At 35.0% G+C, this 72,089-nt stretch overlaps 2 protein-coding genes across 3 annotated transcripts in view; one reads left to right on the plus strand and one right to left on the minus strand.

Annotated features, from left to right (window-relative positions):
- LOC138308950 (mannose-1-phosphate guanylyltransferase regulatory subunit alpha-like) overlaps positions 1–9,507 on the plus strand; it is a 17,220-nt gene extending 7,713 nt beyond the window's left edge. The window contains exons 7-12 of one of the 2 annotated variants that reach the window (XM_069250006.1): positions 869–898; positions 3,816–3,944; positions 5,242–5,386; positions 7,584–7,676; positions 8,299–8,470; positions 8,913–9,507. In XM_069250006.1, coding sequence (XP_069106107.1) covers positions 869–898; positions 3,816–3,944; positions 5,242–5,386; positions 7,584–7,676; positions 8,299–8,470; positions 8,913–9,013 — 670 coding nt within the window. In that variant the 3' untranslated portion in view covers positions 9,014–9,507. The remainder of the gene's footprint in view (positions 1–868; positions 899–3,815; positions 3,945–5,241; positions 5,387–7,583; positions 7,677–8,298; positions 8,471–8,912) is intronic. The other variant, XM_069250007.1, reaches the window with a different exon arrangement.
- Positions 9,508–14,756: 5,249 nt separating this feature from the next.
- LOC138308614 (exostosin-1-like) lies at positions 14,757–39,196 on the minus strand. The gene is made up of 9 exons (XM_069249657.1): positions 39,186–39,196; positions 38,747–38,821; positions 37,505–37,631; positions 23,529–23,648; positions 19,130–19,378; positions 18,594–18,695; positions 17,891–17,980; positions 17,151–17,311; positions 14,757–16,696 (listed from the first exon to the last, which is right to left on the minus strand). The coding sequence occupies exons 1-9, from the start codon at positions 39,194–39,196 to the stop codon at positions 16,339–16,341; spliced, it is 1,293 nt and encodes a 430-aa protein (XP_069105758.1). The 3' UTR covers positions 14,757–16,338.
- Between the last annotated feature and the right edge of the window lie 32,893 nt (positions 39,197–72,089).

Genomic DNA, 72,089 nt, shown 5'->3' on the forward strand with positions numbered 1-72,089 from the left:
ACTAGGTGAGCAGTGACAGCCTTTTGGGCCTTTTCCTTCCTGGAGCATGATTCTAATGACCACTGAGAGATCCAGGGTGACTGTCACCACCGTTGGCCCTTCTATTGACGATGCCACCCTGATCCTGGTTCATGTGCATGAGAGACAAATTCACCCCATGTCTTTATATTTCAGACTTGACTCCTGATATTTATTCCAGATATTCTCTCATGAACAGCATAAAACATGTGACTTGTATACCAACATATACTGACTTTGATGAAGCTTTTCGTTTATAGTTGCATGCCTAAAATACGGTCATTGCTACCTAATGCTTGACCTTTTCAGCTCTGATACATATTTGAAGAATGATGTCAATCAATATATATCCATGTATCAGCTTGTCCTATGAATGCTATGCTGTATAGATATGTAAATGTAGATGTGAAAGAATGATCTAAAGAGATGATCTAAAGCAATTTTAGCAGAATTGTATTTGTCTGTACATGTATATATATATGTATATACGTGAGCCATTAGTCCTATATATTGCTGCAGATTAGATTATGCACATGAAGATATGTAAGTGGTAATCATTAGCAATTTCAATGGTTTTAGAAGATTTAATGACTTAAGCACATACATGTATTAGAATAGAATAAATCTCAGGAACCTGCAATATAAAAATCTGTTGTATGTGTAATTCTGACAACTATTGCTATATATATTAAATCTTCACTCTGATTCTGTTCTAGTTTGTACTGAAACGTAAAATATCGGAATATAATTGAAGATCTGGTTTTAATCAGATTGTTTTGGTTTAGTTTACTTTACCTAACAAACGATATGATTGCCGTACCTTATATTCTGTGAACCATTTGTTCCCCAGCTCCGAGGCGGGGCTGTACGATAGCTTGACGTACGTAGGAGGGTAACACGTCTTGTGCTCTGCTATTTTTTCTGTTGTTCAGTAGCATGATGGTTGAATGATGATGAGTTGTCTCCCCTTCAGTTGATGTTTGAAGTCTTTCCAATCTGTATATACTATTATACCTTATACCAAACGCAGTTTTATTTTCCAGGAAGGAATGCTTGAAAGAATCAGTTTTATACCAGTTTATTTTTTGATGAATTCAGATTTTGTTTTTTAGAAATAGCAACCAAACCTAACTATTTCAGTTGGCGATCTAATTGTCCTTCAATACCTTTAAGGGTTGTTACTAAGTTCAGCACATATAATTTAATTTGTATGCATGCTAATTTATTAATAAAAGAGATACATTTGTATTACTGCGCATGTAATGCACGTTTTTTTCATATACCTGTGTGGTATTTTGAAATAAAACAGTTGGTTTCTCTGATCTGGAAATTCTACTAATTATATTAACGATACAGGTGGATAATTAACACATCGTTGGTGTAAGATAATTGGTTGTGGGATGCTGCACAGTGTCTTATATGATATAGAACTGTGAACTAAAGGAGGTAAAGCACAATAAAAAACAATAGGAACAACATGTCGCAGTCGCCCAACACAAACACACACACACACACACAATTTACTGCATTCATTCTTAAACATATTACACAGTAACACACACAACACATATACAATATTTTGACACAACATCTGCACCAAAAAACAATAATAATGCTCACACAACACACTCGCTCATATTACACACTTAATGAAACATACAAAAATGGAATGCAACACATATACATGCACACCTGCATGTACAATGAAATATAACACACAATTCATGTACTTGTTTTATCCCCCCAAAAAACTGTAAACCATTGCCAATGCTTTATTACTGTGGCTTAAAATTGTACAATTACTTGATAATAAAATGCATATTAACAATTTTGCAATAGCACTACCAATATTTTAGTGATGGGAAATTTAACCTATTAAGGGAACACTGAAATTCAAACATTTTTGGGAAGTAAAATTGTAAGTTTTGATCATGTGCTTATAATTAGGAGCTATACCACTATCTTACTCTCATAGGAAGCACAGAAGTATTGCTGAAGAATAGACATTACAAACTCTAAAATTTTCTGTTGCTCACTCAGTATACAGAAAAGCCAGTGTGTTCCACCCTTAAACAAAATGTCTTTCTCTGACTAGTTAACTTGCTTGTATATGTTTATGTGTTATGAATGAAGTGCATGAAATATTGTAGTCTAAATGGCAGCTCCGACTGCATGCACCACCAGGAAGTAAAGGACATTGAAGAATAAAGAAGTTTGAGTATGCATTAGTCCTACCTCCTGGCGATTGCGGTGACATGTTTTTGCTAGGACTGTATGACAACACAATAATGAATGTCATTTTACTGTCTCAAAACTGTTGAATTGCATAAGGCCAGATAACTTAAGGTTTTTGTGAGCTTCTTTGACAAGTTTCCTAACTATTGATGGTAACCACTATCTTTGTCAATAAAGCATTTGGAAATTGAGGTGTTCCAAGCTTGCCCAAAAGTTTATCAAATTATTGAACTAGATTATTGAAATACATGTCATTAGCATAAATCTTACAATCCCTGATTGTCCTGGAATGTGGTATTTTCCTGGTGTTTGTATATTGATCCTCAGAATCCCATACAATGCTACAAATATTGGTTTGCATGTAAAGCTTGAGGTACCTGCACGCTTTTAAGTATGACCATGTTAAATAATAATAGTATGACACTGATGAAGTGTTAGTTTGTGTTTATAGATGTTGATTGAAGTAGAGAAACATGTCTGCAGACATATGTCATAGTTTGAAAGTCAGTATTTCTAGAGACATGTTGTCAATTTAAGTAGATTATACATTTCTCGAGACATACCGTAGTTTGAAAGTCTGTTTTTTTAGAGACGTTGCTGTTAATTGAAGTAGATTGTAAATTTCTCCAGACTTTATTTCATGGTTTTGAAATTCCTGTTGAATGATGCTTACTTAATTGTAAATGTTTGAATTGTATGTGACGATCTTAGATTATTTTCGATTTTTTTCTCTCATAATCGAGAAGTGAAGTGATTACCATTGTATACCTATTCCGTCTTTGCATAATACAGAGTTAGCTCCCTTGGGGGTAGGTATTGATTGTTACGTCATTATTTTGTGAGCACAATTTACGTCTTTTTCTCTGAAAAGTATGATGTTACGCTCGCAAACACATGATGTCACAATCAATACCTACCCGCAAGGGCAGATAACTCTGAAATATGCAAATACATAATAGCTATTGATAACCTTGTTTACCCCTAACATATGATGTATTATAATTAACAATTTCAGCTTCAGAATGCTGATATTTCATGCCATATGTATTTACATAAACTTAATTTACAATCAAGTGTAAGTGAATTAGCAACCTGTACAACTCTATTTGTACATGGAAGTCCTTATGATAGCCTGTTAACCCTATTCTATTTTCGTACAGTGAACCCTCGATTAACCGGTACACATTTGATTCATGAATGAACCATCTGGATTACAAATTTTCTGGACTTTCAAATTTTATGTTCTTATTATTGGCCAAGGCTCGCAAAAATAAGAATTTCTAAGACTGGTTTCATAAAATCTCATATGAAATGAATACTCATGTAAGATCCTATATGTAAGTAACATTATGATAATCCTTCTGTGACGTTTCCATCCAGTCTGCGAGTTTTCTGGATTGTCGGCGTCCAGATTATCGGTGGTCTACTGTACTTTTGGTGATTATCTAACCAGACTTAAGCTAAAACACTTAAGTTTTATATACAAATCAAAGACTGCATTCCTATCTTGTATGTGTATTGAATTGATCTCCTTATTTACAGTGATCTTTTTCTGTTTTCAGCTGTGATCCCACAATTCCGTCTAAGGAGATGATACACTTGGAACGGGAGATTTTTATCCCTCTTGCCAACTCTGGTAAACTTTACGCCTATCACACAGACCGTTTCTGGAGCCAGATCAAGTCTTCAGGGTAAGATTGGTGTCTTTCCAAGCTTTTTTCTACTTTTATACTGTAAACCTGTCAGTGGGGGGATAAGAAGCATGTAGAAATATTTGTCTTATATCTTTTTGCTTTATTGTAAGGACATTTCTAGTTGGAGCAAATACATTGTACTGAGCTTCATTCCCACCTCAAATTAATTAAAATTTTAGCTGAATTTCTAAATAGTACAGATTTTTCATGTAAAATCCCTTCTAAGTTTCCTTCCCAATATAAGGTAAAAACCTCCAAGGGCTTCTAACATATTTTGAATAGAAAAATCCTCAATATATTAAATGTAGATAGTGCTGATCGTCTGTGGTATTGTACCGGTATTCAGGGGTGTAAAAATCCACTAGCCCGACGCCCGGGGCTACCAAATTTTCAGCTTGGGCTAGTGAAAATTTCAGCCCTACTAGCCCGGGGCTAGTGACTTTTTTTCAAAGATATTTCAAAATGAAAAACATCATATTAAAAGACTTTAAAACATTGCAATTCTATGTTATATTCGTATGTAACTTTAAATCTTAATGTGGAGTCTAATTTATTGACTACTGTGGACCGGTACAGTTAGACCTCCCGATCATCACAGTGAATATTGATGCATTTCATGTGAAAGTTACGTAATTTGCAAGACAAGTTCTAGAAAAACAATATACAAACCATCAAATAAATCATCTCAGCTATCAGATAAGTAAGATTTAATAGTTACAAAAATGATGTTAAAGAACTGGAATCCATTCCTCAAAAAGTCGGCAGCAAAGCCATGCCTGTAGCAGGCAGCCATATTTGTTATGGTTATTCTAATATCCGGGTCAAAGGTCGGGAATCCTGAATCCGGATTCAGGATTAAAAAAAATCTAAAAATTGTGTTCTAGAAATATCACAGATTAAAGATTTTTTTTAATGTTTATTTGAATTTAAATAAAAAAAAGTAAATGCAAATAATAAAAAAAAACTCACTCAATTAAAAATATTTGAATTTATGTAAAAAAAATACTGGTATTATAAATTTTCCTTTTTTTTCTGGGCTAGTAGATATTTAGGCCGGGCTAGTGAAATTTTGGTGTCTACTAGCCCTGGGCTAGTGCTTTGAAATAAATTTTTACACCCCTGGACCGTATTGTTTAATAACTTTATATGAGAACTAAACCATAACCGAATTTTCTGACAATTGCTGCTTAAGACATTGTAAGATGTAGTAAATGCTGTTTATTCACCTTTGTTTGTATCTTTGCCTGTGAGTGATGTTGTGTGATAAAGTAATTTGTTTTCTGTTTCCCTACAGAGCTGCTATTTATGCTAACAGACACTACTTAGCGATATACCGAGATAGTCATCCTGAGAGGCTGGCAGTAAACGGCAAAGACAAGCCTACAGTGCGTGAAGATGTGTACATACATCCTACAGCACAGGTCCATCCCACGGCGGTGGTGAGTATATATCAATATTCCAGGTGTATGTCCGTCCCACGGCTGTAGTAAGTATATGTCTATATTACACAGGTTACACAGGTCCATCCCACGGCGGTGGTGAGTATATATCAATATTCCAGGTGTATGTCCGTCCCACGGCTGTAGTAAGTATATGTCTATATTACACAGGTTACACAGGTCCATCCCACGGCGGTGGTGAGTATATATCAATATTCCAGGTGGTATGTCCGTCCCACGGCGGTAGTAAGTATATGTCTATATTACACAGGTTATACAGGTCCATCCCACGGCGGTGGTGAGTATATATCAATATTCCAGGTGTATGTCCGTCCCACGGCTGTAGTAAGTATATGTCTATATTACACAGGTTACACAGGTCCATCCCACGGCGGTGGTGAGTATATATCAATATTCCAGGTGTATGTCCGTCCCACGGCGGTAGTAAGTATATGTCTATATTACACAGGTTACACAGGTCCATCCCACGGCGGTGGTGAGTATATATCAATATTCCAGGTGTATGTCCGTCCCACGGCTGTAGTAAGTATATGTCTATATTACACAGGTTACACAGGTCCATCCCACGGCGGTGGTGAGTATATATCAATATTCCAGGTGTATGTCCGTCCCACGGCGGTAGTAAGTATATGCCAATATTCCAGGTGTATGTCCGTCCCACGGCTGTAGTAAGTATATGTCTATATTACACAGGTTACACAGGTCCATCCCACGGCGGTGGTGAGTATATATCAATATTCCAGGTGTATGTCCGTCCCACGGCGGTGGTGAGTATATATCAATATTCCAGGTGTATGTCCGTCCCACGGCTGTAGTAAGTATATGTCTATATTACACAGGTTACACAGGTCCATCCCACGGCGGTGGTGAGTATATATCAATATTCCAGGTGTATGTCCGTTCCACGGCGGTAGTAAGTATATGTCTATATTACACAGGTTACACAGGATATCAATATTCCAGGTGTATGTCCGTCCCACGGCTGTAGTAAGTATATGTCTATATTACACAGGTTACACAGGATATCAATATTCCAGGTGTATGTCCGTCCCACGGCTGTAGTAAGTATATGTCTATATTACACAGGTTATACAGGTCCATCCCACGGCGGTGGTGAGTATATATCAATATTCCAGGTGTTTGTCCGTCCCACGGCTGTAGTAAGTATATGTCTATATTACACAGGTTATACAGGTCCATCCCACGGCGGTGGTGAGTATATATCAATATTCCAGGTGTATGTCCGTCCCACGGCGGTAGTAAGTATATGCCAATATTCCAGGTGTATGTCCGTCCCACGGCTGTAGTAAGTATATGTCTATATTACACAGGTTACACAGGTCCATCCCACGGCGGTGGTGAGTATATGTCATTATTCAACTGGTAACACAGGTTCTTTTTACCGCTGTAGTTAGTATGGAGTCATCTGCGTTATTTCATGGGTTACTATCACTGTCATTATATCCACCCCTGGACTATGTTATAGTACAACTGAAGGCAGTTCAGCAGAAGAAAACCAGTCTCCTACCTATACTGATATCTTTTTGATGATCACAAATGAGTGATGCCCAACCTGAACGCCAATACATTGATAAACCAATTTCTTTTGATGTATGTTGAAGGATCAAACTACTATGTTTTGTATAAAAAACAAATTGTCACCTACCATTTTGTTATGACATAGTCGACTGGTGGGTGTAACAATAGTTATTCTAGGAGAATAGATGATGGTAAGCTGAGCATCAACATCACAGCTTACTCGTGACTCTAATTCTGATGTATTCCACAGTTTTGTATACCATTTTAATTGAGATTATGTGTTTTGGAAACAGTTTTACACTGCTTTTTGCTGTATATTTCAGTGAGAAACTTTGTTCTTGTTACTCTGGATCTAGGCAAGAATGCAATTCTGATCCAGGGCCGTTTTCGATTATAGGGTTTGACTGGTTGGACCTAGTTGTTCGTTTATTAATTAAAGACGGACCTGGTGATTTTATATTGTTTTCAGACGAGCCTTGACAAAGCCCTTACAGCCCTGTATCAAAAACTACAGGTCCGCTAGGATTTATACTTGAAATAATGGCTTAACCAATGGCCGAACCGCTTGTTCAGAATAAACGAAAACGGCCCAGTTGTTAAGCTTTGTAAGTGAAAGTTTAAATATTTGTATTTCTAGCTGGGTCCTAACGTGACGATTGGTAAACATGCGATTATAGGAGAAGGTGTCCGTGTGAGAGAATCCATTGTACTAGAGGGAGCCACACTTCAGGTAAGGAGACAACCCTATTACATAGCAGATGACTTGTCTGAATTCCATATTTGGGTATTACAAAGTTATCTCCCCTTGATTATGACTTCATGGGATTGTGAGTGTAACATCATACTTAACAGGGAAAATAACGTAAATTGTGCTCACAAAATAATGACATCACAATGGATACCTACCCACAAGGGAGCTAACTCTGTAATATGCAAAGACAATGTAATATAGTATACAACGTATATCTATTTCATTGTTTAAGTTCAGTAAATTTTTGGTTTATCAGATAAAACCAGACAAGTGAAATCAATGATTGACCTTCAATTTATATTATTGATTTACCAAATTTATGTTTCTAAATAGAGATCACTGAGTTACTTAACCATGAAATCTAGACTGAAGTTTGGATATACTGGTAGATTGTTCACTCTAAGAATGTCTTTTCGACATTTTACCTCTCAGTTAAAACTAATGTGGTACAAGTTAAGGTACTTAATTTCTGCCACCTTCTAAATCTGATACATTGTCTAATAGTTGAAGAAACTTTTTGACATAAACCAATTCAAAGTGATTGTATTTTGTATAAGGTTTTCTATATACCATTGATAGAAGACTATCTTTTATCCCCTAGGATCACTGCTGTGTGTTATACAGTGTAATTGGCTGGAACAGTACGGTCGGCGTGTGGACCAGAGTCGAGGGTACACCGAATGACCCCAACCCCAACAAACCCTTTGCCAAGATAGAGACAACCGCTACATTTACATCGGAGGGCAAACTCAACCCTTCTATAACTGTCATAGGTAAGTATGATTATATACAATGTATGAGATTGACTGTATCACGACTATTTCTTGTAAGTTCTAGTGTTCTGGTTAATGATGGACTATAAGTGTAGGAGCGAAATCTTAAATGAAGAAACCTTCCTTTTAAAGACTGTCAATTCTCTTACAAAATATTGAATCTAATCTTCCTGTCCAACTGCATTTACATTATGATAGTGATTTTTGTTAATTTCAACTTAAAAAGGAACATTAACTCTCATGCGAGCACATGCGAGAAACCTTTCCTTGAAAGACCCTCACTTTATTTACAGAGTCTTGAATCTAACCTTCCTATCTTATTAACTATAAATCATATATTCCTGTGTTTGTCTTTCAAAGAAATATTCTGTGTCACTAAGAATGTTCTGTTTCCTATTTTTTATGAAATTTTGTTATCCGTGTTTTCCATTGTTTTTTACAGGATCCAATGTGACCGTGCCATCCGAAGTCGTCATTCTGAATTCCATTGTTCTCCCTGACAAAGCTCTCAGTGGCAGCTACAAAAACCAAATCATCCTGTAGAGTATCATATACAGTGTCAAAATGGGTGGGGTCCAAACTGTACTGCTGTCCAAACTGGGCCTGTACCCAAAACAGACCGATAACTCTTCCCCAAATTTGGGGGGCATCTGTGCCCAAAGGGGGACTTGTAATATTCCTGTACTTTTATCCAAAATGGGCATATACCAAGCTGACTCTTAATTGTACTTCCATCCATATTGTGGTTTGTACCCAAAACAGACAAATCTATGATTCAATCAAAACTGGATCTAACCGAAAGTGATATGGGAGTATACTTTTACTTGAAGTCTAGAATTTAAATAAGGTCTGTTCACAACGTGGACACATGCTACTTGTAATCCTGGAAAATCTGGGCCTGATCATCCTTCACAGGCTGGAGAATCTCCTGCATAATCATTTAATATATTTTCTTATCTATTTGTCATGTTATTAATAATTTATTTATAACTTGTATTGTGGGAACATTGCTGATAAAAGTGTTTTGTGGAATAAAATGTGTTTATTTTGTATCAGCAGTTTTAGCGACCACCATCACCAACAGGGATTGCGAGATTTGGGACAACTAGTTCGCCCGTTGTCAGTATAATGTGACTGGGTGTGGTGTGTTTCTTGGTGTCTTCGGCGGCATGCTTCAGTGATATAGCACTATAAAAAGGGCAACAGTTCCACTATACAAGAAGACACAACATGAATATACCGCAGTCTCCTAAAACACGCACCTCGCACAACATACACGCAACACATCGCATACATGGGAGGCCCTCCTTACATGACCATAGCTGTTAATAGGACGTTTATTAATCAAACAAACTAAGTATGAGAGTAAACCTTGAATATCCATCCCCATTAGGACCTTTACAGTACAGGAGATATCGTCAGGGAACTGGTGGTGGTTGTTTCACTTCAATACCAGAGTTATGACCGAGTTATCAATATAATCATCCCTACCCTGGGGATGTTAATAGAACATCACAGTGGAAGGGGTAGTTCATGATCCAGAGGGTGGGACATTCGGGAATTTGTTGTCACTTCGCTGTCACACCCTCCATGAAGGGAATATTTATTTACTCCACGCACAAAAGAATGAGATAGTAGTCTCCAAAGAAGCATTTTTTCTATGATATGAACATGGGTCGGTTGACTATATCCATTTCCCTAAATATACACAACACAACACTTGCGTTACTTTTCCAGTTTATTGAGAATACATGTGATCTGGTACTGTCTCTGCATGGCAAAGTATATTTCAGTCAATTGCTATAAAAACATTGTATTTGGTATATAATGCGCATCACTCTCTCACACACATGACACTACTGTACTGCTCCATTGGTCCTTGTCCAATCAAATCTCAATAACCAATAAAGGCTGCTGGCAGATCTAAAGAGTTCTCCCGGCTTTAGGAGACATTTTCTCAATTTCTAGCTAAGAGATACTCGCACACATGTAACAGTTATAATGTTACCTTGCATTTGCCTACTTGTGAATTTCAAATTCATTGTGACGTGATCTGCTACATGATCCCAGTCAAAAAGGCAAGAGAGAGGAGACTGAACTCAGCAATGGTTACGTAGTCATCTCCCCTTGAATATAATAAATATATATAGAATTAACACCCCTTATCTCCCCTTGACTATAATAAATTTATATAGAATTATCTCCCCTTGAAACTAATTAAATTATATCTCATTAAATTTGACACACTGTATCTGTTTGTAAATCTGTTTTTTTTGTTGCCAAGCACATTAAATAAATATCTGAATGATTAAAATAAGATATATGATATTAAGTGATGAAAATATTCACTAACAAATAACAATTTCTAGTTAAAATCCACATCTATGCAGGACAATTTGGCACAGAAAGTTTATAAATATGTTTTAACTAAAATATTTAATAAAACTGAAATATTAGTAAAAAAGTTCTGAAAGTAATGACCAATGATTTCATAACCTGTCATTTTTACATCTTACGATTGTTATCTAAGAGATAGACATAGGTTCATTTTTAGCTGATCAAAATGCAGACATCACTTTCTGATTGGCTTGAAATTAAATTACAAATCATATCTGTATTGAATACAGGTATTTCTTTCCTTCTGAATAAACTTGGTTGGGCTGTGAATTCTGACCAGAACCTGTCTTAAAGTTTGTAAGAAGTCTCTGTAGTCACAACTTACAGAACTCTTGTAAATAATCAATTCAGAAGGAACGCATGTTGTCAAAGATAATGTTTTAAAGGTTCCTTAAAAATACTGTTAAACATGATTAAAGAAAAAAAATACTGAAAATTGGATTAATTCTTTAAAACATCTCAATGCTGACAAAAAAAATATTGTTTGTGACACAGCGTTGTGTACCGGTATGATATTTATGTAAAATAATAAACTCAGTATATGATGTTTAAATTGTAAATTTAAGTTTACATATTCTGACTTTGCATAAAACAGAGTTACTTCCCTTGCCGATAGGTTCCCATTATGACGGGCAAAATTCACGTCATTTTCTTTGAAAAGTGTGACATTACGCCTGCAAACACATGACGTGTCACAAGCAATACCTACCTACAAGGGCAGACTACTCTGTAATATGCAAATACAGAATTAAATGTATAGGATATAATATTCAGCGTGTAACAACCAGTTGTGTTTTGTGTGAATGTTACACATTCTGATGTACTTCTAGTGACGTCACCACCTTGTGGTACATGGACCTTAAAGTACACACATCTACAGTTGATAAAGCAATCATATAAAAACCCTACAAAAAATAAATTATGACAAAATGTTACATGTGGAAACATCGCGATCATCAATTCATCAGAAAAAAATTCTCAAATCAGATATCTTGACAATTCTAGCATACATCCTACTCTCACCTCTGTGACAGCTGTGAAGTTGAAGGTTTCGTTTGGTTATGTGATATATACAATTATCAGGGCAGTTGATAAAGTAGGGATCCTCAATGCTCCAGGGGCTACCACTCAATATTACACAGGATTTATACATTATACATAAATCTTATCTGGTTCAATTGTAGGTTGGTTAGTTAGACTTGAAATTATATTGCTCCTATGGTAACAACATGATTTAACTTTACTGGTAAAGTGAAGTACTTGGAGAAAAACTACCAAACAATGATTAGAACTACTAGAAAACCAAAGTACTTGGAGAAAAACTACCAAACGATGATTAGAACTAATGGAAAACCCAAGTACTTGGAGATAAACGATGATCAGAATGCTAAAAATCCTCACATTTGGCTACAAACTCTTGGCCCAGATGAGGAGGGTAAGAAGTGGAAATAATACCATAATCAATACAGTGTAAATATATGGTAGAGGATTTTGACATAGGAACCATTCGCCCACAGCCAGCTAAGGGAGATAATTAGGGCTAGAATCAGAGTCAGAGATCAAATACTTTGCACAGAGTAGTTGACAAGTCTGAACACAAGTCCCCTGGAGTATGGAGGATGGTAATAATAATATAGATGGTGAACTTTGACCTTGTATTGTAGTGAATGATACCGTGAGAGGTAATGATCATAAAAAGGCACTTATATACAACATGAAGGTCTAGGACAAGGCGCCAACATATCTCAACAACACTTTATACCATCATAGTAAATATCATGGTCCACCAGTTACACACAATCATCATTTAGTGTCAACAATAGATGGTAATGAAATCTGAATATTAAATAAAATGAATAAAACACATGACAGAGGAAAATGATTTCCAATGACTTTGGTGTTTAGAACACAACTAGACAATAATAACACACCTGACTGTCATAACCAACAGGGTTAACCTACAGATGTTTGTAACATATGGACACAACATCACCATGGAAAACACACATCACCATGGATACAACACAACATCAAGTTACGACACAACACTGATTTGATTTCACATACTTACACAGTTTATATTCCAAACTCATATGACGCAAGTTTACTGTAAATGCTAATTCATTGGGAACTTAATGATCCAAACAATGAAAATAAATATTTTCAGCATACTAAAGAAATAAATGAATTTAAAATATACAGCTGTAATGCCTGTTGATGTATGTCACAATAAATAAGGAAATCTTCAGATTTTTATTGACTTTCTAATCTAAATATTTCCGCATATCAAGCAGAAGCAGCACAAGTTGCATTGGAAGCAAATAGATTTGAATTAAATGCAGAGAAATATCTCATAATTACAATAAATTATCAGGTTCTTTTTTCCAAATTCATATTTTGATTTTTAGCACAATTTGCTCCAAACATATTATACATTGTATCATATTAAATGGACATTTCTTTCTCTAGGAATACAACTTACAAACATTGTAGATATTTTAGTACAGTCAACACTGAAAAACATGTTAACATCACAAACTTAAAAATGATTTGATCATGGGACAAAGTTCAACAGATACACAATACAATGATAAAGCAATGCAAGTATGAATAGAATTTTTCTATATTCCATACACATGATTTTAAAGCTGGATATGAAACTGGCCCCATGATGAATCTTAAACGTTGACTAAATATCAACATTGACTAAATATCAACATTAACTTAGCAACAAGCTTACTCCACACTCATACACTATAGCCAAACTGAAAGACTTTGTTTAAATATCGATTTTTTTTTTACTTTATAATACAAATTTTTATTTGAACAACCTCAACTCTTAAGAACAAACTAATAAAGCAAAACTACAATTTCACATGTAGTGTGAGCACTAAGTTTTTTTCCTCTCCATTTTTCATTCAGTTCACTTTGTTATAAAAACCATGCACACAACTTCCTATAGCAGATAAATAACACTGATCCACAACATTTTTGTATTTCAAACATTGTCTTCTGGTAGAGTTATTTAAAATTAATCTCTGAATGTATTAATAGTTTAAATGCCGTAGTTTCTGTATTAAGCGCATTATGCAAGCACCCTTCATCTTTCCGCATCATTTCACATTTGCCTTAATATTTTGAAGTTGAATTAAGAATGTTAAACCATATTTGAGTCGTTTAATGATTGTTGAATGTTCTAAGTGTCTATAAATGTCATTAAACAGATTATCACCTTTATAGTGATTTGAAGAGATAAAACAATGATAATATAGACAGGGCATTTATTATGATAAATATGTTATGGCAATATAGAGAGGGCGTTACGGGTAGGGCACTTGATAAATATGGTATGAACCGCATCAACTCTGTCAGGTCTCCATTTATCAGTACATAATCCTTGTACACAGAAAGTGTAGGAGTTATATGTACATGTGTATACATCAACAGTTAAAATCATGGTTTAAAAGCACACTTAATTTGAAACATTTGTGACTGAAAATCCAGTACGTAATCCTTGTACACGGAAAGCGAAATTAAACACTAGGAGTTATGTAGTCTGTATTTGCATATTACAGAGTTATCTGTCCTTGCACATAGGTATTGATTGTGACATCATGGGTTTGCAAACGTAACATCATATCTTGAAAATCCACCCACAAAATAATGATATTACAATAGATACCTACCCAAAAGGGAGCTAACTCTGTAATATGCAAAGACCGATTATAAATACCGGAGGTATATACATCAACAGTTCAAATCATGATTGACAAATAAATTTTAAACATTTGTGACTGAAAAGCTGTTACAGCTCATCTAATTTATACACAGGAAGGTGTTCTGTGGGGGGGTGTTGGGGGGGGGGGTGAAGGGGGGTAAATACACAGGAAGGTGTTGGGGGGGGTGAAGGGGGGTAAAGACACTTACATTGTCCTGTAACTAAGGTGTGACCTAGTGACCTACAGGGTTACAGCACGACTATATATCATTACTGTAAACCAACATTCTTCGGTAGCTATTAAATTTCGCGATTTCAGTTTCAAAACAAGTCCGTGGAGATAAATTTTCGTGGAATGAACATATATTAGAAATTACATTAAATATATATTTAGTGATTTTTTAATCACAGAAATAAACCTTCCTGAATTAATTAAGATTGCGAAACTGAAAGTGAAGAAAAAAGTAAATCGTAAACGAAAGAAAGTTGGGTACAGTACCATGTAATTAGACAAACATCTTAATTCAAATCTCTCCACAGAAAAGCATTGCACAAGTTAAACAAATATCCCTTACATAGTAATTTGATTTCCCATTATTTCTGTAATGCTAATGTTTCGAGACATTTTAGAAAAGGTATGTTATGAATCTGATAAGCTAGGTTAGGATGGCTGATGTGTTTAACTGACTGACGTGTACTTTAATGGAACTTGGTGGGATGGTTTGAGGAACATACTTCTATTAAAGGAAAGTGTTGGTGGGTTATAGTTGTATATCTACAGGATGTGACTACAGGGATTAGGTGGGTGTTTATGAGGTATGATAAAAAAAATCACTTATCAAAGATAATTGTTTATTGAAAATAGATTAGATGATAAAAATTAAAAGGTTTTCATGTCATTCACGTAGCAATTGTTGTATCATCATATGACTTGGGATGTGTAAATAAAGTTGTATTGATAAGAATTGTCTAAAATTCTAACGAAAAGCAACAAGGTCCAGTGGCAAGGGGAATGATTTCAGCAATGTGAAAAGTTAACGATGTATTTCCCCTCTATATGGGGAAATAATGTAGGCAGTCAGCTTTTCAGTGTCAACTCAACAGACTCGAACACGGTCTGCTTCCTTCACAACTTCCACATGAACCAAACACACTCGGAACCCACATATGTACCATACACATATTCAGAATCACACACATACTGCATATAACCGTCACACATGTGCCACACCCACAGTCAGCTAACCTCACAAGGCCGTAGTATATCACATATATAAGCAATCGATATTATGTAAATGTTCATTTCAGTTACAATATAGCGTGGGATATTACATCACAAATTGTCTTAGGTCATGTTGGTGAATTTAGACAGAGACTGGGGGTAGTATATATTCTTTGTATGGAATTTGATTGGAATTATATTAACTGTTATCATCTTTGAAATGAAATTTAACTTTTTAATATATTAAGAAAATATTGATATCATTAAAATATAATAATATGAAAGAGGTTTGGAAGCACAATGAAAATGATTTAATCAAACATGAATAAATCAATTTTTTTTCCATCAGAGGAAAAAATTTTAATTAAAGAATTTTTTCAAATATGCTTTGTCTAACATCTTCACACTATCATTCTAACCCACGTTTGAAATATCCAAGAAATAAATTAGTGTTCATATAGGATATTTTGTTAAGGTGTTTAATCATCTGTAGTAGATAAGTACCTCCAGTCTCTGCCTAAGGAGGGATCATCATACGACTTCAATCTGTCGGTATTTCTTACGTAAATTTGACACAGGGTCTTTAAACAATAATGGATCCATTCTAGCCTTTGACCTCACCAAAGGCATATATCCAAATAACTTAACAAAGTTATCAACACAAAATTTACGCTGCATAAAATGGTCCACTTGAAGCCAAGGCGATGATTTAGAACTACTGGCCATCATCGACTCTTTGTAGATTTTACGATGAGTCACTTTGATTGGTGGGAGTTTGGTCACATGACTGACTAGGAAGTTTAGAAGAATATCCTCACAGTTCTGCGATTGGTCCACTATTTCCGTAAAAGCACTACTTAGAAAGTTTGTGTACAAAAAATTATAATACCTGAAACAAATGAAAGAGAAACTGTTGAAACCAGCAATAAATATGGTATATATTCAAGTATGATAACTGAATCTCAGTTTAAACCAATCTCAATTTAAATATCATCAAATATTCAATACCAGCTATCATGAAAGATTGTAGCACAAGACTAATTCAATGAATATTCATTACCTTTACACATGGTAGGAAATAGTACCAGCTTTAATAATGTGTATATCTATTATATCTGATAAATAACAGCATGACCATCATTATTAAAGTAATATGAGTACTAAACATACAATCATGCTAATTTACATTACTTAAATGAGATATAACAGCGATAGAATTAATGAATATTCATTAACTACATAATTTTATGAATATTCAGTACTTACACAATTATATGAATATTCATTACCTACATAATTTTATGAATATTCATTACCTACACAATTATATGAATATACATTACCTATGATAAATAGCAGCACCAGTAAGAATCATTGAATATTCATTAGTCCATTTGGATGAATAACTCCAGCGGTTTTTGGAGCTGTCCCAGTAATGTCCTCGTGCTGGGTAGCCAACGATTCGCTCAGGGAACTCCTTCCAAACACTGAATGCAAAGTCAATCTGTAAATATCAGAAAGGTATGCTAGGTGAGCTTGTTTATTAGAATGGCATGGTATAACATTTCTCTTACCCCAGACAGGGATATCCATACAGTTCTGCGGTGTGAGATTTTTTGATCTCACCCTAGGGTAAAGACAAGCTACACGTGATCTTTGCATGTGCTCACTTATGGTAAGAGAAAAAGAATCATTCACCCTCTTTGGGGTGAGACAGGAGATCTCAACCCTCGGGATAAGATTCTTAATCTGTCAAACACTCGGCATGAGTTCGTCTATGTAAACAAACCTTATGTAAAATGCTCAAACAGAAAAGAATTCTGAGGTAATATTTCTTGATACAGTTTCATGGGATAAAATTATCCAAGAAAACCATAAGCAGTTTTACACTTTCTTCAACAAAGGACAAATTTATCTTAAATATGTATGTGACAACATATTGTAGTAACAAGAGCAAACCTGCTTTTTACTGAATTTAGCTTTTTTTATTTTGGAATGTGATTAGACCTTTAAATGACCTTGAGGGTAAGATAATCACTATAGCCTTTATAAATAATATTCTTTTGTGATCTGAGCGACTTACTTCATCTGTGGTTAAAAGGCTGTCCTCATCAAAACTAAACACAGCATCTGTTGTGATTTCAGGGTAAGGATGAAAGCGATTGTTGATGGACTGGAAAAATGAAAAAAAAAGACATATCATACATAAAGTAGGGATACAAATATATAGGTTGATCTGATTTCATATACCAAGACACTATACATTGGCAAAGTTATCCGTAATTTTAGTGGTTTTTATGCTTATTGAATTTTAAGTGCACAAGGGTGATTTGTATAATTTGGTTCCACAATAATTTGGATATTAACATTTTATTTCATAATAGTGTCTAGAAATGAATTGGATTTGGTCTGAAGGTATTATCTCCCCTTACATAGTTGGGAGCACTGAAATTTGAAGGGATTATCTCCCCTTACACAGTTGTGAACCAGTTAAAGTTACACTGACGACCCTGTCCAGCTGAGTACATTACTTAGAATTCTATACTGTTACAGAAATAATCTGAGTAGTATACCCTTCTATAGCTACTTATGCTGCATTTTAAATTGGGGATTTCCTTAGTTCTGCTACTGATAGTTTGCACCTGAAATCAAAACTTAGAATGGATGCTTTTCATCCTCCTACTTACTGTGATGTTTCTGGTTTTTACAATAACAGAGATATATGTCTATAACTACTGTGATGTTTCTGGTTTTTACAATAATAGAGATATATGTCTATAACTTACTGTGATATTTCTGGTTTTTACAATAACAGAGATACGTCCCAGATCTCCTGGCCATCTGTTAGTCTGTGGTGGTGGAGCATCACAGTGCCAAATCACAATCATCTACAATGGCAAACATAGAGATATACATGTAGAACTATACTGTATTTATTACAAGCTAAAAGTAAAATAAATACATGTAATTGCTATATTTTAAAAATCACATTTTCATTTGAAAACAGTCCCTTTTACAGTAAATAATTATGTTTATTCATTCAAATTGGAACCATGGAAGGCACTTTTCTATTAATCGTAACTGAAATCAACTTTCTAAGTCAACAGACAAATGCTTTAAATTGCCTGTCTTAGATATAAAATAAATGTGATTATCTGCCCCTGTCATTGATGATGGAGGTTTCCTTTACTTTCTGTAAATTGGATGACTTAGATGTAAATAAAATGTGATTATCTGCCCCTGCTATTGATGATGTAAACACAAAATGTGACTATCTGCCCCTGCTATTGATGATGTAAACACGTCAGAACATATTATTTACCTTCTGTACATTGGATGACTTTGCGATGATTCTGATGAGTCGGAACAGTGGACTGGAGGATAGGTGGACTCGGGAAGTTGCATAAATGACGGCTGTGAATTGGTTATCTGGTTGTAGGCCAAGTGGGCCGTAGAAGTACGGGAACTGATGGAGGGTATCTGAATACTCGGGCAGTAAGGCTAAAGCTCCGGGGAAGTTATTCCACAGGAGCGGAGAACGAGACTGGCGACTCACTCGGTCCTTCAAAATCTATATCAAAATAAATGGAAAACAATACTTTTGTGAAAAACTTGATTTTTATGATGAATTATATTAATGGTAGCCCCAAACAAGCCATATCCTTTCTTTAACAGCAGATTAAGGTAAAAACTTGACAAAAATGATCACTTTTTTGGGTTTATGGAAGTGTATGGTAAATGAATAATGTTCGGACACATTAACCATTCGGCCTTAAACAAAGATATAGAGGGTTAGTGTTAAAATTATTTGACAATTGACACCAATCTCTCCTAGAGTGCATTTACAGTCCCCACATTTCACCTTTAAACGACTTTCAGTTCTGACAAATTATAATTTGTTGAATCAATATTAAACCAAACAATTATTGATTATTTTGCCGATACACTAGATTTACTTGTAAGTAAATAGTCACAATTTGTATACGACTTCTGTCGTTTAAAATAAAACCATTGTGACGTCATGAATAAAAGGGGCGCAATGTATTAAACAATCGTCATGATGTAATATTCTGTGACTCGAGGTCAACAGACGCCCAGTCCGTGAGCCGTTGACAGAGGTGAATGTGGGGACCGCAATGAACTCTGGGAGGGATTGAGTTGACACCTTAACCACTCATCCGGTGAAGCCTTGTAAATGGAAGACACTGCATGGTTGTATAATGTCAATCTGATTAAAATACAGATCCTTCTTACCACTGTGTTGGATAAGAGGATCTGACAACATCCAATTAGGGGTCATGTTCAGGTGACCTTTGGAAATGGCCAATCACATTGCTGCTGCCAGAATCTTGAATGTGACTTTAAGGCGACAATGTTGTTTGAAAAAGTTTTTCGAAATATTTTCGTATACGAAGTCATCTTGCCCAAACAGTAAAACAAACCTAATTGTATATGTATACTGGGACGAAATGCCGTTGTCAATTGATGAAGCAATGTGTAGAAAATGCACTGGATCTGAAGTACACGTAGTTAAAAGGTCATCTGAACATGACCCCTCATGGGATGTTGTCAGATCCTCTATGGAACGGAGTGGTTATAAGGATCTGTTTTTAATCAGATTTTTATAATATCAACAGAGATTTGTATGTAGTAGATTGTCTAACAACAGCAACATTATATTTCAAATGAATTAACTGATACAACAGATACATACACTGCCTTACAAACAGGTGACTCTCAGAGTACAAGCAGTCAGTACCTACACAGAGATTGATGATGTGAGAGGACAGGTCTGGGTCACACCACAATACCAAACCTTTGATGGCTGTATGGTACGTACAAGCACTACGGCTGTAGGCAGTGATAACGACATTAAAACACACTGCATATCATTTCACTGACAAATCTTCTTTATTGTCCAGTACATTTGATTGATAAGCCAGATTTTCTCACTCTTTTTACCTGGAGTTTGGGTATACACAGCAAATTACTTGTATTTGTACTACTGGACGGTAATTATTCATTCAGATCAGGGTTTTCATCAGTATCAGTGGTAATTTGAGAACATTTAATGTATCAATTAAAAAATTCACTTATATCAAAATGGAGCATAGGCAAGTGGCATATAAATTTTTTTAAGGAGTTTGATAAATTTTATATCACATAGCAACCCATGTTAAAGATTCTATTGATCACATAATTTTTATTATAAGAAATATAATCAAAACTTCAAATTTCGTCTCTACATAAAACAGTATAAATCTGGCTTGGATGTGACGTTTCCGTCTACTTAAACAATCATATGACGTCATATATAATATGACATCAAAACTACATGTGATGTATTAATAGTGATATTACACATATGTCTTATAATATTTATGACATAGCCGTATGACATGGATGAACGGGCCAGTTATGTAATAAATAGATATTTTATATAACAATTTTATTACATAAATGATCAATGATTGTATGGGTTGTTTTGATGACCTTTTTTATACGATTCAGACCAATATCCAGTAGCTGGTGTTTGATTCTCCACCTAGTTAGTTACACAAAACATATGGGACACCTATCTGCACTAAATGACCTTTCAGTCCTCTTACAATAATGAAGTCTTTCATACCAGAAACAAATAGCCTGTAAAGTACAAGCGTTGGTAATGGTTGGGGATATCTGCTTACAACATGCTCTTTAGAGTTATCTTTGATCCCTTTTTCTGAGATCCAATGTTTTCCCCCACCAAACTGGATTCCCAGTTGTGAATGATTTTATGCCCAGTGTGTGTTTTGGAACAGACGTCACATTCATAGCACCTAGCAACTTGTGTCAGCTGTATGGCCATTACTGCCTAATCATTCCTATTTGGTGCAGTGGAAGCCTCTATAAGTGTACACCGCTGACTGACAGTCCGAGAGGCGTCTGTCAGAGATACGCTGATCCCACCGCTCGGCTAACAACCAAATCAGGACTTAAAAGTCCAGGGCACCTGTAGCTACAGCCCACACAATGGGAGACTGTTAAGTCTACATCATTCTCCATATGTTCATGTGAGCTCATCAATTTGGTTTGGTTGAATTTTTGTCCTGTAAACAGTTTGGTTCATTTCAGGAAAGGCAAGAGTAATGGGAGAAAATCCATCTGTCCTTAATTAGTCATGTCATCTTGACAATTATACTCTACAGATTAGAAGCCATTCTTATTTCTACAGGTTCAACACTTTTACTTTTACACCCGGTCCACCCCAACTGCGAATGATAAATATTATGAAGTTCCTTACCGTCAATCGATTGATTTGTAACACAGCGAGAAATTCTGTACTGTGTAGCGATAAACGCTAACACTCTACCGACACAACGTGGCTATTTTTAGACTCGAGTACTGTCGCCAAATCCACAGGTAAATCGCGGGGCGCTCTGGCTACATCAGCTATACCAAACACAATCGTAAATGTTACAAATACCGTAAAATCTTGTGTTACTTACACACCAGTGTACTTTGCACATGTATTTTTTCTTATGGCTTTAAATACTGAAAAAAATCTACTATCGGTATATTTTGCGCATTCAAATTTTGGGGAAAACGATGTCCGGGGAACCACAAATTCAGTGTTATAAAGGTGGTAATTTCATTGCAAAACATTCACAATAAATGCTTGACAACTTGCACAAAAAGTGTTGTATTTAGAAGAAATAACATAATATAATTGCACTGTGCTTGTTTTCTTTTATTGGCCACCGTAACTGAAACAGTGAAATATATCTTGCAGAACATGTCAAAAACATTGCCAGTCCGCCGTATTCGATCCGTACACATGTCAATGTCTGGAGATATTACACATGAATAGTTATCAGAACTATTTGAAAATATTATAATTTAGTTACTTTAATATTGCCACAATAAGTTTTAAGTGTGTTTGAGATCATTAACAAACTTTAAAGAGCATTCCGATAGCATTTACGTTGGCTTGCAATAATCACATCGTGAGTGAACTCACTATCTGTACGGCACCAGATCCAAGCTGATGGCTAATTATATATAACAGTACGGTTAAAATGCCACTAACCTTCTAGCTTGTCAGTTTTGCTGTAATAATATTACAAACCACTTATTGAAAATCCTAAATATAGGACAGTTTAGGACTCGTCTTATAAATCCCACGTGTGTTTTGACTTTTTGCACACGGCCTGCAGCCTGGACATGTTATGGCGGTTCCCTACGTAATGAGCATAGCTAGATCTATAAGGAGTTTCATATGCAGTTTTACTAGAAATATGAAGATTTGTTAAAATATCTAAAATAAAGAAATACTAGTCAAGTGAATTTTTATGCAATTTGAAGAATATTTGTTTTGTTTTTAAGTAGATACAGACGCATTGTTGATGATATATAGATCGGTTAAGCTAACTAGCCATTCAGTTTCGTTAAGCTGGATGAGAGGCCCGAGCGTAGCATCCAGTACCAGTTTACCTGTGGATTTGGCGACAGTACTGGAGTCTATAAATAACTACACTCATTCAATACATCGATACAAGTCAGCGGTAGAGCGGTAGGGGTTTATATACACGCATCGTTCGCAGTTGGGGTGGACCGGGTGTAACTTTACATAACCCAAAAGGTACTAATATGCTTATCGTTAAAGAAGTGCTACATTGGAACTTTTTTGGAAGGGAGATAACTCAAGTTGTATAACCTACGCATGGTGACATGTTATATACCTCCAGTGTTGTGGACACGATTTTTTCCACAGAAGAAAAGTAAGTCTCCCACAGAAACTGGGTCTGCTGGCGTAACTGTAAGATATCTGGCTGCTTTGCTGCTCGCACAATGGAAGGAACCTGAATAACAGAAAAATAATTTATTAAATAACAAATTCTGAGTGTAGGTTGTTACATTATAACTTCCTTAAGAAGAGTTTACTGAAAATGAATTTCTGCTTATTACGAAGTAAATTCAAATCCCCGGTTTTGGCTCCTCTTTCTTTGTACTATGTACTTTGATAAACGTATAATGAATTTGCTTATAACGAACTATGTTTTAATACAAAATGATTCTGTCGAGCAAATATTTACTCTTACACAATTTTATCCCAATATTTGTTTTGAATGTGCTGAAGCCTTGTCAAAGCTTTATTATTATTTTTACAATCCGGGGTTTATCTAACTTCAAACTACAATTCCATCAAGAGAACTGGAGGAAAGCAAAATATCAAAGAACAAAGGGACCAACACTAAGTCCCTCACAACAAATGAAACCAAACTATTTTGCTTTGATATATTGACAGAGAGTTCAGCTTACAGTACAGTTATACAAAAGTAAAACTGTTGAATCGGTGTGATGACAGCTTTGAAATGTTTAGGATGTATAACATGGATGAACATCACAGGATGACCATGCCCTTGAAATATGACATCGGGAAGGAAATAAAGATTTTTTTTCATCAGTTTGTATATGATTGGTCCAAATCTTTTATGTAGTCCCAATCATGTACAATATATATATATATAATGTCACAGTTTGTTAGACAGGTCCCAATATCATGTACATGTATGTACTGTAGCGAGTTCAAAGCCCCAAATATGTATACTTGTTGTGTTTAAGAGGCCCAAATTATGTGCTTGTTAACCAATCGTTTGTATTAACTTGATGTCAAGTTTGTTGTAATAGAATATAATCAGTTCTTAAATTAGCTTACTATATATAGCATTGTTAACAGCATTAAGTATATGTGAATCCTGAAGTTCTAGTTAAATTGCCTTGAAGTGCGGCTGCATCGAGACCCTTCAGTAGTACATTTAAAGTTTGATGTATTAAGAAAATACTGCTAAAATCTCCCAATTCCAAAGCATTAAATATTGACGCTGTAACAATTGTACAACCATCAAGGATATTGGAAGACTAATTACTGCATGTAAATTACATAATTACAACAACATATCCCTCTGTCTTCTGTATGTTACAAAAGCAAACCAATCTCCAAGACTCCGGAAGCTCATTACTATTTTTATCAAAATTTTAAGCCATTGGCCTAAACAACCATTGAAGTTCATCCATGGTATAATATAAGGAAAGCAGAGGCATATAACAGGCCAGATATTAATTATTGCTCTGTATATTGTGGTTAATTAAGGGATAAAGAGCAGTAATTACAACATGTCTGGGTCGTTAGTTTAGATAATGTCTATCTCTGTCTACCATATGATCATGTCGGGATATTAGGTCGACTACATTCACCATGGTGCCAATGAATCTTTGATATTTTTTTTTAGACTGAGAATGTATGTAGCAAAGGTGGTAGCTATAGGGCTAGAAATATCACAGTCAGAAAATTGTCTATCTCTGTCAATTCAGATGTTTCTAAACTGTTAAGTTGCTAATATTGGCAGTGGTTTTACTTTCGATAAATTCGCGGATACATCCAAATTTTTGAGACTCAATACTTCCTGTAATTTATCAAAATCATGGTCTCACATATTACAATCTGTCGCAAGAATGACGCTTTAAAAGGCTACCAAGATAATTAATGAAAATAAAACCCCGCAAATAAGATCCAGAGAGTAAATTGCAAAAAATTTACACCACAAAATTTAACAATTGTACAGTATCATTTATTCTCCATTAGTTCCCCCGTCATGATTCTATTTTTAGCCTTCATTATAAAGTTGTTGTGAGATCACTGCCATTCACACAATATAAAAGATGATTATTGTCATTCCAGAAAACAGAAGCTGTAATTATAAAATATGATCCTGTTGATTTATAGAATCATTTAATTAAATCAAACCTTGACATCCCACAATAAACTAATTCCCTTTTCAATTTTAACAAACGTAAAAAAATAATCTCATCCAAGCATATTTTTAAAAATTCTAATCCACCTAATGGCCAAGATGTAACTGAAGATGGTATATGAGTTCTGGTCAGGAAGGACATGATTACATTACATTTTCTCTGTGTTAACTGCCAAGCTACACTTTTCTGCCTTTTCATCTTTTTGAATCTGTAGGAATGTAAACTATCGTTCTCTTCTCCTTTAAAACACCCAATACCACCAACTCTCACCAGTAAAACAGACATATAATTGCTGGTCAGGTTGAACACAATTTAATTATATTTCTCCCTGTATATTGCCAAATTTCATCTACAGCAGTTAGAATTTAATCAAAACCAAATAGGCATCTGCTATCTTGCATCAATAAAAATGTTTCAAAATTCAATTATTAATTTTTATAATAAGCGTGCACTTTTAGAAATATTTGGCTGTCAACAATTTAAAATTTTATTGCCAATTTCCTGTCACAATCTCTCTACAAACGATTCTACATAATAGATGAAAGATTTCAAAATATTCACGACAGCTAAACATGTGATTTATAAATTGATTAGCTAGCTAAACTTCTGTCTGTAAGATTTTTACCAATAAATATATGTTATATTAATGTTGCTCGCTTTGAAAAGTACAGATACTCTTATCGGTCTTTGAAAAAAATAAACACATGATTTTCTAAGGAAATCCACATGTAAAAAGTGACTCAATGAAGAAGACACAGATGGAGTGTATATGTAAGAACAATTAAAAAGTCATGCAGTTTTGTTTTATCATGAAAAATACACTGTTTGCATAACATACATTGTATTTTATATAATTACAATGTTAAGGCAATAGACAACCAGTGTATTTCTTCAAAAACTATCAGTATCGGTATTGTATAAATACTGGTATTGTTTCACAGAATACCAGTATGGTATTGTACCTTTTCATTCTTAACAGTACCCAACCCTAACAATCAAGACTTGTGTAAAAGTAAATTGATTCTCTTCCCATGATGATCCATACCTAGTATGTTCCTTCAAAAAGTAACATTTTTCACCTCAAAATTTTGAATTAATGTAAGTGTCTTGAATCAGGTTATTTAAACCTCTTCCATGAAAAAAAATCCATTCAATAGGGCCAAAAATATGAATTCCTGGTATTAAAGTGAAAATCTCGAAACTTTATTGTATCCTTAATGCTGCTTTTATCATCTGTTTCCATGGTTATCGGTAATCTTTGACCATCAATCACACCAAGTATTTGTCGACCTTGAACAAATCTGTTAATTTCAACTTAATGATTGTTCTGCAGGCGGAGAGACAAATCAGCTGACATTTAGAATCAGTATGGCTGTTTGGTTGGATGTGATGTATAGTTCTACAAATGATGGGTTTCATTGTCAACCACAAAGACATCATTAACAAACCAAATAAAAGAATCAAACTTAATGCATGATCAAAAATAGAAATTTGTAAAGGCAACATTTTTTTTACTCTTGAGGTTCTAGGAAAGCATGTGATATGTAAATCAGTAACAATAGGATTATGACCCTTGACCTTGATTGTATTTTTATATCCATAACCAGATCATTTGGTTTTTTTTCTTATGCAGGATAACAGTACTTTATATTAGATTTTATATTACTGAAGTAAGTGTTTCGAAAACTGTAAAGGGGCCAGAGTGGCCGAGTGGTTTAAAGATATCTTCATCTATTACCACAAGCCCTCCAACGCTGGGTCGAAAGTTTGAGTCCCATGTGGGGCAGTTGCCAGGTAATAGTCGCTGGTTGGTGGTTATTCTCCAGGAACTCCAGCTTTTCTCCACCAACAAACCTGACATGTCCTTAAATGACCCTCGCTGTTAAAAGGATTTGTATAATGTACTGTAAAGGATACAAAACACAACACCAGCCTATGATGTTTTTGTTACTTAACATATTTTGGGCCCACGGAAATGCTCAGCTCAAGAGTATTTCCTACATTAAAAGCTCAGAATAAAGTTAAAAAAAAATTGAATTCAAACAGAGACATAAAGCTTGATTTTCAAGGGTGATATCCTTAGTGTCGTTTTTAAATAGTGCATCAATTAAAAGCCCAAGTCAGTACCACTGAATATAGATTAGATTACGCGTAGAGTATGGAAGTGTTTTTCATTGAAAATCAAGTATTAACTTAAAATAACACTTTACACTACAAACATCAACCTAATGTGTACCCTGCATTTTTTATTGTATATAGGCAAAATTATCTATGTTATTTAAAACAAATGATATTCAAATAAGTAATGATTTGAGAAAGTGATTTGTTGCTTAAAACTTAGAGAAAGCATTAACCCTCTAACAGATAAATATGCCAATTAGAGAAAAAAGATAAATGTTAGCGACAAAAGAAAAAGTGATGATAATTAAGCAAAGCTGTAAACGTCATAAGTTAGTTAACGGCCACATCGTCATTGTACAGGACCAATCTTTAACTGTAACTTAACATTTGGTAAGAACGATATTTTATTAACAAGGTTTGCATTTACACCATCACCATATCCTTTTTAAGCAGAGAAAATGAAAAAGACACTACTTTTTTCTAAAAGCCCTTTAATACATAAGGGAACCTCATTTTATTTGTGACGACCCAATTTATGGAATACCCACTATAAGAAAAGTGGAAGATGAATAAAAAATGTGAATTTAATGTCTTCTTGATTTTGTCTAGCTGTGAAGAGAACACATCAGCCTGACACCTATGAAAGGTAAGCCCATTGGATACCTTAATTCACTTCCCCGACACCATGGCTAATTTGCTGACCTTGACATTTGAAATTTGAACCTATCCAAACTATTCTCCAACACGAGGTTTGGGTATCAAGTTTGACAACAACTTCTGTTTAGAAATGAAATTGATAGACATCTGGAATTTCCCCCTGGACCTATTCACTCACACATACAATTTATCTAGTAACAATATTTCTTACACAATAGATGAGATCTTTTTTCAACAATATAATGGTCAATATATATATACCCCAAATAACTGCTGAAATATTTGAAAAACTTAAACTACAACACATTCACACTTTATTTTATTGTAGGTCAATCTATGAATTAAGGTTCATAAACAGAAGCCAATGAGTAGTAAGGGGACAACACAATGTTAAATACGGTAATGAGAAATAGATTGACTTTGGACTCAGCTCTTAGGACAGTTATGTAATATTTTATATGTGGGTGAAGTATTTCTAACCACTCTGTACAATATACATGTGGATAATTTATATATCAATCTACTGCTCACGTCTAGTGTACATCAATGGAGTCATGATGGGCAGCAATCTGTTCATATCTTCTCTGATATCGTAATTTTAAGAATGCTATGAAATTACAAAATACTTGGCATAATGCGAGACAAAAATATCGTAGCTGATAACAAATAAAGATAATAAAAGATATAGAAAGGCAAAAATAACATACAACGTGATCAAATGAGGATACATTCATAAATAAAAAAAATTTTTGACTTTACAGAAAAAGGTAGCAAATCAGTGTAGTTATTATTCTGTTCTAAATCTCAACTGCCCCCAAATTTAACTTGTGTACACTTCTAGTTTAAGTAACCTGCATGTAGTTCTTGGTTAATTAGGAAGTTTAAGGCCGAGTACATTAACTGGGAAGCTTACATGCAGACTGTAGGTTGGTGATTTTTTCTCAGAGAACTCTAAAAACCAGAATTTAATAAACTTCTAATGTCCTTAAATGTTCATATAGCAGGAGTGTAACAAACATAATCACTAAGATTATAAAAAGATGGAGTCTTTATTTACAGTGTTAATGTCGACCAAACCGAGACCCGAGGTAGAAGTAATGTCGCCCAACCGCCAATATGATCATTGATCACAGTGATTTAGATAAAGCCTGCGATCCCATTTAGCTGATGATATCACTGTAAAGGAGTTTATTAGTCTGATTAACGGTGCTCAATTCACCGCAAAAATGTAAACACGGATTACTCCAATACGGTATAAACACACATTGACTTATCCTCGGGAGCCAAACAATGACATCATCATTGTGTAGATAGGATTAGCTTTGATTACCAATCTTCCGACGAGGAAATTTCATACCAGATTTCAAAATCAATAGACAACCGAGGAAATCATTTCATCTGTAATTTCAATATACGCCGTGATACTAGGCCCAGGGGTAGATTCTGGCTAAACCCATTTTACTGGCTACATGTAAAGGCACTTAGTCGTGATCGTGTGTTTCTTCTGTAATTTGGTTTATTGGAGTAACATTGACAGAGGTTCTATACAATACACATAGAAGTGTAGTATTGTAGGATGTCCTCCATCATATTACATTAAAGTTAGTATAAAGAATATCAATACAGTTGTTACATAACATTGTTGTATCGCCACTTTTATCAGATTTCTGAGATCCCATTAAGCATATAGACGGTGATTTGGCAAGCCTGTTATGATATATAACAATGAACTTCTGATGTAACTTCCTATTTAATGTTGATTAAATCAACACATTTTGTCACAGCTGTAAAAATTCACCCAGTGTTTTATTGCAGCGTTTAATGAAATATTTAATGTATATCGATAAAATTGTTTCTGAGAAATTCAACTTGATCACTTTGCAGATAATATCCAATTATTTGTCTGCCACTACCAACTCTGATTTACTAATCAGTAACAAAACTCAGTTAATTAATCAATCTTATAATACATTAATCAATTTTTGTTTTAGAGATATGGTCCAGACAGTCAGTCAAGAAAGAGTGAAACACTAATTGCAAGAAGAATTTGTTGATAACATAGCCAAGGTTGACCTCCTGAAAGATGCTACATTGCTGATGAATGAATTTTTTCTCCCGTCAAAAATAGGGACAGACAATAGCAGACAATTTAGTATTTTTCTACAAAAGTGACTAACAGTACAAAAGTTACTTACACCAATACCAGTAATCTTATTTCACTTAAGTTAAAACGATTAATTGCGTCCCCCAAAATTTTTTTTAAAAAAATCATGGCACTATGCCCTATATAAAATGAAGTACAAAAGCAAAATCAATCATTTCATATTACTAGAATTTTTTGTGTTAATTAGACATACATTTACATCAGTAAACATCAACTACTGTTATAATGATGACTATCAATTATGAACTCTTCGTGGCGGAGCATCTTTACGAAATCAGCAAATAAAACAAAAAAGACAAACATCATACATGGCAAAAATCTGCAGTTTTTACACCTCAAGTTATTTCCACCTAATCTGTGATAATTTCTGTTCAAGTCAAATACTTGCATCCATTAGAGTTTGGGCATTCTTAACTGAACAGATCTACAGTGACATAAATCACAATAGCTTTAAAGACTCATTAGCAGTGTCGTAGAAAAACACATTTGTATTTAAATAACAACAAATTCAGCGAAATGAGTTTTCAGCATTCCCCTCCTAAAAGTCATTTATATTTACTATGAACCATTACTTTCTAACATAAACTGATGAAGTGCACTAGATACATTTATCAGACACTACGACATGATGCAAAATTCTATACCCATGACATCAATGTATGATAATGGCTGTTGATGCAATATTTGACAAATTGTCACAAAATTTAAATATCTCTGCAATTTTGAAACCAAACTCAATTAGCGGGCAGAGGAGGCATTGCAATGTTCATCTTTAAGGATGGAAATTTGAATTCTTATAGCAGTAATTGACAATCGTTTTAAAATGGAAACGTTGAGGAAAATGAGCCGTACCGCGGGATCTGAAACAGTATAATATTTTCATTACCAGATATTTATTGACATTGTGCCATTCTTCAAATTACATACAGTGCTGTAGTAATTGTAGAATTTTATAGGCTCTGTACAAAGTTCGTTAAGACAAGTTTGAAATTAGAGAGATTTGAGAAATTCCAATTCAATTTATATTGAGCATTCATCACTTTTCCTGTTTCGCTATATAGTGCAATTAATGTTCACTGATTATATATATATAATCAAGAAGACTTTAATAGTTTTTGTATCCCTCTGTACATGTGGATAAAAGTCACTGGAAAGATGTAACTACTATAGTGCTCTAATAAAACACAACTTTCCGTTCAATGATTTATTTGTTGTAATAACATACAAAAGAGACCGGGGGTACTCAGGCCAACACAATCATGGACATACTTTTATGTCTAATAAATAAATTGAAATATTTTCATTGAACATTTTCTGTATCTTAGTTAGTAAGTTGTTTCACCATGCTTAAAGAATGATCAAGGTCATATTGCAATGCTGTTCTTTAACTTAAATACTTTGTGCTTTGCCATGCTATCACCCAATTGCTTATCCTTGTGTATACTCTGTTATATAGATAATTCCTGAAGTCAACTTTAACAACATAATGAATAATTCAACCTTATTTCCAGCAGTGTCAATCTGCTTAACTGATGCAGTAAAGCTGAACAATACCTTTTTTTAAAGAGTTTCCACATTTTCTAGCTAAAGCATTAATCGGTGAATTGCATGTAGGAGGCGACTCGGAGCCTAAGTTCGGTGAAGGAGAAGCACGTAATCATGGTTAAATGGATGAATTAAGTAGCAAATTCTGATCCATTATGTTCTACTTATCCATCTAGTTAATATAAAGCCTTATCATGATTCTCAATCGTTCACCCCTTTAAATCCATAATAAACCATTCCTGCCTTAGACCTGGAAGAGTTTACATATGTTTTCAGGGAAGATTAATCAGGACCTACATAGCAAACTGTATAGTCTCTTTAACAGTAAAAAGGTGAAATTACGATTGAACAAATCATCCCGATGCCACACCATTTACACATGACTGATGCCACAGAATGTCCACAGCCACTGGCCTACACTATACCCTCTGACCTGACAGCCATCGTACCTGTTAGCCAATTACGATGATTGACATTCAGGCCCAGATAATGCCAGAGCAATATTTCCACTAATTTGCCAAGATTTCAGATTAAATACAGTAACATTGTTTTCCCATGGGATAGTTCCAACAACAAATGAAGGCAACACCAACAGGCAAAAGGTAATTGATACTGATTTCATTGAAAAACTGCCTCTCTAAAAGTGTTTGCCATAGAATGTAAAATAAAATCCCAAATCTTATTTCAGGGACATTATTTAAAATATAAACTGCCTTCAATATATACAATAGTGAGTTATTTGCTCTTTTGTAATGCATTTCCCTTCCATAGTAACATATTGGAGGATTTCATCATCACTCTACATTATAGTGTTGTTTTTCTGCCAAAGGAGTAGATATGATAGGACCAGTAGTTGGCCTTAATTTTTCAGGCCGAAAAAAATTAACTCTCATCCCCATCAATTTCATATCAATAAATACTCTCATACTTGCCATTCATCAAAACATAATTTTTTATAACCATGTACACGATGTGTCCCACCTATGACGTCATCAAATTGATGATTTTCCTCTTCTCGCCAAATTTTGCTAGAAATTCATCATCTTTAGGTTAGAAAAGGCTTGAAATGGATTTGGCCGCCACCTTGGAGCAACTTTACATTTTGCATGGATATGCGTAAATACACGATACACAACATGTGAAAATCTCTTTCTGCTCCACGAAGGTGGCCAAATTCATTTTTATAGAAAACCACTCAAAAAGAATGATTTTTCAAGGATTTTTGTGAAAAATGGCGGGAAACTGCATGTTGATGAAGTCATAGTGAACATAATTGGCACATGCGGGATATTTTCGAGATGTAATGTGTTAGAAAATGTATTCAGCTGTTATATGGCAAAATATGTTGTTCTTTAATGGAGAATTAATTTTGAGGCCATATTCGAGTATTAATGTACCTTCTCCTTTCACCTGTTTCCCTGAATTGGTGACACCAAGGGAAAGTTGAGGGGTTCACAATGAGATATACATCACTCACAAAATGAGGACAATATAATGTTATGATGCAGCACAATGTAATATGTTTCATGTGTTTCAGCGTTCTTCTCACCTGTAAATAACACTGTCTCATTGGCATAAAATTCATTATATAAGTATAGGCACTAATGGCCATATTTTATTTAATTGCTGAGTTAGTGTGATACAAGTTTTGCTGTTTTTCTCAAATATTGCCTTTATGTGTACTTTCATGTAAAATTTTGTATAAATTAGCATTTCTTTTTACCAAACTTTTTAACAAAACTCCATGTAACAAAAGGTACATGTATAATTTAGGGGTTATGATTATCATACATATGCAGAGTATGGAAACTCTATCTTCTGTCAGAGAATTCAAGATCAAGATGTCAATGGAGCTCAGGTTCTGACCCAAATTAACATAAACCCACACTCCTCATTCAAGAATATATATATATACTTATGTTTTAAGTTTGAGGCTAGGGTTGCAGGACCGTTCCCAGGTTCAGACCCAAGTTTACAGATTTTCATAATGTACATAAACGACCAAGCTGTTTATAACATTAAATACGTGGCCCAGTAGTTGGTTAATGTGTCAGCCTTAACTTATACCACCAACTTTAGCAGCATTGCCCTGGTACACTACTAGCTGTTTTCATTTAGTTCTATCCAGGGACAAAGACAGCCAATTTGTTAAGGTGCTCAGACATATTACAAATAGCTCTTGCCCTCGAACAATGCATCCAATCCTTTATTTTATAGAAATTACAAAGAATGCACTGTTAATTAAAGTATAGTACAGATTCCTGCATTATAGTCTGCAAAGGCCAAAGGGGGACAATTGATACAAGTCAAGGACTTTGAATGAAAACAGGCAATTGGTTAAGCTGCCCTCAAATAATGAGTTAGGAGTCCCAATCCCCATATGATGGAGAAGCTGTTAGGTCGATGGTTTTCTCTCTCAAGTATGCTGACTTTTCCCCTTCACCTACATGTAAACCTGATATGTGTTTTAATTTACTAGAGGGACGTGCTACATTTTACTTGACAGGAGGGATGTGGTACATCGTTTTACTTGACAGGAGGGACATGGTACGTTTTACTTGACTGGAGGGACGTGGTACGCTTTACTTGACTGGAGGGACGTGGTACATTTTACTTGACTGGAGGGACGTGGTACGTTTAACTTGACTGGAGGGAGGGACGTGGTACGTTTTACTTGACTGGAGGGACGTGGTTTGCTTTACTTTTCAGTACCACCAGTCTCTAACACAGCCAACCCACTTGAGACCTTATTAGTAAGGTGATCGCTAACCCTTCCACAGAATCTATCTCTAAAGGGTTTTAAGATTGATGCAGAGACCAAATAATTGGGTAGTTAAAGCCACACACTGCGAAGGCCAATAAAGTCAGGTCTATAAGGGTAAGGATTGGAGCAGATTTATAGGAAATAATGACAGGAATTGTATTGAAGGTGAACACTACAGATTAAATTTATCTAGGTCAAACTGTTTAAATTAACTTGATTTGCGTATCTGTTTCATTTCTATATAACTGAATGCTTTTTTTGCTAAAATCCATTTTTTATTACAAATGAGTTTAAACCAAACTTTTATTTTAAAGAAATCAAAATCATTAACCTGTATGATATAAATTGCTTCATGCTAAGTCTGTAAAGGGAGATAATTCATACATTTCAATTATACCATTTTTTTTAGTCAAACTAACACAGAACTTTTTAAACATTTTCAATACTTTTAAGTTTTGCTTACAAGATGGAAAAACACTGAGGAATTTTCATTCAGACAGTTATCAAATATTTACTGACATTTATTTTATTAACTAAACTTTTAAACATGACAGTGTATTCTATCTTATTTCACGGTTGAGCGAACTCTCTTGCCCGCATACCCTTAAATATAACCTACTTCCAAATACAATACCACACATTCACATTTGAATGTGATATGTCATACGATGAACCAAGCATGTTCTATAATTACATCCTCGAGGTGTCTCTTTACAGAAATGTGTGGCAGTTTACAACTTAATATGCATCACATACCACTATCTCAAACCATGTACATGTTTACAGCAGTAAACAAATCTTCCTTTTGTACCTGGGTGTCTTGAATTGTAATTTGTTTTCAAAAACAGGAAATTTAAGATGAGTTTGAAAAAGAAATGATGTATGACTTTATAATAAATTGACATATAATGCAAACATACCTTATGAGGCCTAATCAGGGTGCCTGTTCAAATAAGCTAGGGTGCACCTTTGCTTTGATTAGTTTAACGTCCTATTAACAGCCAGGGTGATTTAAGGACGTGCCAGGTTTGTTGGTGGAGGAAAGCCGGAGTACCCCGAGAAAAACCACCAACCAGTGATCAGTACCTGGCAACTGCCCCACATGGGACTCGCTACCCAGAGGTGGAGGGCATGTGGTAATATGTCGGTACATCTTAACCACTCGGCCACCGCGGCCCCAGGGTGCATCTACCATTTTATCATTTTTTTTTAAAATGTATTTTACCTGAATGAGGCTATTTTTTTCTTCCTTAAAGAGGGTCTCTATAAGGCCTAATCAGGATGCCTGTTCAAATAAGCTAGGGTGAACCTACCATTTTCTTATTTTTTTTTTAATGTATTTTACCTGAATGAGGCTAATTTTTTCTTCCTTAAAGAGGGTCACTACCTTTTTCTAATACTTAACCTCTGAGAAGCTTAATTTTCTTTTTTTCATTTTTATTTCTCCAAATAAGGGTACCTAAACCTTTTTTATATTCTACCTAAAGGGGGTTTAATTTTGCTAGTTATTTTTTTTTTTTTTTTTAGATTTTGCATTTCAACTTAGAATATCCCACTTCAGCAAAATAAAGTCCCCCCCATCCTCACCCCCCTGGGAATGTCGATGTCCGTCATATCATCCTCATCATCTCAAAACAACAGGCTTATTAACTACAAAGTATATATACATGTAACTATTCAAAAGTACAGGAACAAATAAAATCGAAGTAAGTTGGTCAGTTTACCGACAAACTTTCCATCAAATTTCCGACTGACCTCATAAATCACACAAATTTAACCCAATGGAAACAGATGACCTGCCTGATTACAATTTACACAAGGTTTTCATTGTAAATCTGATAGATTAATAGCAAACAAGTGAGCGCCTCTGATCCAATTACCAAATGTCCAGAAAGCATTCCTAAACAAACACTGCCTACAAATTAATGCTAAGCTTCATTTCACCCAAGTGTTTTAAGTCCAGTCAGGACCATACTAACCCTAAAACAAGTCTGCCTTGGTGGTCACAACTGGCTAGAACATATATATATAAACCTTTACAACATTTGTCTTAAAGTTAAGCACTTTTTAATTGTATTTTATTACTTTTTCTTAATTTGTCATAAAATTCAAACTTTTTTTCACTTAAAAAAAAAATTGTTTTAAAGGTACTTATACGTAATGGGCTCAAAAATAAGTTCCCGTAGTTGCCATGATGGACTCATGTGTAAAATGCATTGTCTGATAGATCACATTAATTGCAGCAAACTTCCAATTATTTCATATTAAGAAATCTCTATTGAATTGATAACCAGTTTGTGGGATTTGGAGAACTGGTCTTATTTATCTGATCAAACCGATGGGAAAGTTTCAAGTTTTACAATGACAACCAATTGTTTGGAGGGGTAGGGTTGGAACTCCAATGGAAATAGGTGGATTCTTCTTTGTGAATAACTTTACATTTAGTATGGATACCCAAGACCCTAGTTTCAACCCTATCATAGATGCTACTTATGTCAAACTCGATGCTTTTAACCTCCACATAGGAACACAAATTGGGTGTGGGGTCTTTGAGTGACCATAGTTGTTGATTAAAATTGTAATTGAAGGTGTCTTGGGAGATTGTGACAACCTACCTGTAATAACTCAATCTACAAAGGGAGACAACCTACCTGTAATAAAAGTCTTTCGTCCCCCCATATCACAGACTTCTTCCAGTCTATCACTTCAGAGAAAGGCAGTTCCCAGCCGTTACTTAGCAGAAATGGAATACTCCCTGCCTGCAGGGCTTCCAAAAATCTGTCAACAAACAAGCAGAAATGGAATCTATGCATGTCAAGTATCCATAGTAAATAATTTTAAATTTTATTTCTCTAGCATTCTAAATTAATTCCATTCACAAAATATATTTTATCAGAGATAAGAGCTTTTCTAATGCTGACAATGAAATTAACAGGGTTCCCATTATTTTTTATCAGAATTCAAAGCTTTTTCAAGGTTTTTTCAGGGACAATAAGTGGAATTGAGAGTAATGTAACATAAATGATGCTGACTGGACCTATTCCAACATAAATCTACATTCATTATGAAAGAAACCATAAACAAACTTTATATCAACATTGGTTTGTTTGTGTAGCTTCCTACATGTCTCTCATTTTAAGAGTTTAACATATAAGATTATTTCTGATCAGTTGAAGAAATTACAGATTAAATCAATGAATAAAATTAAAGGCCTTATCAATAAATTTCAATAAATTTTCCTTGTTTCCCAAGGTTTTCCCTATCCTGATTTTTATTTCAATTTTCCTGACTTTTTCCAGTTTTCAAGGATGCATGGGAACCCTGACTTACGATTTTTGATTACACCAGGTATACAGATCAACATGATGTAATGTTACCAACCTTAACTATGTAATACCACATAGCCTAATATTTATTAGCATCAACATTTCTTGATCCAACAACAAGAAAATTAACTTGTTTTAACATTTTCTGCATGATTTCAAGGTATACATGATATGATTTAGCCAGATTATTGAGGTCCATGATTTCACGAAAAAAACATGATAATATAATCTTTATGAAAATAGTTGCTACACGGTAGTACGAAGTTTAGACCAACATGGAGATAACAGAAATCAGTGAGGGAGAAATATAAAACACTTCACAATAAGTGAGCACATCTGTACACCATAATCAACAGATGGGATTCAAACATTGGAACGATATTTCTATAGGACTTTAGGAGCTGACAATGTACATTAGAAATCATTATATTTGAGATTACTTTTTAAAAACACACAATTTTTGAGAGAGGAATCCTTAGAGTAAGTGATATTGTTAGGTTTATGAAGAAAATATTGTTAAGATTTAGAAATAAGCTGAAGTGGCGGTATAATTGGTCCTACACATACCTATAAGAACCAAGTCTTCTCCCTCTTGGCACGAGTGAAAATGTGGCGTTGTAGAGCAGCTTCTTATAATCCGTCCTGAAACACACAAACAGGTGGCTTCTTTATATACAATGTTCAAAGATAATGGGCAGTTTGGAGCAAAGAATATCTAAAATATTCATCAAATTTCAAATACTAAATTGAACTGGTATACGAGTCACATTTTCTATTAGATTTTGGTGCAAAAATGTGGAATTAAATTGTAAATATTTGTGGAAATTACACACCCAATCTCCCTGGCATTCTTATCCCATCTTTTACATTCACAGTCATTAAAATTCTATACATTGTATCTCTATCTTTGTGTATTAATTTTTTCATAATTTTGTTTATCAAACATCAGAGTATTTCTGATGTTGACAATGTTAACAAATTAAGTATAATTTCCAAAAAGAATTACTGTATTGCCATAATTAGCGCCCCATCCCCTTTAAGTGCCCCTCCCCTTTTCTGGAGAAGAGTTTAAGTTGTATAAACGCTCCCTTTTCATGGATTTAACAATGTTTTACACCATGTGATGCCTCTAACATCAGCATTGCATCCCTTATTACATGAACTTGGAAGTCTTTTACATGTGAATCACAACATAATTATGTGTCTCATAGGATCAAATACGGTATATGCATGTTTACTTTAGATGATTCATGTACCATGAGTATAGAAAGATTTAAAATATGGTAGAATTTTTTTTCTACAAATTATATTTTGGTACATCAATAAGCGCCCACCTTTGTAATAATTACTAAAGTGCCTTGGGCGCTAATTACAGCGAATATGGTAATAAAATTGTAAATCTATTGTGGAAATATTAGCATGCTGTGACTCTGATCCCTACACTGACTCCCTCCTTCCCATCTTCACCTTCACAACCACTTCGCACATCACCACGCAGTCTACATTTCCAAAATTAAGGAAGCACAAATATTCAGAGTAAGTTATGTTGAAATTGCTGAGATGCTTATATTGCATAATGCTAATAAGACAAATATGTAGATAACTGTCTGGTGTAACCCTCTCACACCCTATCTTGTTGAACTCCCACGACCACCGCCTTTCAACCCAACTTTATCAAGGGGAGTTAACTCTATATTAACTCTACATTCCACAATATCGATGATATACATACATGTTAAATATGTAAATGTGCACTGATTGGCATCAGTGATAAAGCAATATCATCTTAATGCTCAATTTACTTTTTTACTGTGTTATTAGTACGAACATTCCTTCACATATTCGCTACATGATTAATGCACCAACTCAGACATACATCTTAAGTGCAATCGCCTGTTTTATATGTACAACATATTGCCAATAGATAAAGCAGAAAAAAGTGGGGCCAAATTGTTGCTCGATTTTAACTTTCAGATCTCTCAGGCTTGCATAGAAACAAACGTAATAGGTCTAGTGTGTAGTCCCATTTCTGCACGACGAGAGCAGATATTTATGTTAAATAAAATGTTGCATTATTCTACATAAAAATACAGCCTCATTTCTAAAATATTACAATTTTACCTATTTTGGTCCAAAGGTTCAAAATGAGGGACAGATAATCTAGCATATAATTTTCAGTTGAGAAATTCTGATAAGAAACATTTTGTCATTTGACTATATACCATCTATATGTATTTATACAGAAAAGTGTGACATACCTCCTTAACACAGATATTAAATAATGCTAAGTGTACCTATTAACTTCATCATCAATAGAAATTGAGAGAGGGTTAGATTTAGTCCAGATCATAATATGTTTTAACGTTTTTCAATGCATATACTAGTAGAATCCATTCCAGAATTTCGGTGGTATTCCAGAATTTTGGTGGTGACAAAGTTGCTATGAAAAACACAATGTAAACAGAAAACTTAAAAATGCAAGACTTTAGGAAATTTTCCCAAAACACACATTCTGCAAGGATTCATTTCCAAAATTTAGGTTAAAGATTAAAATTATATTCAATGAGGATTTAGTCTTAGAATGATATAATACCAAATTTGCATTTAGGAATCAAGGTATCTGTTGAGATTATATTCACCACTAGTTACCTTTGACCTCTGATTGTAATCACCACTAGTAACCTCTGACCTCGGATTGTAATCACCACTAGTGACCTTTGACCTCTGATTGTAATCACCACTAGTGACCTTTGACCTCGGATTGTAATCACCACTAGCAACCTTTGACCTCGGATTGTAATCACCACTAGCATCCTTTGACCTCGGATTGTAATCACCACTAGCATCCTTTGACCTCGGATTGTAATCACCACTAGCTATAGTGACTTATAACCTCGGATTGTAATCACCACTATTGACCTTTAACCTCTGATTGTAATCACCACTAGTAACCTTTGACCTCGGATTGTAATCACCACTAGTGACCTTTAACCTCGGATTGTAATCACCACTAGTAACCTTTGACTTCAGAGTGTAATAACCAATAGTGACCTTTGACCTCAGATTGTAATCACCACTGGTGACCTTTGACCTCTGATTGTAATCACCACTAGTAACCTTTGACCTCTGATTGTAATCACCACTAATGACCTTTGACCTCGGATTGTAATCACCACTAGCATCCTTTGACCTCGGATTGTAATCACCACTAGCATCCTTTGACCTCGGATTGGAATCACCACTAGCTATAGTGACTTATAACCTCGGATTGTAATCACCACTATTGACCTTTAACCTCGGATTGTAATCACCACTAGTAACCTTTGACTTCAGAGTGTAATAACCAATAGTGACCTTTGACCTCAGATTGTAATCACCACTGGTGACCTTTGACCTCAGATTGTAATCACCACTGGTGACCTTTGACCTCAGATTGTAATCACCACTAGTAACCTTTGACCTCAGATTGCAATCACCACTAGTGACCTTTGACTCCGGATTGTCTATATCAAGTGATTAGGATAGAGATATCTTTATACAGGGTTAATTACTCTAACACAAAGTCTCAATCCTATATCTCAGGAGACATGCGCAATGTGACAAAACTGTAGAACCCAATCAATAACATCAATCACAAATGCCTAAATACTATAACAAGTGAAGTAAGATCAATAGACAAGATGCAAAGCTCAATGGTGCGATTACAGAATTACAATGGCACTATATACATGTCATGTACATTAATCAGAAAATGTACGATTCAAATGACATATAGAATTTATGAAATTCTGCAATTATGCAAAATGCTAATTTCAGTTTCTTTTATTTTCAATTTCATCTTAATAGCTACATTTACCGATATTCATGGAAGATTTCTGAATATTTATGAAGGACAGTTTAAAGCCTCAATACACCAAACATCAGACTGGCTTGTAGGCTATATATTATATAATAATAACTATGTAATCAAACGCTGTATAATTTGTAAACTTAACTTTCCCTGAAAGACATTTTGATCAAATAATGTATATTGACATTATGGATAGGAACAGACTGCACATTCAAATTGTGCATTATCTCATACCGTATTCAACCCAATAAGCCCGCAGGGCATATAAAAAAAATTGAAAAAATGAAAAAGAGCTAATAAGACAAAATTATTTAAAATCTAGACAGTTTTGTGTAGTTTTGGTCTTTATTTATGCGTAGACAATTGAAATCAAGGCTTCAAAAAGGGGGAGGGGCGCTTATAGGGACATGGGCGCTTATTAAGTCGAATGTTATTTATATAATTTAGATTAATTGAAAGCACTAGAAAGACCCATACAGATAAAAGGATAAGTTAGCTTCATTAATAATCCTGTTCAGGCCATTTAAACCTTCTGGCTGAACAATGTTGATGGCTCAGACATGGTACAAGTGACAACAAAGACATAAGGTAGCCCCTTTAGGTATTCTATATTTGCATATTACAGTTATCTGCCCTTGTGGGTAGGTAGTGATTGTGACGTCATGTATTTGAGAGTGAAACGTCATACTTTTTGGAGAAAACGATGTGAATTGCACTCATAAAATAATGACGTAACAATCGATACCTACCCGCAAGGGAGCTAACTCTGTAATATGCAAAGACGGAATAGCTACCATAGGATCAGTATCATATGTATATAAGTGGTTAAAAGTGTGTGTTTCTAAAATACATGTATCAGGAAACATATCTGCTGTACTCAAAAAAATTAATTACATATAATTTTGAAGTTTGAGTACTGATCTCTTTGGACTGAGCTAGATGGGTTCAAATTTTAAAACTATGAAATTTGATTAAAAATCCCCTACCAAGTAACATGTTTTTTTCACTATGAGAACCATATCAGACTTACAATCATATGATATTATGATCCATATACGGATTCATGTCCCGGACTCATGAGAGGGAATGCTCTGGGCTTCAATTAGGAAATTGTCTTTATATATATAGTGCTGAGCGACAGAGTACAGTGATGTATATGTAGGTCACATATCAATATTCTCAACTTTTTGATTAAAACATCATCAATAGTCGTGACGTTTCATCTGATTCTACCGTCAGTATAACGCACCACAGTGGTATATATACTGGAGTGAAGGCTAGCTCTATATACCACATATACATATGGCCAATACAGCCTGCTGATCAATAATTGAAATTTTTATATATATCACACATTCATCTAGTTTTCTGATACTGAAAATTGATAGCATCTTCAGCTAAATGTAATTTTCCAATGGCATGAAGAATTTTTTAAAACTGTAAATAACACTACACAATATGGCCGATCGATGTATCGACTTACAACTTCGACTTGTTTCTATGTCCAAACAAGAAACCCTCGTCTTTGTATGAAGAATCTAATGTGTGTCTTTGTATGAAGAATCTAATGTGTGTCTTTGTATGAAGAATCTAGTGTGTGTCTTTGTATGGAAATCTAGTGTGTGTCTTTGTATGAAGAATCTAGTGTGTGTCTTTGTATGAAGAATCTAGTGTGTGTCTTTGTATGAAGAATCTAGTGTGTGTCTTTGTATGAAGAATCTAGTGTGTGTCTTTGTATGAAGAATCTAGTGTGTGTCTTTGTATGAAGAATCTAGTGTGTGTCTTTGTATGAAGAATCTTGTGTGTGTCTTTGTATGAAGAATCTGTGTGTGTCTTTGTATGAAGAATCTAGTGTGTGTCTTTGTATGAAGAAATCTAGTGTGTGTCTTTGTATGAAGAATCTAGTGTGTGTCTTTGTATGAAGAATCTAGTGTGTGTCTTTGTATGAAGAATTGTGTGTCTTTGTATGAAGAATCTAGTGTTGTCTTTGTATGAAGAATCTAGTGCATGTCTTTGTATGAAGAATCTAGAGTGTGTCTTTGTATGAAGAATCTAGTGTGTGTCTTTGTATGAAGAATCTAGTGTGTGTCTTTGTATGAAGAATCTAGTGTGTGTCTTTGTATGAAGAATCTAGTGTGTGTCTTTGTATGAAGAATCTAGTGTGTGTCTTTGTATGAAGAATCTAGTGTGTGTCTTTGTATGAAGAATCTAGTGTGTGTCTTTGTATGAAGAATCTAGTGTGTGTCTTTGTATGAAGAATCTAGTGTGTCTTTGTATGAAGAATCTAGTGTGTCTCTTTGAATGAAGAATCTAGTGCGTGTCTTTGTATGAAGAATCTAGTGTGTGTCTTTGTATGAAGAATCTAGTGTGTGTCTTTGTATGAAGAATCTAGTGTGTGTCTTTGTATGAAGAATCTAGTGTGTGTCTTTGTATGAAGAATCTAGTGTGTGTCTTTGTATGAAGAATCTAGTGTGTGTCTTTGTATGAAGAATCTAGTGTGTGTCTTTGTATGAAGAATCTAGTGTGTGTCTTTGTATGAAGAATCTAGTGTGTCTTTGTAATGAAGAATCTAGTGTGTGTCTTTGTATGAAGAATCTAGTGTGTGTCTTTGTATGAAGAATCTAGTGTGTCTAATTTGATATGAAGAATCTTGTGTGTCTTTGTATGAAGAATCTAGTGTGTCTTTGTATGAAGAATCTAGTGTGTGTCTTTGTATGAAGAATCTAGTGTGTGTCTTTGTATGAAGAATCTAGTGTGTGTCTTTGTATGAAGAATCTAGTGTGTCTCTTTGTATGAAGAATCTAGTGGTGTCTTTGTATGAAGAATCTAGTGTCTTTATAGAATCTAGTGTGTCTTTGTATGAAGAATCTAGTGTGTCTTTGATGAAGAATCTAGTGTGTCTTTGTATGAAGAATCTTGTGCATGTCTTTGTATGAAGAATCTAGTGTGTTTGGATTTGGCAGCATGTTCTAGTGAGATTGCATTGTTAACAGGGCAAGAACTTTTTGCAAAGGGACACACAAATATACCACAGCCTCCCAAAAATTACTGACATTCACACACATAGTTATTATAGGGGAGACTATCTGTAAAATATTTTAATCAATCACTTAAGCATTTGGATTTGAAATTTAGATTATAGCATAATTGAATTGTACTTGTTCATTCCCTTCAGCAAATAATTTGTTGTTAGAGATTATTTCACATTACTTTTGTACTTAAGGTACTTAGAAAGATCAATTACAGCTGTTACATAAATGTGTCACCATTATCTGCTATGTAGTTCTGTCAGTTACTTTCAGCAATCAATTTTTCTCCATTTAATTTCTACAAATTCAATGTGTTAGGTTAAACATTTCAATTTACTTGACATTTTAGGCAGACACAAGTGAGGTTACATCATCATTTACGCACATAACTCAATTAAAACTTTAAAAAAGTTTTTTTTAGTACTACTGATTATGATCAAACGTAAAATTTCACCCCTGGAAATACATTTGGACTCTTCTTATTCAAACGTTAGAAGAGATCATAATGAATTTCTAGGGGCGAAGAAGTTAAGATATCCTGAACACTCCTACCGAACTACGTGGGTTTTTCCTATGGACTATGGTTTTAACATGCAGACCAACATCAAGCTAGTTATAAAAAATAAAGATTTTTATTATAACATGCAATTAAATGATTATAAAATTAATTATTACTAAATCTTTTAAAATCCTAATAATTCATTTATTTACATGATTATTTTTATAAGTTAGTTTTTATAGAGTTAGCAGCTCTAGACTACTTAAGACACTTTCTGAGGAGTGGTTCTATTATGAATGCTTTCACATCACAATTCATTTGTAACATAAAACTTGTACCATAACAATGATATACTTAGATCAAGTAACAGTCAAAGTATCAAATTAAAGCAGTACTCGGTTTTAGATATTTTATTCAAGACAATTATCTATCTTCTCTATGTCTGAAGTAAAAATTGCCTGTTAAAAAAAAAAAAAAAATATATATAATATTTCAATGTTTTCTGGTAACCGAATACACCAGTTGACCACCAACTTAACCAAGTGATACAGTAGTGTTATATACCAACAAGATCATCTGACACGGTAACAAGGCCAACTTGAGGAATATCGTTACCTTGGTAGTCATCGTAAATGTTTTATAGCCATATCAGATTGGTAGTCAGCATAAATGTTAAAGTCAAATCTAAACTAAATACTTTATACCCATATCAGATGAACCAATTAAATTCATGTATGCAGGGCAGGACTATATTGGTTTTATTGTCATAAACTAGACACAAACTAGATCAACATACACATCCTTCTAATGGCATCTCACAGGGAAAAGGATTATTATGTATTGCATTCTGATGATTCGTATTAATGTTTCAAGACTATATTTGTAGTAACATACCCTAATAGGCGTATAAGATGGAATTTCTAGCTTGTTCTTGTATAAAAAGGAAGCTTGCTATCTTTGCAATATAGTAAAGAGAAGTTTAGCTTCGTGAAAACTGCAAAGAGATACTTGGTGTCATTGCAGCAGTAAATGAATGCTTGGTGTCATGGCAACAGTAAATAGATGTTTGGTGTCATAGCAACAATAAATGAATGCTTGGTGTCATGGCAACAGTAAATGAATGCTTGGTGTCATGGCAACAGTAAAAGAATGCTTGGTGTCATGGCAACAGTAAATAAATGCTTGGTGTCATGGCAACAGTAAAAAGATGCTTGGTGTCATGGCAACAGTAAATGCATGCTTGGTGTCATGGCAACAGTAAAAAGATGCTTGTGTCATGGCAACAGTAAATGATGCTTGGTGTCATGGCAACTGTAAATGAATGCTTGTGTGGAAACATGGTCATGACAACAGTAAATTAATGCTTGGTGTCATGGCAACTGTAAATGATGCTTGGTGCCATGGAAACAGTAAGTAGATGTTTTTTGTCATGACAACAGTAAATGAATGCTTGGTGTCATGGCAACTGTAAATGAATGCTTGGTGCCATGGAAACAGTAAGTAGATGTTTTTTGTCATGACAACAGTAAATGAATGCTTGGTGCCATGGAACAGTAAGTAGATGTTTTTTGTCATGACAACAGTAAATGAGAGCTTGGTGTCATGGCAATATATTCCTATGTAAACCTAACACATATTGTTTAAAAATTCAATCTCACCTGCAACAAACTGTTACTAGTTTTAATATGATTTTTCTTCCTTTCATCATGTACATGTGCCGTTAAAATTGCAACAGAATTATAATTTTGAACATAAACAATGTGTCTCGTCCCTATTTCTGATGTAGAGCGCTATCCAGAACCCTTGCATTCAACACTCACAAACAGGAATATTCATATCTTAGCCAAGTTATACATAAATATCCACCAACTGCTGCACAAAACTTGGCATAAAACTTATCTCGAGGAATGGAGTAATCTAATAGCTAAATGTGTTCAAATAACAGATACAAGCGAATCTGTTTTATGGTTTGATAAAATAGTGCTTCAGATTCATGGTGAACAGGTTTTTCTGTCGTCAAAGTCAGTTATGAATAAATTGCATGACAAGGCAATTTAACAGAACTATAGCACATAGGAAACGGAGGCCAAAAAGCCTGCATGGATGTTACATTGGTATGCATAAGGTAAAACATCTACATACACCAAGGGCAAGTAACTCAATGCAGGCTGACTGATGTCTAACACTAATTTATTTCCCCCTGGTTTGAGCTTAACTTATCCTTTACTTTTCTGATCTATTATCAGACTAGATTTTCTGAAGTTTTTTTGTGTTCCTCACTTAAGTAGAACTACAAACTATTATTATTTAATATGCAACAAAAGTATATGTTCATCATTTATTGCAATCATAAGCAATCAACATTACGCTGCTCATGTTCCCTTCTCCATTAAATGATAAAGGGTCAGCCAATATTCGAGTCAGAGGGTTAGCTAATATTCAAGTCAGAGGGTTAGCTAATATTCAAGTCAGAGGGTTAGCTAATATCAAGTCAGAGATTAGAGCCAATGTTCAATTCAAAGGGTTAGCCAAATATGTTCCAAGACAGAGTGATTAGCCAATTTTCAAGACAGAGGGATTAGCCACATGTTCAAGACAGAGTGATTAGCCCAATGTTCAAGACAGAGTGATTAGCCAATGTTCAAAGACAGAGGAAATAAGCCAATGTTCAAGACAGAGGGTTAGCCAATGTTCAAGACAGAGGGATTAGCCAATGTTCAAGACAGAGGGATTAGCCAATGTTCAAGACAGGGGGTTAGCCAATGTTCAAGACAGAAGGTAAGCCAATGTTCAAGACAGAGGGATTAGCCAATGTTCAAAACAGAAGGTTAGCCAATGTTCAAGACAGAGTAGCCAAGTTCAGACAGAGTGATTAGCCAATGTTCAAGACAGAGTGAGTAGCCAATGTTCAAGACAGAGGGTTAGCCAATGTTCAAGACAGGGGGTTAGCCAATGTTCAAGACATTGAAGGTAAGCCAATGTTCAAGACAGAGGGATTAGTCAATGTTCAAGACGGAGGGATTAGCCAATGTTCAAGACAGAGAGATTAGCCAATGTTCAAGACAGAGGGTTAGCCAATGTGCAAGACAGAGGGATTAGCCAATGTTCAAGACAGAGGGTTAGCCAATGTTCAAGACAGAGGGATTAGCCAATGTTCAAGACAGAGGAATAAGCCAATGTTCAAGACAAAATGTTAGCTAATGTTCAAGACAGAGGAATTAGCCAATGTTCAAGACAGAGGATTAGCCAATGTTCAAGACAGAGGGTAGCCAATGTTCAAGACAGAGGATTAGCCAATGTTCAAGACAGAGGATTAAGCCAATGTTCAAGACAGAGGATTAGCCAATGTTCAAGACAGAGGAATTAGCCCAATGTTCAATGTCAAGACAGAGGAATAAGCCAATGTTCAAGACAGAGGAATTAGCCAATGTTCAAGACAGAGGAATAAGCCAATGTTCAAGACAGAGGGATTAGCCAATGTTCAAGACAGAGGGAGTAGCCAATGTTCAAGACAGAGGGATAGCCAATGTTCAAGACAGGTTAGTAGCCAATGTTCAAGACAGAGTGATTAGCCAATGTTCAAGACAGAGTGATAGCCAATGTTCAAGACAGAGGAATTAGCCAATGTTCAAGACAGAGGGATTAGCCAATGTTCAAGACAGAGGGATTAGCCAATGTTCAAGACAGAGAGATTAGCCAATGTTCAAGACAGAGGGTTAGCCAATGTTCAAGACAGAGGGATTAGCCAATGTTCAAGACAGAGGGATTAGCCAATGTTCAAGACAGAGTGATTAGCCAATGTTCAAGACAGAGATATTAGCCAATGTTCAAGACAGAGGATAGCCAATGTTCAAGACAGGATAGCCAATGTTCAAGACAGAGGGTTAGCCAATGTTCAAGACAGAGGGATTAGCCAATGTTCAAGACAGAGGATAGCCAATGTTCAAGAGTTCAAGACAGAGGATTAGCCAATGTTCAAGACAGAGGAGTAGCCAATGTTCAAGACAGATGAGTTAGCCAATGTTCAAGACAGAGAGGTTAGCCAATGTTCAAGACAGAGGAATTACCAAATGTTCAAGACAGAGGGTTAGCCAATGTTCAAGACAGAGGGTTAGCCAATGTTCAAGACAGAGTGATAGCCAATGTTCAAGACAGAGAGATTAGCCAATGTTCAAGACAGAGAGCCAATTACAAAGAGGTAGCCAATGTTCAAGACAGAGGGTTAGCCAATGTTCAAGACAGAGGGTTAGCCAATGTTCAAGACAGAGGGTTAGCCAATGTTCAAGACAGAGGGTTAGCCAATGTTCAAGACAGGGGGTTAGCCAATGTTCAAGACAGAGGGTTAGCCAATGTTCAAGACAGAGGGATTAGCCAATGTTCAAGACAGAGGTTAGCCAATGTTCAAGACAGAGTGATTAGCCAATGTTCAAGACAGAGTGATTATCCAACGTTCAAGACAGAGTATTATCCAATGTTCAAGACAGAGGATTATCCAATGTTCAAGACAGAGGATTATCCAATGTTCAAGTCAGAGGGTTATCCATCTATTATGTCCAAGGCAAAATGTTCTCAATTTCAAGGAAAATCCAATCATCCAGTCTACATTTGTTTCTGTGAGAAAACAAATTGTTTTAGTAACGATCAGCTTATTTTTTCACTTTTAAATTTGCACTATTATAATTTCAACTGCAGTAAACCTACGATTCCTATGCAAAGAACTCTAAATGACTACTGCAACGTTTGTTAAATGTTTTTTGATGTCTGACATTTCTTAATCTGAAATCAATTTTTCGAAATTGGGTCAAAGAAATCATTTCACTGCAATAATCTTCACATCTGTGATTTCTTGGGTTCCAAATTCATGATCATTTAGAAACACCAATATTATCTTGTGGTTGTTACAAAATCATAATCCATTACAATCTACAATAAGATATATTCTAATATTTAGCTTGCCATTTTACCTCACAATTAATGGTTTTATAATCTACCATTTTCTAAGAATTTCTCCAATTTTTTTTAAAAGTTTTATTACAAGCTGAGCATTTTAGATGCCAAGAAAGCATCCCTAAATGGTACTTAAGTTAAAATGCCTTGCCTCCACCATAAATTATTGAAATTCTATAGCAACATAAACCTGGTTGAAGATCCAAAATGGTACCTCTGTGTAGAAGCTCCTTTCCAATCTTTAATTTCTAAACACTAGAAATATGTAAACAATAAAGGCATTCCAAATTTCAACTTCATTCTGTTTCTGTGTACCCTCCTCGCCAGCCTTCAATCTCCAGCTTGTGTCAAGTTCAAGTCTCATATTTGGCAAACGCAAAAAGCTGTTTGTTTGTTTCAGATTATCATCCTATCAACAGCCAAGGTCATGTAAGGATGTGCCAGGTTTGATGAAGGAGTAAAACCAGAGTACCTAAAGAAAAACCATTGTACTGACCAGCGATTAGTACCTGGAAACTGCCTCACATGCCATTAAAACTCAGAGGTGGAGTGCTATTATGGTAATAATTCATTACATCTTAAACACTCGGCCACTGCCGCCCCCACAAATAGCTGAGGTAACCCTATAAGTTGGTGACTTTTCTCTTAGAATTCATTCCTCTAACATCCAAACCCAGTATTTAAAACAACCTAAAGCTGTTAACAGGATGTGAAATCCAATCAAACCAAAGCTATAGATTCTAGTCTACAGAAAGCCAGACTCTTACATAAAACATAGCAACTTGTGTCATGAATAATCTTTCTTATGAAATATAACGTCCTAGACAGAGGCCTGTAGTATTGATGTTATACAGACACCAGACGCCTTTCTCAACTCCACTGATTTGACTAGGAATCTTTCTACAGGTTTTGTCCAGACAAATAAACATGAAGTGACATACAGTCACACATAGCCATGATCATCAGCATTTGTCAACAGCTGAAACCATTCTACAGACTGGCCCTATGACACTCAGCTACTGTCAATGGTGTTATAGGCTTGGACGCAGTTGATTAATTACTACAGATTTCTGAAATATTGAAATACCTCTATAATGTTTTGGCCATTGATTGATCAATATTGATTTTTGAAATTTTGAAATGCCTCTATAAGGTATTGGTCATAACTTCATAGGTTGACAACTGCTTTCAAGAGGTAGTCCAACTTTCGTTTTCATACTGCAATGGGAACTCTGATCATCTCCTTATTAATAATAACCCTGGATGTTACTTAAGACTAATTCTTAATAATTTTTTTATCTTGGCAAGGAAGGTTTTTTTTACAAATAATTATTGAAATAATGATAATAATAAAAAATCAATATCTCAATCAGAAGAGCTAGTTATCTCAGCTATGCTAATTATTCTTGGGAAGGATAATTTCACAAATTTAATAAATAATTATAAAAAAATCAATATCCAAATCCGAATATCTAGTTATCTCAGATAGCTAATTATTCTTGGGAAGGATAATTTCACAAATTTCATGCAATAAATTTTTTTGAAATTGAAAAGAAATATATTGTGACTAGATTTTGAATCTGAGCTACATATCTGACGGTGGCCATCCAATATCCCCCACAGGGTTATGAAAATAGCTGCTGTAGGCTGAGACACCTGGTATAGGTTTATGTGTAAGGTAATACATGTTATTCTGGAGCCCTGATGCGACGTCGCGTCCAGGTACAACCATCACCATCATATACCAACATAGCGCCCACGTAAAACCATCACCATCTAACTCAGCACCCAGGTACAAACCACTGGCAACAGACGCCTTCCATTGACATCACTTACCTGAAATCACACAAAAAAATATATCAATAAACTGTTTTGTTGGACACATATCCTGCATCAACAAAAATTACATATTAATTGTAATCTGACTGTAAAAACTTGTGTAAAATGCAGTTTTTTCGGTGCAAAAATAACATCTGAAGTTCGGGGTGCGCAAGGTACTTAAGTTAAGGGTACGTTTTGAATATTAGTATAGATGCAATGGTTATATGTTTTTCTGTCACTAATGTTTGACCATCATCAAGTTTGATTCCCCAGGGACCAATACTGGTTTTGTTACAGTCATAGTTTTTTTCTTTAGGAACAGACATTGTATGGCTTAATGTCTAGTATCAATATTCAGACAATTGAAGACGCCAAAAATTAATCAAATTATAGCTTTACAACTACTAACAATGATTATTTGCCGACCAAAGATCAGAAAAGATCTTGAATTCATCAAGGTGCCCTGTGTTTAGAATCAAGCCAAAGATAACCTTTTAACCTTGATCTCTGACCATTAGAAAATTGTCTGTTCTGGTTAATCATAGGTATTTAGCACGCTGATAAGTCAAAGACCCACTATAGACTAATATATATATATATGTTAGTTTATAGTGGGCCTTTGACTTATCAGCGTGCTAAATACCTATGGGTTAATCATGACCTTTGACCTTGAACTTCGATCTACGACTAATAGAATCAGGCGATACAATCTGTACCTACCTGGTATATGTTTGTGTGAATATGCAAAAACATCAAAAACATCATGTTAATTGTGATTCCACGTAGGAAGTCTGTTGTACTGTAGAGTTACAAGAAACCTGAACAGACATTGTAACTAATAATTAGGTCCCTGTCCATGACTCTTTTTCATTTAAACCATTATGTACAAATTTTGTCATTTTACAATTAATCACGCTTCGTTGTTTTGCTATAATATGGTTAGCTTTCAAACAAAATCAATTAAATTATTCCATTTTAAATTCATTTTACACTGCAGCTATCTGAACTCAATGAGCTTTTACCTTGAAGGGCCAGAATCTTTCATTTTAAAATTTTGTGCTAATCAAATTGTCACTTTTTAAATTCTTTTCATTAAATGAACTGCAGGAAGAATCTAGACAGGATGACTTTTTAAAGACATGGATGCTGCTGCTGCTGCTGTGAAAATTAATTTCATGAGGGAATCCTTCCACAAATGAAAGTAAATGTGATGGTTCACCGTGGCTATAATAAAGTGGCGATACAAATGGTAGGCTTCAGGTGGTGACAAACCTATACTAATACTGGTATTAGACCTATATATATCTGTACAGACTCTGGGGTAGATCTTCATCCAAAGATTGAAAGCTTTAGAGCATCACTATATTATCTGGTGTCTTGTCACGTGCATCTATTGCTGGTGGGTTTTTTTCCAATTCTGTGTGATAGACCTGTACTAAACAGGCATGCAGTGACACTGTGTCATCAAAGGACTTTAAATGCCAGATTTTAAAAGTAGAGACAAGTCAGAGTTCCAAGAGAAAACCCACTGTATTTACAGTACTTGGCAACCTAATTATATTCTAACAGGTTTTAAGTCCTACAACACAGAGATGAAGGGCAAAAATTGGGCATTGCCAGCCATTAAGGCAACAAAAACCAATTAAGATATCAATGCAATAAGAATTTTGTCTAGTGAGACTTCATAATTACAAAAGAAACCTTCCTTTGAGTAGGAAACACAACAATTGTTACAGACTTTCATGGATTCAAATTCATTTCATTTGTCATATCTACACAAATTATAAACTCATGTCGATCAATTCTCTCAGAAATAATTTCCAGTGACATAAATGAGCAAGATAATTGATCCTTGGTGCCACTAATATGGCTTTTGTTTTACCCAGAAATGTTTAATTTGAATAATTCCGTAACAGCAATTTTACAATTAAAATTTAATTCATCATTTTCTGGGCTATCCTAAGTTAATTGTACAGATTGATATAGAACCATGCTTTGTGTATACACATAAATCTTAATCACTTTTTTTCATTTCCTTGGACTTTAATTATCTTTTCTTTGTTGCATGCACTTTTCCTTTCTGTTATACATCCATTCTCTCTAACAATTAATTCCAGTCCAGAGGTAGCTGTGCAATATCACCAATAGAGTACGGAAGTTTATACAACACCACCAAAAATACACGCTAACCTAAACATGATGATGTAATTGGACTTAAATCTGTACTCTGTCACCTTGCTGACATCACTCAGGCATATCTACATGTTTATAGACCACAGCAGGGCAGGAATTTACACTGCACATCTATACAACTATTTAACAGAGGTGTTCAGGAAACTTTTAACATTATAAGTGTAGGAAAATAGTTAAGTGTACAGCCCTCAATAACTACTAATCTACAATTAAATACAATTAAAGTAATCTACTTAACTTTAAATACAATTAAAGTTCTTTATCATAATTCAGTTATTTATATAGGACTGTCTATAATCACAAATGGTTATGAATAAACTGACAAGTTTTCTATGAGCAAGCGGTGTGTGATATTATAAAGTGGTTATGATGATATGACTTATGTTTTACAGATATATATAAGGATTACAGTTATTATCTGGTATGAAATACTGGCCAGACTAATACACACTGCATTAAGCCCGCACTACCAGCATTGTAAATTGTCAGACAGACTCATTATATCATTAGACCCGTGCAGGTTTGGGTTTATATCCCATGAACAGTCAGGGTCATTTTAAACAATTTTACTGATATAGAAGGTGGAAGATTTAAGTTATAATACCTGCCATAATTTTCATGTTAATGAATCAAGAAAAACTTTTGATATGTTATTTTCCACCAAAATATTTTTCACTAAAAGAAACAATATTTGTGGGTTTCAATAGACAATTGAAGACAAAGTAGCACTATAGATCACGGCAGAAAATGCTCAGGATAAAATGTCTATATCGATATAATCTATGTTCTTAACCCTGTAACAAAAGCCTAATTAGACCTAACTTAGAATATGCACCAGTTTGGTCTCGCACTGCTAAAAAAATAGATAACAAGTCAAAAATACCCCACCTTAAAAATATAGACCCGTAAAAAGGAACGATGTAGTAATCGAAGTCTATAAAATTCTGAATGGTATAGAATAAACTAGATAAAGAATAAGCTATTACAATGTCCTTCAGCTAAATTGCAAAAACTCCGCCGACAAGATGTAAAACTTAAAACACTTTAAGAAAACAGAAGCAGGACTAAAGACACACAAAGTATATTTAGTCGTCGAGTGAAGAATCATGGGAACTCCCCATCCCAACAGTTTCGTAGCAAGTCAAAATCCCTCCCCCCCCCCCCAATTATGGCACATAGAACTTAGAGCAGGCAGGAAACCAGGAGAAAACCTTTGACGGTATGTACATATGTTTGACAGAACAACAATAATATTTCTGCTTAATTGATTGTACCATTACGTCCATGGAAATAATAAATATCACACTATATCAGATAAATGGCTATTATTTGGTGGTAATTGTAGTTAAGGGAACGATAGTAGCATTAATTAAGTATTCTTTGTCCTTTCACAAGCCAGAATTGAGTCAGGTGTTTCAATTGTGATGCTTCCAAGGGTTCCAGAACTTCGGATAAAAATAAATATTGTATAATGTAAATATCATAAAGGCACAAAAAAATTGTCAAAGAAAACCTCAGCCAATCGAAAAGCAGTAAGGAAATTATACTATCGTAAGCTCATTAAATATTCACGGATGTTGATGATGAGATAGCACCAGTGGTGTGACAAGCTCCACTTTTGATGATTATCCAGAGATAATCTACCCAGGTAAAGCTGTGAGTCAGCATTAGCACCTAATGTCTGAATAGCTCATTAAATGTGTACGGTAGTCGAACATTTGTCATCTCAAAGTCGTCATGACTGTGGCTAAACCTATGAACAGTTATCCTACATTCCCAGGGATTGTGTTTAAGCCTTCCCCATATCCCAATATCCTTTTTAAGCATAGAAAATGAAAAGGATCCCAATTTTTTTTTTTGAAAGTCCCTTCCCGTAAAAATTTGTGAGGGGACCCCAGTTTGTTTGAGAAGGACCCAAGTTATGGAACACAACATAGACAACACAAACCCTGATTACAGATACATCATGAATATCACATAATTGTGTAGGAACCAAAGGATCGGATAGAACATCTGAAAAGGACCCCAGCGCACACCCCTGATTCCTGATATTTAGGTTACCATGAAGACATAAACTATTTTGAGTAGTTTATTTTGGATGGACTGATAATTTCCTTTTTTAGATTTAATAAGCTGGGTTATAAAGGGTCAACATAACAACTTAACTAAACACTGTATGCATATATGCACTGCACTCATGTTGAAGCCCTTTATTACAATGCAGACATTTTTTGACAAATAACCTGTCATGTAGACCAAACCTATAGTGTATACTCTAGAACCAGACCAGTTAGGATTTTCCACGAATTATGAGTAATGTTTAAACAAAATCTAGTCCTTTACTGAAATTTGAAAAAGCTGTGATTTATCTCTTTAAACTATTAGGATTTTTATATAATGGCTTTGACCTAGCCTAAATTCACTGCTAGTAGTGACAATCATCACCATCTGCAGTCAAACCCGTACCTGTCTACCAAGACCGCTCACAGGACTAAGACAAATGGTTGTTTTAGCCAAGTGGTCTTCATAAATATACACAGGGTAAATTTCATTGATCTTGACCATTTAGAAACCTGAGAAAGTGGTCTTATTAAGCAGGTGGTCTTTATACAAAGGTGGTCACTAAAGCTTTTTGACCATTCATTTGAAAGAAACACTAACGTACAAGTCATAATTGCCATTGGGCATCTTGTAGCTATCATATGTTCTAATGAAACTCCCTAGAAATGACCGTACATAACAACTGTTGTTGCTATAAATGAGAAGAACATTGTCTAAGGTGATATTGTTCTTGGTGTCAGCTCCTGTAGACCTGGTACTAATGAAATATGAACAGAAAGATGACATCTACGGTGGGTGTATACCAGTCTTTGTTAAATGTTTAATTCATATTAGTTTGGACGCCGTTTCCCCAAGCTCATCAACACTCGGGTAAGTATAATAAATAGGAACCAAAGGTGTGGATACATTGACAGGAGGGACACAGAGGCGTGTTATTGGATGTACCACAGAGGTGTTGTTATTTTTGTATGATTGAGTTACGGACCAACAAGATATTTGGCTGACCAATTGGCTGGTCATTGTATTGGTCACTTCAGTTCAGGCCAAGGACGAGGAAAATTTGTCATGTGAGCAAAATCTCTCTGACAGCGACTTATAAGACTTCAAACATTTTGTAATCCATAATTTCAGTTCACTGTGGCTAAAGAGAAATTTGATTTTAGCTGAGCCGATATTGAGGATAATACATCTTTACTTATTGGTTTGCCTCATGAACCAGACACAATAATGGCACTTTTGTTTGTCTCGTGTTTCCACAAAACATTTTTATAGCATCAATAGATACCTAAAACAGTGGTTAAGAGTACTGAATCCTTGTACAGTCAAACTCAAATTCCGTCAATAAACATCAATTCCTTTATAAGAACTTTTTCTTTGGAGTCCCTGATATGGCTGATTTCAAAACCATTTAAACCTGTAAGATCACTATAAATTACATTGGCATGCAATTTTCTTCGTTCCTTATCATAGTAAACTTTTCCTTGCTTTTGCATATGATTTACTCTCTTAAATTGTGTGATCCAAGTAAATTCACCACAAATGAACTGCATCATTGATTGAGATTTTCAATTATTTTAAAGTCCACAAATGTTCATCTTGCAAACTTGTTTCATAATGGAAATCACAGAATTTAGTCTAAAACTTGCGATAGAAAGTTGGCTTACAGTATTTGCAGACTTTATTAAGACATGATTATCACTGTATCTGGTAATCAATTTATCTACCAAAGCATTACTGTACAGAGATATTAAAACCTCCTAATAAGCCCCCCCCCCCCCCCCCCCCCCCCAAAGGGTTGCATTGGCAAAAAAAAATTAGAGTTGTTTGGTCGGGAGGATCTTTGTTTTTTTTTTTGTGTGTCTTTCACTCTAAAATGATAGCTTGAACCGGAGTCTGAGATCCAAAATCCCTAGGGTCGGTCGACTCGGGTAACCCTAAACAGACATTTTTTTTTTGGCCTTAGACATTGGGTAGTCTTGATTGGCACATACAGACCTAGAGATTCTTTCTACCTGTGTACACTCGACCTGATGTGTCTCTCAGACCTCATCATGAATCACAACAAATTTGTATAATTAGCGCCGTTTTATCGATTAATTTTCTATCTAAAATCAGGCAAAGGCTGAATGAATAACAAATGTATTGATTGTGTTGAAATTTCTGTTTGTTTTATAAAGAGAGATGAAGCTATCTGTTTATCTAGAACACGACACATTAATACCAGCTGTTCCAAAGTCTAATGACTAATGCACGTGTAACAGTTTTATGGTTAAGGTATCAATGCCTCCAACAAGTTTACTATTTATCATATAAAGATAAAATGTACACATTATATATGGCAACGCTTTGTTTCAGGTGGGACATCCTACAAAGTAATTTAAAATAAAAGGATATGTCACGATAAGCAGGTGGCAATTAAGGAAAGCCAGAGTACCAAGGGAAATATCACTGACCTACAGACTGTACCAATTAAACTGCCCCACATAGGTTTCGAACTTACAACCCAAAGGTAGAGGGCTTCTGATAATCTCGAGCAGCCACTTACATGTGCACTGGCCCCTAGAATGACTTCAACACATGAACAGGTACATAAACTCTAAAGAAATGAATATTTTTCCACATATTTTTGTCCTTCTCCATTTCTACAACATTTGTACTGGTATTGTAACCCCACAACAAAGCAGAAAAGTAAACATTAATATGAATATCAAACACAACCTATACACATTTACAACTTACAAGTATCCAGGTCAATTTTGTGTGATGAATTTAACAAGACAAATTTATACCTCTTTATATCACTCATAAACGTTTATTGATCATATCAGTTGGAAACTTTACTGAAACTCAACATTCAATTTACAAAAGCTTCAAAACATTCATACAATGTACATGCAAGTAGCATATATAAACTTCATTTTAAAGCATTGTGTTTCAGTGAGAATTTAATCGCTTTAAAATTTAAAATGCAATTCAGTGAGGCTAATTCTGTTACATAGACATAGCATATACAATTGTATTCTTAGACTGAATTGTCCCTTAAATAGTATAGTAACAGCCACCTCTGTATTTAGGCCATCATTCCAAATGGTGAGAATTTCAACACAAATTGGCTAAATAATAATATTTTTGGTCCCCCAGTGGTTTATTTAAAGACAGATTTGCATTGTATTACAGTGAAAATTTAACCATTTTAAATTTGTTAATCAGACTACCGGGGCAATACTTTTCTCACTATTGATTTGGACTACCCGTAACTTGTTACAAGAGATTAATTTTGAGATTTTATTAAAGTAGGTTAATCCACAAAACTGAAACAGCTTTACTTTCTTCAGTAATAAATCATACATCCTTTAATTTTATTTTGTATCCAATCACTTATCAGATTTAGCTAATCAGTTCACAAAGGTCTTAATTAGGAGCTACAATGTACCCTTAGACATGAACTTTATTTTCACAAACACTAACATTAAATCATTTCTCTAGATAGGGGATTCAGTGACTAGGGTGTTCATCTAACTCGCTCTCCAACTTCTGAATGGTCCAGTGAGTCCATCAGTAAGATCTACCACTTGCCCTTTACTTTTGCTTATGTGTTTGTATGGAGAAATTGCCAGATATACAGTCAATCTTGTCTATAGAGACCACCCAAGTTACCAATAAAAGATGGTCTTTATACCCAAGTGGTCTTATACACAGGGCTAATTGTGTTGAAATTGACCACTTGAGACCCTGAGATAGCTGTCTTTTTAAGCAAGTGGTCACTATATATAGAAAATGTTGCCATGGCAGGTTTGAATTCTTTAAATCATTATGAACTTAATTATTAAAAGTAAAATAGTTTTACATGTTAGCAGAGCCTTTACAAAATGTAGACATATATTGTAATTCTTGTCAACTCAAATACCTGTACATCATGATGATACATACTAAATTGAGTTATGTAAGAAATTAATGTGTATCTTATTCAATTAATGTCCGTGTGTAATATGTACAGCATGGTTACAGATACATCTCCAAGTCCTTTACATTATATTAACATACCGTATTCGACCCAATAAGCGCCCATGTCCCTATAACCGCCCCTCCCCCTTTTTGAAGCCGTGATTTTAATTGCCAAGGCATAAATACAGACAAAAACTACACAAAACTGTATAGATTTGCAATATCTTCATCTTATTAGCACCTTTTCATTTTTTTCAATTTTTTTTAAACGCGCTGGGCGCTTATTGGGTCAAATACGGTAAGTCTGTAATTATACAGTTAACTTTAATATCTGTGAACAAGTTTTATATCTTTGGAGCACTACTCTTGATAGGAGTTGCTAGTGCTTGTATTACAGCAATAATAAGTATATGTGTAACATTGCTGGGTCTGGTGGAATCCTGTGACCAGCTGGATTAATAGTTCTATTGGTAAAGCACTATGTACCCTCTAGTGTTTGGAGGGTTTAAGTGCATTGTCCTGTATGTATGCTAATTATATTTGAATAATATTTTTATATTTGTGCAAATAGATTGAAGAATTTAAGTTCTAGTATGACCATTCTCTTACATTAGGTGCCTGCAACCATAATTAACCTAGCTATCATATGAGGAGATATGATCATGGGGATACTCAGATCAGAGTTGTTTGTCGAATCTTCAGGCAAAGACAAAAAAGGGAGGGAAGAGTGGTGCATGGATCGGGTCAATCGCCAGCGACCTGAATACAGCTCATAATCTGTGACGCTGTAGAGCATCTGTCTGTGCATCTCTCTGCATCTACTACCGTTCAGACCACCATCAAGAAGGTTGAATGTTTCATGGTAGAATATCAGACTCACTAACCACTCAGCCACCACAGACTCCTTATCATTTATCTAGATCTGTGAAGTACAGACCCTATATCTTCTATCTCGATCTGTGTAAGTAATTTCAGGTGCAATGTCTACAGATACGTAAATACAGGTACACACTAGGTCTTTGTACAGGTAAACTCAGGTAGCTATCAGTAGACCATATTCACAGGTAATAACAGGTGGGAAGATAGAAAATCTGCAGATAAGTAATTACAGGTAAAACGATATATTTGCGGACAGGTAATTATAGCCAGGGAAGATAGGTGGGATCACAGCCGGATTACCTCTTACCAAACAGCAAACATTGTAACAAGAGGTACTGATGACCTCTGGAGCGCCTTATCTCCCTCAGAGCAGAAATTGTCATGAATTTTAAGTATTTTTATAAATAAAATGTCAGCCGCTATAAGTATAATAGATCCCCTCGATATAGAGTCTACAGTTACACTATATACAGGTATGGAATGATATCAGATTATATAGGTAACTCAAACGAGAAAACTAACATCCACAGCTAATGGTGACACACATCAAATGTCTACAATAGATAGATCTAGAGTGAAGTGGCCTACAATGTACAAATGAATTGTTCTGGAAAAATGTATCTACCTGAAGAAATACCCCACACAGGCCGATATAATTGTCAAGATATTGAGGATAGTTGTTATCAAATGTGGAATTTCTTATTTAAAGGGTTCAAAAACTGATGTGTAACACTTTGATTTAATATTTGTTATCAAACCTGGAATCAATTATTAAACAGGTTCAAGAATTGTGTAATATTGATCAGAAATGACAATCTACAGTCAATATTTCAAAAAAAGACAAAAAAAACATAAGTCCTACAGTGATAATTAGTCTCATGCACGTGTACTTTGTGTAATACCACTTCGATTTCTTGCAGTTTAATCACCATAAAAGACTGGTAAACTGTTAGTTTGTTATCCAATGATTTTGTCTCTACTTTAGGGTCCTAAACAGTTCATTGACCTGTGTATATAAGACCACTTAGCTCTAAAGACTAACTTCGAATTCTTTGGTCTAATTCTGTATTTGTATATTACAGAGTTATCTGCCCTTGCAGATAGATATTGATTGTGACATCATGTGTTTATGGGCATAATGTCAAACTTCTTAAATAAAACGGTGCAAGATGGAAAATAATGACATCACCATTGATATATATACCCATAATTCTGAGTCAATTTCTCAGTAATATGCAAAGACCAAATAGCCAGGCTTGGCTGTATATTGAGACCATCTTTGTTGGTGTAGATTTAAGAAAAACACTTCAGTACATCAGAGAAAGCAAGATAATACTATGGTCAATAATCCATGTTAAACAGAAACACATGTGACTACTTTAAGTGATCTCTTTCATGTTGCCAGTATAACCAGTATGATGTGGTTGTCCAATCCTGGTGGTCCTAACCTAAAACATCAGCCAATTAATGGTGTGTCTACCTCTCCCTATATCAGTGATATAAGGAGAACCTGCTTCCTTCCTTAAGTACTGTCAAAATAAACATGCCTGTTGGCAGTTTCCTCCCCACATACTTTAACAGCATCCGGCATTTCACATGTTTATTCAACTTCTCATGCTTTTTACCTAATAACAAAAGAAGAACTGACTAGACGGAAGGTTTCTGTGTTTTGTTATCTCTAACAAGAGTTTATATTTACCACAAAGAAAGATTTAAGTATGGTAAAGTACATGTTGTAAGAGGTAAAATTGTTAAAATTCAACCCTAGGCACATGCCAACTGTCTGTTTACGCAGTAAACCATCGGCATATTCACGTCTACAACATTTGATTAACAAACATTGGGATTTAACATGTTTCCATAACAACTGACAGTTTAAATTCTCACTTTTTTTTATACATGATTTGATAATTTGTTTATCAATCTAAATGTATGCATGAGAATGATTATATCAATTGATACAATTACTAGTGCTTTATTTGTTAGAGTTATCGCCCTTTTGCTAAAATAAGGTTGGTATCTGTCAACAAAAGGTTTTGAATGATCATTATCAATCCACCAAATTATGAATACATATGTTTAAACTTCTGTAATTTGAATTGAAAACACTTTCTCAGTATATATGTTAACTTTAATAGAGATAAAAGTTTTAGTCAGGACCAACAAAATTATGAAGATCGTGCACCCAAGGGACAAGACAGAAGTGGTCTCAATAGCTATAGTCTTTATACACACGTCATATTGTTTCATAAATGCCATCATTTGTGACTCTAAGTGGTATTGTAAAGCAGGTAGTCTTTATACAGGTGGTCTTAATGCCATCATTTCGAACTCTAAGAAAGTGGTATTGTAAAGCAGGTGGTCTTTATTCAGGTGGTTGCTTAGGCAGGTTTCAGTGAACTTTGACTCAAACAGGCGCTTTTTAAATGTGTGATGTGAGATTTAGTTAATGAAGTTAAACTTTACTTATAACACAATCCATTAAGTAAAACACCTTATGTCAGGGAATCTGTACTATCACACTTACTAAGTAGGTTAATACATTGGTATAGGCCTTGGTTCCTTGATTGTACAATTGAAAAGTAGCGCACTTAGATAGTAAAAGTATCGCACTAAGATAGCAGAGTTTGGAAGTGTATCAGACCGGTTAATTTTAACTGCCAACACTCCCAACCCTTATGGCTGCAGCAATTAACCAAAACAGATCTGTGCCCTCTTACGTCAACAGCTCCCTGCTGCAGATCCCGATCTATAACCTTCAATAATTTGAGTTTCTAATTCAACCTGTCATATGTACCTCAGCCCACTGCCGTAACATCAGATAATAAACCCGCCTTTTTCCTTTGATTTCTTGAACTTCTTATAAGATGATAGAAATTTGCAATTAAGAATATACAACTTCTGGATCTCTCCCATTTGATTCAAAGGATCTGATCATATAGCAGGAATGTTTTAATTAGCCACTGATTGATTGGCTAAAATTGATGTTCTTTAGCCTGTAATTTATCAATGAAAAAACCCTCAGTTTATTTTGAATGGAACATTAAGTTTTTGTCATATAAGGAAGTATATCAATGAGCGAAAGAAGGGCACTGTATGTAAAAATAATGTTCTATTTAATACATTAAAAGTCTTTTACAAAGAATTTGTATCATGTGTTATTAATGTTATGGAAATAAACTCTTTTGCTTTTTTTTTTTATTTTCATACATTTTACTGGATACAGAACTCTGATAAGGTAAATAAATCTGACAGTACACCTGATCCAGCCGCGTCCATCACAAGTGAAAATCTACATCACCACGTGTATAAGGTGCAGGAGACCCATAAAAGCCAAGTTACATCAGAAAGATTATCGCTACGGAATAAAGATGTTCACGGCAAAAAATTAGCCAGGTGATAAGGCCTTATACGATGTGTAACTAAACATAACCTTCATAATACAGCTTCCTTTCAGCATACGAAAACTCTGATAAAAACACGAACTTCCCCGACAGACAAGGTAGTCGTGGCTACAGCAGGTTGCTGCTCATGGCTGTATATCTAATCATGATAATCTAATAAAACCTTGACAGCAGTAAAGATAAGGCGATTTGTTCAGTAAATACAACATGTGGATTATGTCCACAGTTAATGTACCAGGTTTCCCCAGCATTCCTATACACTATACATTGTCCATGTAAGTTACCACAGTCAGCGTGTATAGGGCAGGTCATTGTATTGAAATCTTGAGCTAACATCCTGAAGCTATCAGTAACTCACTTGAGAAATAAAATATTGATAAAGTGTACACAGTTTATTTAGCCTATAATCAACACCTGTACTCATTGTTATTATACAGTGATTACAAGTACTTATACCCAAACATTGATAAGCACACCAGGACTTTATACCTTATCCAGAGCATGCATTTGCAGACGTTTCCAGGGGTTTTCATGAGTGAATTACTATTTAATTACTCAGAAAGTTCAGAGAACATTCAGGTATATCTCAGAAAATGTATGGAGAGCTATATAGGTATAGTTTGGAAATCTCAAAAAAAAAAAATAAATAAATAAATAAACTCAGTGTGAGCTCAAAGAAAGCTCAGAATGACCTCGGAGAAATTCTCAGAGATATTCAATAAATGCTTGGAAACCTCTAAAGTGTTTATTGAAATAGTCACCGATACACAAACATTGACAAGTACACTGTGATTATCATGTGATCAACACTGCACTCAAACATTGATAAGAATATAGAATTTGTTTTGTCTCGATCCCTAACACTATAAAGTGCCCTTCCCTGAAAGCAGACTATATTAACTCTCTCATTCTCATGTGATCTGGTAAACTACTCACAGCTTTACAGCCTCAGCTAGTGTATACAGACTACCCTGCTGAATAAGACCAGTTTCTTAGGGTCTAAAATGGTTTGACCTGCACCTAAAGACCACCTGCTTAATACGACCAGTTTTTTTAGGGTCTCAAACGGATTGACTTGTGTATAAAGACCACCTGCTTAATATGACCAGTTTCTTAGGGTCTCAAACGGTTTGACCTGTGCATAAAGACCACCTGCTTAATACGACCAGTTGTTTTGGGTCTCAAACGGATTGACTTGTGTATAAAGACCACCTGCTTAATACTACCAGTTTCTTAGGGTCTCAAATGGTTTGACCTGCACCTAAAGACCACCTGCTTAATACGACCAGTTTCTTAGGGTCTAAAATGGTTTGACCTGCACCTAAAGACCACCTGCTTAATACGACCAGTTTTTTAGGGTCTCAAATGGATTGGCTTGTGTATAAAGACCACCTGCTTTATATGACCAGTTTCTTAGGGTCTCAAACCGTTGGACCTGTGCATAAAGACCACCTGCTTAATACGACCAGTTTAATAAGTCCCAAAAGGCCATTTACTAATACGCTTTCACCTGTGGAGACCCCTTGCAATTAATTTTGCCTTTTTTCACAGAAGAAAATGAACAGCTACAAATAAGTTTTAAGTACATTTGACTTTTCAGCTTATAAATTGCAAACCTCATCACAAAGTTTTTAAGCATGAAAATGTGAAAGTTTATATTAATCAACCTGAGTTAGTTTACTGTATCAAATGCTAGCCAAATCCCTAGACAAAGTTTCACCCATCACCATCGGTAAGATTCTCACTGAGCGACTTTAATTAATCTCGTCAACATTACGTGCTGCCACAGGTAACAAGGCCAATGACCTACACTTACTGTGAGAGGAATGGCACAGGTTCTACTGGACTCCCGAGACCTGGCATTTCAAACTCCTTACATGGGATGAGCAATATGAGATATGCCAATGTGGTGAAATTTGTTTTGCTTGCTAAGATTGAGCTACATACAGCACAAGCTCATGTAGAACTATGATAATGAAGATATACACGTAAAACTGGTGACTTTGATACTTCCTCAGCAGTTTTAACAGGAAGTATATTTTTTCTGATGTTGCAATTGCCAGACTGAGTGAAATTCTTGATTGATATTTTTTCTTGGTTTAAAATTTTTCTGATATTTTTGTGCTTGTTGGAAGCAAAATTCCTTCTAATTTGAAAATGCTTACTCTGAAAAAAGAAATCACCAAGCTCTACATCATTTCCCAAACAAACAACTTCATAAATCATCGACATGTTGCCTAACATGATGTTAACATTTTTTGTGTTGTCTAATAAATATGGAAAGATGTTAACATTTTTTGCACCAATGATATTTCTAGGCTTAAAAACTTCAATCTGAGCGATTTGTTTGGTTTCAATAGTTTAATAACATTTTATTAACAGCCAGGGTAATTTAAGGACGTGCCTTGTTTGTTGGTGAAGGAAAGCCAGAGTAAACCCAGAGAAAACGACTGACCAGCGGTCAGTTCCTGGCAACTGACCAAAATGGGATTAATTCATTACTCACAACCCAGAGGACTGGAGGCTTGCGGTAATGTTATCTGAGCAAAATATTAGTCCAAAAATCTAAAGAAGGTAATTGAAAATTGCCGTATTCTAATGACTAAAAATCTAGCAAAAACAAATTAAACCTGCTAATACTACTGTACACCATATATGACTAAACAAAGCTAAAGTCACACAACATTGTCTAAAACATTGTTCCTACCAAGCATCTATACACGTACAAAAGTCAGTATATAAATAGCGAGAGAGAAAGAGAATAATTAACAGCCAGACAAAAGTACAAACCAAAATAACTGATCATTAATTACCTAGGTAGGCAATTATGCTGAAGATTATGAACAAACAACAGCTAGGAAGGATATTCATTCATAATGTTTGGTAGGAAAACTTCCGATATTTATTTTACTAATTTCCTATAAAACCGGAAATTAGGGCAGACAGTATGACACGCTATATAAATACATAGGTAAATGTTTATAAACATTATAACGCTGTAGCGGAGTATGAATGTTAGTGTCAGTGACAACGTGACACAGGAGGTATCTCTATAAAGAGCATGCAGCCGTATGACTAAGGACAGTCTGACACAATGTCATTCAATATACATCAGGTCTAAGTGGGGGATAAGTGACATCATGTTGTTAAGGTCGTGACCTTTAGACTTGACGGTCATCTTTTAGACATGACAGTTGCACATTTGTGCATATTATTATGAATAGTTCCTGAAATTAGCAACATATCTTACTTATTCTGCACCACACACACACAGAGTTCTCTGTTAATTTGCTGTACAAAACATTTCTTATCCAACTGACACTTGACATAGCTGAGAATAGTTGATAGAGTCTTATGTCCAGCTTTATACAGCTTTTTTAAGGTTTTCTTGAGAAAAGCATCTTGTATCAAAATCTAGCTGTCAACCAAGCATGTAGTCAGCTATGACAGACTAAATAAAGATAAGCTGGCCAGGGGACTAGTAGGAGAATGTCAGATAATTTTATGTCACTTGGTCATTGTAGACCAAAAAGGTAGAAATAATTAGCCAATAGTAGAATTTTAAGATACTGAAATTATACAGCACCAGGCATTGAGTTGACCCATGACTTTAATTTTAGCAGTTTCAGAATTAAAAATAACCAGGGCCCATTTCCATATCAACATTCCATAACTTTAATAATTATTCATAACTTATCTATTTTGCAGAAGAAAGTATTATAGAAGATGTGCAAAAATCATAAGTTAAGGAATTTTCCTAACTAATCTGTGTTGCTTTTCTAGGGAAAATTCTAAGTTCATAAAGGAATTTCTGAAACTTTGGAATGTTAATGAACTCAATTGTCCCAGATATTGGAATTGTAGACCAAGAGGACGGAGGCCAAGTGGCGGGATTAGCCAAAAGGATGTTAGATACCTTAACCACTCAGTCAAAAGTGGACTCTAGTGAGAATGTGAGGCACCTTAAATTACGAGGCACCCAAGTTCATGTTTCTATACTGACCAACATTCAGACTGACAAACACACAACTTAATCTACAGATTGTTAGTACACTTGACTACCATCATACTATCTATCTTAATTAGCACAGCTAAAACTTTCAAGACATTGTTGTGAGTTCACATTGTCATAACGAGTCTAGCCAAATGACATTCCGCTGGACTAACCATGGTAAATAAGTTACAGACAGCAAATGAAAACAAAATGTACATAGATTTTCAATTTGTTTCCATCAATATACACCAATATAGGAAAACTCTGATGAAATGTGGTGTCTGGCTCGATAATGTGTAAGTCTGAAGGGACACAGTGGGATGTGTGAAACCCAATCACACAGGCTCGAATCCCCACTACATAGCAGTATAGGTACAAGTGGGTAGGGAGTTCCAGTATTGATCAACGCTAGAATAAACAAGAAAGGGAGCAAAATTACAACAACGATCAAACAAGTCAATTCTCAAGAGAAAAACCCACAATTCACCGACATCGAAAATCTCCACCAGAACACTGTGGAGGAAATATGATTTATGACATGTATACACGTTCTTCTCCTAGCTTCCTCTAAACCAGACATATTTATCAGTATTTTCCCCTCTATAGATTGGAATAATTCATCTTCCTTTCCACACTTGACTACAAGTATTACATATTTACACACGACAAAAACATACAAGCCATCACCTATCACTGCATAGGTAAATTGGCTTTTAGAGCATGGGTTGACAAATAATATACACTTTATTCTTCATAATATTAAATCAATTTAAAAAAAAAATTCAACTTGAAAATTTTACTAAAAAAAAACTATTAAAACCTCAAGCATAACCAATCTGAAGATTTTAATGATATGTATTTTCATAATTAATCAATCAGAAGATTTTAATGATATGTATTTTCATAATTAACCAATCGGAAGATTTTAATGACATATGTTTTCATAATTATGATTGGTTGGTGGGCGAAATAGACTTGAAATATCCAATGACCATTTAAGGTCATTAAAAATGGCCTCACTTTGAATTTTCAATTTGCTGCATGTGGTGTCAGCGTGAGTATTTTGGGAGGCTGCAGTATGTTTGGGTGGTCTTCTTTTTGTATTGATGAATCAATCTATTGCCCTTTTTTATAGTGTTGAAAATATTACACTGAAGCATGCTGCCAGAGATAATGAACAGCACATCCTGTCTCTGGTTACATTATACTGACAACATGCCAAATTAGGCATGATGTCACATGACGTTAATGAACAATTTAACAGCCAAAAGAAAAATAGCACACATCAATGCTTTTGGTAGTGCTGAAGTTGAATACTTCTGTCCCGATCGGATATGATGGCGATATTGATATCATGTTCTTGACAGGGTATATCACTAACATTGCATGGACATGTATTCTTCGGAGGCTAAAAGGTTCCATAATGCTGGACTTTTGACGGAGTCCTGATATTGTATATTACTCACTTTGGAAAGATCCCTGACAATGTGTATCCCAAACATTGTATGGACAAATATTCCTGAGGTTAATCAATTCCCTAATGTTGGACTTTTGACATAGTCCTGATATTGTATTCCCTTTTCCTTTTGGACAGATCCCTGACAATGTGTATCCCAAACATGGTATGGACAAATATTCCTGAGGTTAATCAATTCCCTAATGTTGGACTTTTGACATAGTCCTGATATTGTATTCCCTTTTTGGACAGATCCCTGACAATGTGTATCCCAAACATGGTATGGACAAATATTCCTGAGGTTAATCGGTTCCCTAATGTTGGACTTTTGACATAGTCCTGATATTGTATTTCTCACTTTGGACATATTCCTGATATCGTGTCCCTAACTTGACATCGACTGGATGTCTGATCTTCCAATTACCGGTCCTATTCTTTATTTTGTAGACATGCCCTATATTAAGTGACACCACTGAGACCAAGTCTCCTTCCAATCTCTCCCATGACACAAGCACACACAAAACAGATTACGTTGAAGTACAGACAAGTTCAATATGGCAGACATTTTAGTATAGAGCCGACATTAAGGTCCTGCCCATCACTTCCTCTCAACTCAGATGCTGCTGCTGAACATATTTTTTAAGTTGATGGAAACAAAACCTTGTCAACTTTCTCCCACTACACCCATAAAGGTGTCTGAACTGATAGAAGCTGTGGCCAATGGCTCATTCCGACGGTGGGCCTGACATGTTGATGGAAGGAGCTCGTCAGTGGAGATAAAATTGTCTACAAATCATTTTCATGCTAACTTGCTAAAACAGGGAAAACCTGATAAACTTAACATGTACCTATAGATATATATAATGAAAAACGGAAAACTTTCTAATTACATTTTCCACCTCCACTACAACCAGAAAACAATAAATTTATCTGACACCGAAATCTACTGGTGTCTATAGGATAACTCCCAGACAATAAATGCTTTCAATAAAGATCATTTGTCATGTTCTACATACAATGGTAGCTGATTAAGAAAGCATGATAGTAACAAACAAAGACCCTATGACATAAATGTTGAGTTCAATATCAGGATAATGTGACAAATAACAGGGTTTTATTCCACTTAATTGAGAAAGGGCTTTTTTACCTTATTTTGGGAATAAAATTAGCAAATTGGAAAGTAAAATTCCAAGAGTAAACTTTTTTGGGAAGTTAGCATAAATTTGAAATAATTTCCATTGGGAATGGGGCCCAGTATTGGCTCCAAAAAGCCCCTAGAAAAAGCCCTGAATAAACAACAAATTAAGCTACATGTGAGTATATAGTCAACCAATGATTGCATTTGTTCTATAGAACTGGCAGAAGTTACGTACTTCTTATACCATGACTAAATAAAGACATAATCAACCATAATTTGATTTCAAATTTAAATTGATAAGACTATTAAATCAAAAGTAAATTCAACAAACATAGTAAAATCATATGCCTTATGTAACAGCATACACTTTACATGATCTGATTTAATAGCTAGAGATGAAAATATATAGTTTGAGCTTTATTAGTTTAACGTCCTATTAACAGCCAGGGTCAAGTCGGGACTTGCCAAGTTTGTTGGTGGTGGAAAACCGGAGTACCTGCAGAAAAAACTACCGACCAGCAGTCAGTATCTGGCAACTGCCTCACATTGAGATTCGAACTCACTAACCACAGGGGAAGGGTTTGTACGGCCTCAGATCAAGATAGAGATGTACATATATGTTGTGTAAATATATACCGGTATATATCACAAATGAAAAGTGAAAGTATATATCACGAATGAAAAGTGAAAGTTA

The sequence above is a fragment of the Argopecten irradians genome, chromosome 15, assembly GCF_041381155.1.
Source record: "Argopecten irradians isolate NY chromosome 15, Ai_NY, whole genome shotgun sequence".
Taxonomy (NCBI): Eukaryota; Metazoa; Mollusca; class Bivalvia; order Pectinida; family Pectinidae; genus Argopecten; species Argopecten irradians.

Excerpts from the sequence above, each read along its gene's own strand:
- LOC138308614 (XM_069249657.1), bottom strand. Across the intron at positions 23,649-37,504 it reads ACGAAAGACTTTTATTACAG|GTTCCTTCCATTGTGCGAGC; the intron begins GTAGGTTGTCTC and ends TCTGTTATTCAG. Across the intron at positions 16,697-17,150 it reads GGTGCTGCTATTTATCATAG|GTATTATAATTTTTTGTACA; the intron begins GTAATGTATATT and ends CATTTGTTTCAG.